Below are 72,089 nucleotides of genomic sequence, written 5' to 3'. Positions count from 1 at the left end.
ATTTAATAAATATTTCCAAAGCGAATGCCTACTTCAACAGTTCTTTATTGATGTTACTTAACAGGTCAAGAAACTACTTAATTTAAAAATTCATACACCAAGTAATTCCACGTAAACAGACTGATTTGTCACAGTGGCAAGTCTCAATTTAACCTATATTCTGTTTTAGGCTAGTCCACAGTAGCTTCTATATACACTTTATAAAATGATGCAGATGCTACTAAAGATAATGCTGTACCACGTGATGGTAAAATTCATCTTTCATGTATAAAACTCTTAAATACAGTCATGTTCAAAATGTTAAAAAATATAGTGTCTTTATAAATGGAAAATTTGCACCTGTTTGGTTTACGACTTTTTAATGTGAGAACATGCTGCTTTAACTTTTTCTTTCCAAATAAATTATGTCTATATGAAGACAAGAAAACCTTGGTTTCTCGGGGGTTTTCTTAGAGGAGGATGTTTCAAATACATCATGTTTTACAAATAGTACAGGATAATGATAAGATTGAATCACAATAAAATGGTTTATATGTCTTTCATTTACTATCTCCTTACAAACTCATTTAGTATTGACGTAATAATATACTTGCAATAAACAGCAATGAATGCCTAATATTAAACAAAATATTACATTCAAATCCATTTATGTTACATCAGATAATAATATAGACCAGCACAAACCTTGTTCCACAGCCACCTGCGGTGAGAGAAGGTCTTGACAATAGCAGAACCAATGTGATTTCACTGTGCTAAATGGAAATCTGGATACCAGCGAGTAGGGATGGTCAGGTATTCTTCAATCAAAGTTTACTGTGAAAAAAAGCTGATTCATCCAAACTAAAACTCTCCTCTGGAACATTTCATTAGAAAGTGTTTCTTCAAGTCAGAAATAGGACACCTTGTCAGAAACAAAGCCCAGAATCCTGTGACTACAGGGAACACAGCACTCCCAGTGTGAGAAAGGTAGCTCCTATCAGGCAAACCTAGGATTTGAAAATGAAGATCCCAAGCTCCTCTGTTGATAGCCCAAACCTCTTGCTGCCAGGAGGGCTCTCGTATTTTTGCCCAGGCATTACTGAAGTGTGCCAAACATGCCCAACACTCATGACTTGTGCATGAAAAATGAGATGGATGCAGCTAGAACACATTGGGCATTTTGCACGGAAGTATTCACTGGGAGATTGACAGTGCCAGTTTCTCTGGGACTTCTGGGACTTCTGCACATCCTGACTTCACGGGCCCATACACAGGTCAGATAGGAGGATGCACAGGGAATCCAGCCCTTTGATAGATCTAACTACAAGCTATTCTAACTACCTAAGGTTTTAAGATTATCACAGTGTGGGATGTGGACAACTGTCGTCAATAGGCTCCAGAAAATGGCCTTCTAGCCAGCCTGAGTGGTTCACAACATTGGCCAGTTGTGCTCCTTAACACTTTGGGCTTTGGTGCTTGGAAGGCAAAAATATGCTCCTTGAGACATTTGGTGAAGACCCTGTTTCTTCCCTTTGTAAATGATGATTGTCATATTCAGAGACCTTGAGTTTCCTGCTGCTGTAGGACATGCAAAAGGGTTTTTTTCCTTCCTAATCCTAGCTGTTATCTCCAGGAGAAAATTTGGTAATAAAGCCAGTTCTTGAGAATGAATATATGAGTCCAAATGAACAGACTAATGTTTATCAATTTTAAAATATTAAAAGGAAAAAAGTTAGGTATCACCTTTACCTTTTATTTCATTATGAACTGTGAATACTGTGGTTTTATAATGGGAAAAAATGAAACTTTTGCTAACGTCTCACTGCAAAGAGCTAGACTGCATCTGAAGGCAGATTGCCCTATATAATTTTCAGATGGCCCATTTAAAGATTAATGTTATGAATTTTCCATGACTTCAGAGCACTGAGCATCTAGGTGTTGTGTATACATTGCTCACAGGCTTATTTCTGGTGTAAGTATGTAAACAAGAATCTGACTAGTGGTAAGAGCAAGAAAAATATATGTGAGAATTGTTCAATTTCCACTATTCCTCTGCAGTGCTTCTTAGGAGGCCTGAGTCCCTTCTGCTTCTGAGATTTTTCACAATTTGTGTACTAAATGAACAAGTTGAATTTAGTGTAGTTATACCATGAGAAAAAATAGCCTTATCTCATGGGGGAGCAGCAGAATATTGTGCAGAGACCATTTCCCTGACATCAACTGTGTTTGGCAGATGGTGCTGCCAGTTCAGGTCTGTGTTTATTCTGTCATGCATGTGGCAGCATATTTTAAAATGTACAATCTCATGTATTATCTATGGGCTAAAAGCATGCAACACAAGCGGGACTATATCACAGGAGTTAAACTTCTGTAAACAACTAGCAGCGGTTGTGTAAATGCTATTTTCTTGACATAAATAACAGAAACATATGGCCAGAGACAGGAAGTGGGTGATACCTGGATAGATTGATATCCTGCTAGACAAGTGGCTATATTTATGACATGATTCTGCCTGACAGTGAAAGAGGAGGGGAGGAGAGCTAATGACTTTTTCATGAACTCTCTGACAACATACATTTGACCACTGAATAGCTTTGCTCAACAATCTGATTCTCTGCATTGTTGTTAAATATGTTCAATGAAGATGAAAAAATATTGGGGTCAGAAGTGGAAGGTAAAACTCCTGATTCCCATTTTCTTAGGGCAACTTATGTTGAAACAGCATTGTCATTCTAATAGTATAGTACCTACACAATTTCCAAACGCTAGTCCTTTACTGCAGAATAAAAGTCATGGGTCAGTAGAGTCCCACTGTAAACATTCTATTACTGTTATGGCCTGAACTTTAAAGTGAGAGGTTTAATACCACAACATTTATTTTATAATCCTGCTTCCTTCCTATTTCTTGATAAAAATCCTGGCTACTATAAGTTTAAACCCTTCAGCATACAAATTACCACCTTCTCACATTTGAATGTAACTCATTGAGCATTACTGTATCATAGGAAAACACAACTTCAAATATTTTCAGATTCTGCCTTTTAGTACATGTGACTCCTCCACAACACATTAGAACAGTGAAATGTAATGTTTCTTATGTCGGAGATATTCTGTTCTCGTAATTATTCAGTTTACAAAAACACACAGCACTTTGACAACTGGATGAGATTTCTTCTATCCAGTTATAAATGCAAGGCAAACTAGGTTTTCTGGCACACCTATGTGATTGCTCTTCACTCAAATTCTGCCCTCAGCAATAAAGATTCAGTGTCTTCCTTTCAGTATGGCTCTGTCTACAGTCTACCATAACTTCCTGAAGTGTATGCTTTTTTGCTTTTAAATGATGTGCATGGTGTACTAGAATCTCCTTTAGATTACTCTTTCACTCATAATGGGTCTGCAAGGACAAGTTAGAGTAACATCAAATTTGAATTGTGTGACTAAATCTGATGGATTATTCTCTGGTAAACGTAAGAATAACTTTTGTAGACAGGTCTTTGAACATTGCCTTTTCAGTCTCACATCTAGCTAAAACAGAAAAATGTCAAAGGAGAACATACATAAACAAAAAAGTCCACTTGTGGTGAGGAAGTTAGCACGATTGGTTCCTAAACAAGAAGATGAAGAAAGAAACTGTCTTCAGGAATGAATCTGCTTTTGCAAAGCAATTCAAACAAAAGACTGTTTCCAGAACTCACATTGAACTTGCAGAGCATGAAAAGGAAGCTGTTGAAATCCTAGGTCCTGGAGCCAAATCCTAGAACCTCTAAGGTAAACTATTCTTAAATGAAGGAAAATAGGGCCCAGCATGCCTGAGGTTCAAACTACCCTTTTCATCTGATTCAGAATATTATGACCATCTGGAATACTCAGTCATCTTTTCCTGTGTTTCTGTGCCTGGGTCTGATGAGCTCTGTCTCACAAGAGACCCCAGAGGGAAGCATTCCCGTTCTTTACAGTACCCTAGTTGTTAAAATACAGGCCCACTATGTGGGAGGCCAAAGCTCAAATTCCTACTTTGCTTAGGCCTCAGTTCACATTTCCTATGCCTCTGTGAAGTGCCTCATCAACACCAAATAGCATATTCCTGGGAGGCTGCATGTTTCTCATATCCTCCTATTGCCTCTTCCACTGTGCTCGACATCATTAAACATCCACTGGTGCAGGAACTCAACATCCGACAGTTTAGGATCCCTACAAGCAATAACCTATGCTTTTAGCCATGTTACAATACATATTTAATTACTTATATAAAATGTAATTCTCAAGAAAACATTTTGGCCAATCCTACACATTGCCTGTTGGAACTTGACATTCAATTGAAACAGAGGAAAGTCAAGAACTGACTGAGGATTAACGCTAAGAGCTGAGGCAGGCATTCTAGGTTTTTATGCAGCATTTCCAAAGGGCCAGTGGCCAGGTCCTTGACCCAGTAAGACTTTTTTTTTCTGTGCACTCTTAATGTGGCTTTAGTGAAGCGGAAGAAAAAGAAACTGCCCAGACTTTCTAGACAGCAAGTGAAAATGTACCATAAAGAGCAGGGGGACCCCTAGGAGAGGCTTGCACACCCTAGGCTCCCTGTTCTGCCAGCCCTTGAAATCTAGACCCCAAGAACTAGAAATTAGATATGTTCCTCAATTATAATTTCCAGCACTGAGACATGTTTGCTAAACACCTTCTAACTTGCATCAAGATACGATTAATAAAATGACATTTAGAATTATAATTAGCACATAATCACTTAGTCACCACCTGCAGATAACTGGTCATGATTTCAACATCTGAGTTAAGGCTGATGCCTGAAATATGTTGTGTGAATCAAGAATATTTACATGCACATTAATAATCATATTCTGTCATCTCAAACAATCTGCATGCAAATGCAGAAAAAAAAACAAACCTCTTTTCCCACAGAGTTCCTCATTATTTGCTTCAATGGGAACATTTAATCATTTCTAAGGCACTAGGGAAAACCAGCAGTGGCACAGATACGTTCCTTGAGTTTGTGCTGTTGTAGGATAGTTGTAAACAGAAGGAATCACTCATGTAGCGTAGTGTCCACGAACTGAGCAAAGCGCCTGCATTGGGAAGTGTTGACAAATTCACTTGTGTGTCATCCCTTGCTACTTTCAGAGAAGCCCCTTGAGTGCTTTCTAGAAAAGAAAAAAAAGAAGAAACATATGCTCATGCAGAGCTTGAAACTGGAGGGAATGTGCAGCAGTCTATTAAATGCATAAAGGTTGATTTGCTGATTTCTTTCTGTTGCTAATTTCTCTGCACCTTGGATCCTTTCACTGTGTATCTGACTGCATGGATTGATCTAGTGAATAACAGAGGGAAAATTCATTATATGTGAGAAAATTACGTTGTTTGTGAGGATTGCTTTAAAATTTAAATTCTTTTTGAGGACTGTCAGCATAAGAGAAAATGTCTTCATAGTTCTATGGATAGGTGGTATTTTTTCTTGTAGTTTGATTTCCCAGAGAAATATAAGATAATACTCACCAAAATATTTCTTGAGAACTGATCACATTCAACCATTGTGTATGGATCTGGAAAAATGTTCAGTTTCCACCAATGTCATATTAGCCAACAGTGACACTTAGTTTGGCATTACTGTTAATCAATTGAAAATTGATCCTAAAATACAACTGACGGTGTTTCTACTTTAACTCAACCTTCTCAACAGTTAAAAAAAAAGGGAGGAGGGGAGGGAAACCCTAAAATCCCTCCATCATTCTTCTGAAGTCTAGCTTTTCTTTTTTCCCCACATCATTTTGCGATGTGCATATCAGTCAAGTCGCCTTCTGTGCCATAAGGCCTGAGGAGTGTGAGAGTCAATCAGTTTTAAGATGTATTTCTTTCTGCCTCATGTTGGGCAGGACAGAGGTACCTGGCTCTCGTCACATCTCAATTTTTATTCTTCACCAATAACCTCATTTGTTCTTCAACCATAACAATACTGTGAGCTATTACAAGTCAGAGGCAACTTGGCGTAGTTTGTTCATCTCACAGGCAGAAGAGACTCTTGTTTTGTGTGGGGAAGTACTAGAGCTACACCAGCTATCTGCCAGGCATTATCTCTGTGGACCCTTTCCAGCTCTTTCATGTTAGTAGACCTGGCATAAAAAAAAGCTGCAGTGAATCAATGAATCAGCCAAATGATCAAGCTGTGAAAAACCTGCTGGCTGCAGCATAACTTTCCCTGGGATGTGTGAACTTCGGTGAAATTCAGGCATACATGAAAACCACCTGTACAAACTGGAGAGGTTTGTACATGATGCATTTTCACAGAGGTACCAAGTAATACAATGTTTACTGTTTCTTGACACTGCATAAGTAGAAACATAATAGCCTCTTGCTATGTCAATATTCTACATAGAAGGAAACAGCAACAGGAAAGAAAGAAAAAAAGAAAAAGAAATAAAAAATTACAGAACATTTCTTAAATTTCTATGTACAGATTTGGAAAATATAAATCCTTATTATACTTTTTTGCATTAATTTTAATGATAACTTTCATTCTTATTTTGTTTTCAACTCAGTATCAAACTGTTTTACTTTGAAATGTAAGATGTGAATAAAGATCTTAAATATATCATAAAACCCAGTCTCTTTCATGACATTTAAATGTCCTCTGGAGTCAAAAACAGAGTACTTTAGAGCCATTAGCAGAAAACTGCTTAACTACAAATGGCCTGGTTGGTATATAAAATGCTTAATGTTAAAGCTGTTCCCAAGGTAAACATTCTGTAGTGGCTTTACAAATAGTGCATAGTAAAAAAATAATGGGATCTGTAATTGTTCAGTCATCTGTACAGTATAAAAGTTAAGTGTCTTAACCATACACAAAACATGTTCAGCCCCTGTAATGTTAAATATCTGGTATCTTTTGCACTTTGTGCCCGTTGTTATAAAACAAGGAGAAAACAAGATGTCTACAGAGAATCTTACGCAGTGCTTTCCTGTATGTCAGTCTCTAGGACAAGGCAATATTAATGTACGAGTGGTCAGCTCCTTTCATATACTACTAATGTACTGGAAAGTCTTCCGCACTCAGTGCTTTCCTTCGTGTCTCAGGACATCTCGTGCTAGAGCACTTCCCCAAGCAGAACAATATGGCCTTCTCTTGGAAAAGCCCTCTGGGCTGATCATTGTCAGGTTATGTTATGTTTTAACAGTAGGCACTTCAATGCTAGTTTTGTGCAGAGTTGTAGCAGGAACAAGAGGTCTAAACAAACAGAAGGGCCACTAGAGCCCTTTCATTTATCATCCTAACCTGACAGAAACCCCTATATTCCCTAGCTTTGCTGAATTTTACACATTTCTTTTAAAACATCTGCTTTTAAAAAATAGCTACCCTTATTCTTGGCCCTTCTGCACAAGTATTTTCTTCCTTACTATTTAGATAAGTCATTTTGAGAAATCTGAAGGAAAATATAAAATCAGAGGTTACTGTCTGAAAGGTTTTAACATAGCATAAACAAATATTGGTAAAAATAATGGTGTTAATACTTACATAGCATCTTTTACCCAAATATGCTATGAAGGCATGAATTAATTAGTGCTTACATCACAACACCCTTGTGAATTAGTTAAATATTGTTATAGCAAACATTCACAGGAGGAAACAGATATAAAGAGAATTTAAGTGTTGCCTAGGTAACACAGGGAATGGGAAAGGTGGGATTTAAGCCCCCTTTTGCTCCTGGTGTTCATTAAAACATTCCCTTTTTGATAACTGAAAGAGTACTGTCGGTCCATCTTAAATGAGTGATTGCTGTGAAGAAGAACTGTGATAAATATTCAACTTTTCTTAAATATATAGTTAGGAAATGCTCCTTGAGCACAAATTCTCAGTGTAAGTCTGTTCAGGTAACTAAAGCTCACTCAGAAGTTAGTCACAGCATTTTCCCACTGTCTGTTTGCCAGTAACAATGGCAACACAGTTTGGAAAGATATCTTTTAGAGTTTCAGATTCGGTTCACTGCTTTTTGTCATGCAGCTGAAACCAAGTATTATTTCAGTATTCATCATTCAATATTCAGTATTTCTGTATTTTGAATGAACTTTCCTGATGTGATCATAAAGGGACTTGTTTCCCAGCGCTGAGATGAGAAAGACGTATCCCCAAGAAGTACTGGCAATATGTAAAAGAAATGTGAAATATTTTACATGGAGAAAGAACATGAAGTCAGAACTCTGTTGGAGTGATTTATTTAGAAGAACTACTTGGACCAGTCACAAGCAGTCTTTCTGTCTGATGGTAATGGGATATATTTTGCTCACTTTTAGAAAGGGTTTGGTTTGGGTGGGTGATAGTTCTAATAAGGGGTGAGGGAAAATTTATGAGTCTGGAAAGAAGATTAGTACCATGGGAGATTTTGTATTTGGAGTACGAAAATATGTTGCATTTGTTAGGAGTAATGTTGTTTTGATGGAAAAGTGATTAATTTCCTGAGAGTTGCAAGAAATATCTCTAGGTCAGAGAAGGATGATGATGGGGAATGTTAAATACTTCAGTGTATTTGTGAGAATTATGTGGGATATGAGCAAGTGTTGAATCTGTGAGATTAATGGGAATTGGTGGCACAGGGGAAGGATTAAACGCATGTAGTCATGGGGTTGGGACCTGAGAGATTCAGAAAGATTGGATTGGGAGGCACTGCTTAGGTCGCTGACTGAATTTGTTCACAATCTCACACATCTCATTTAATTATGTGATAGATGTTTATTTTAGATTTATCCCCATAACATCTATTCTGGTTTCTTCCACCTATCACATTTCCTAGGACCAAAGGAAAATTAAAATCTTCAGTAAAAGTCACAAGTACAGTATACCACAGAAAGGTCACAGAGGAGGTTACAGTCACCTCCAACAGTTAAGTCCCTGCATTATCAGGGAAGCAAGCAAATAAACTCTCAAGTGAGCCTAGAAAGCAAGTACCATGCTCCATAGTAAAAAAGTGCATCGAATTTCAAGTAAGGGAAATCTTTCCTTCTAAAGCCAAACGAAGTGATCATTTTACCGCATGTAAATGTGAAAACTACAGTAGTATGGCACCGAACACTAATTGCAGTAGAATAACAGTAGAAGCATCTGAAGATCCTGCCTATGCTTTTCTCTAATTATGGCTAATTTCCAATGTGTCATGGAAAATTGTCCTTCCTGAAAAAAAACTTTGTTTATCAAGATAGGAAAATATTCCTCCCTTGCTTCCAGAGGTGACTATCAGAGGTGCAAAGCATGAGATTGGTGCAGTCTATAAGCAGTTAAATAGACAGCACTCAGTCTCGTTTCAACCCCCTTGGCACATTGGATACCTAATAATTCATGTCACAAGCCTAATCTCTTTTTTCCCCCAGAATTCTTTTTGTGGGTTTTAAAATCTTTCCTTCTTATCACCATCTTACACTTAAGTTCCTGCTCCACTGCCCTATTCGGAAACTAGAAGCTTGTTTCTTGGATGGTTAGAGATCATCTAGTTAGCAAGATAAATGTATTTATGACCAAATTATTTTAATTTCTCTTATGTTGATTTAATTCTTTTACTTAAAAACTCTTCTTACTCTTGACTTTTTATCCCTGACTGCATTTCAGAGTTATTATATTCCCTCTAAGCCTTCTTTTAATAATACTAAAGGAGCTAGATGTTTTAAATCTGTCTTCATAAAATAGCTACTGCATGTCCCTAATAAATCTTTCCTTCATTTAAGTCTATATTTCCTGAATACAGGTAACTAGTCTTGCACATAATATTCCTAAAGAAGTCTTATGATTCTCTTCCCTAATGGTACTAGTAATCCTGGTCTAATGTATCCTGGGAACTTGCCATTCTGTTTCACAACTGCATCACACTAGTTGCATCCTTACATACACCCAAGATTTCCACCATTTCATTAATTTCCAGCTGAGAAGACCCCAGTCCTCAAACTTCTTCTTGTCTGGACCCAAGCACACCACATCATGTTCCATGATAATAACTTCCATCCTGTTTCTGCCACTCTGATCAACTAAGCTATTGAATTCCTTTAAGATACTTTCATGTCCTCAGTAAAGGCAATACCTTACATTGTTCTAAAAAATTATAATTGCCCCCAAAAAACATATTAGCCCCCCGTGAGCCAGAGCCATGGGTAATTCTGGCAGCTTGCAATTGACATTTTCTTTGTACTGTAGTTTCTAAGGGCACTAATGAGTGCACAGCACTTGTGCATGAGTGTACAACTATGACAAAATGCCGTGTCAGCTTTGTCAAATACAGTGTGAGCGACAGTAGTGTGTAAATCCAAAGAGATGAGGTGAATAAAAGACAATAGTGAGAAAATTTTGATTGACAGCTACACCTCATTGACTACTTCTACTCTTCCAAAGGATTTTGAGCACAGATTCTGCGGCTGGGATTTGGAAGCCAGCAGGGGATCATTTGTAAGTTTTAGTCTTTTTGATCCCTGACCCAGTGGGCAAGGAAAGACTTGTCAGGAAAAACACTGTGTTTGGGGGAGCAGCTAAGTACAAGGTGCTTAGTACCAGTTAGTCTGATCTATATATTGTTTTAGGATTTCAGCTGACCAAGATGTTGTCCTATTCATGCTGTTTAATGTGCAATAGGATTAAAGGCATGCATAATCTGAGCATGTATGAAACCCTCGAGACCCAGTTGAATGGCATGCTGAGGCTTTTGGCTCAGATCCTGCCCAAGAGGTATTAATTTGGGTATGAATCAAATGAGGCTGGGAACTGGTGCAGTTGTGTTAGTTACATCTGATGTCAAATTTAAAGTCTCTCAGCTCTAATAAAGCGTGTTGTCCAACTTGTGAGATTGCATTAAGAAGGGCAGAGTAATGATATTTAATGTCTAGCAGGTCTGGAGCTCTGGGGAGTGGAGGTGATTTCAAGATTGCCAACATTTCCACCCTTCCCTCAGTGCTGCTGTCCCACAGACAACAAGCAGTCTCCCAAGTCTCTCCTCTCCTTGGTCTCCTGAGGAAGTTTCTAGTAATATATCAAAATAAACACAGAGGATTTGAGAGGAATAATAAATAATTATAGGTTGGATTGAAACATCCTTTGCTCATAGTGGTTGCTAGGACTACCAACAAGAGAAATTACTTATGAATGTGAACAATGCATGTCCAATGTATCGTTGTACACAGAAAACTGGATTACATTGGAGTGCTTGAGCTGAAGTTCCTTTTTCCTGTGACTTTTAACCCTAATGGTACATGGGCACTAACATGTGGCTTGCGTGAACGGAGACAACTGCACTAGTGACATGGTCTGGTAGACAGTAGACAAGAAGAGAGGTGACTGCAAGCTGGTGCAAGGTGATTGTCTAATGAAAACAAGATACCACCAATGGAAACAGTGTGAGACTTGAGGAAACAAGTAAAACTTCCCATATGTCTTTTATGTCCAATATTGAATCCAGAGTTTTCAGAAAGAAGATAGTTGGAATGCTTTGCCAAGGTCAGAGGAGTTCTACTCTTAACTGGTTTCATCTCCTTCTTTCTCTGAGGTGGCCGCACTCTCATTCACGTAGTATGGGACCTTCCCAAATTCTCCAACTGCCTTTTGTATAGAATAATTCAAGCTCGAAAGATTGTTCAAAATTTTATTTAAATGATGAACATCTCTAGCTATGAAATACGCTATAACATATGTCTGGAGAGAACAGAATCATCCTTAGGAAGAGAATCAAGTGTTTTCAGATGGATGCAATGAATATACGTTGTGTTTTCTTCCTTTTCCTTTTTTTTTTTCCCTTCTCTTTTTCTCTCAGTTCTGTATGGAATTAACATTTCAGGTATATAAGAGACATTTCTGTAATCAAAGCATACATTACAATTGAGGTAAGATTATTATTTAAAGTAACTAGCAGACAACATTCTAATATACAGTAAAAAATAAAAAGTGTTCAATTACCCTTTCAAAAATTAAATTATTTTGTGGTTGCTCATAAACTAAAACAAGAAAATAGAGTTTAAAAAATTGTTTCAAGGGGAAATTGTAAATAAGTACAAATGGTTGATATGCATATGAAACCTGATCCTTGGTAAGATTCAAAAATCCATTAAAGAGATATTTCGAAATGTAATAGTACTAATTAAAACAGCATTATCTGGACCAATTTGTTATCCTACATCAAATACAAACTTTTCATTCTGTAGAGTCATATTCAAACAGGTTGAAGATTACAACTTTTCTTTCAAAGACAAAATTCCTTTCAACTCTGAATACTGAGTCAGAAAACAGCTGCATAAGAAACCCATCCAAATCTTAAGTGGAATCCAAACTTGATTGGTGCACAAGTTTTACTGATAATTTACATTTATTTAAAGGAAGTTTTAGAGAAAATTTAAATTGAATTACATCTGGGAAGTAGGGAAAGTTTTGTCTTCCAACAATTATTTTGATACAGCTACAATGGGGAAATCTTGTTACTCGTGACAAGGACACGAAAATAATGTTTCAGGTGGGCTTTTTCTATACTTAAGAGGAAATTACGTGAGACAACAATTTGATCATGAGACCAATTCAGTTAAAGTGCTAAAATGCTGGGTGCTGTCTCTAGAAAAGAGTAGGTATGTATTTTCGTTAGGCATCAAATTAGAAAAAGATAAAAAAGGATCATGAAATTATTTGAGTTAAAGGCAAGAAAACAGATACAGATGAGTAGATTTGCACTAGATAATGAATAGAATAATGAAGTAAGACTTTGAGATAAGTAAAATGTTTTCTTTGTATTAATCCTAATACTGAAAGATATAAGTTGTGCTCTGCTGCACTTTTTATGCTAAGACTTGTACTTCTAGAATTTTACACTGTTAGCATTGTCTTCAAGGTGCATTATTTCTTTGAAAGGCATGGACCTTAGACCTAATTCTACTTCTCTCATTGCATATTAGAGGAATAAGATTTCAAGGAAACAATTGATGGATACCCTATAGGAACACTCAGCTGAATACTACTAGGTAGGCAACTTTTCTGTCCTTAACCCTTAAGAAGGTGGAAATACAGCATTAAGGGACAAGATAGTCTAGACATTATTGATTAACAAAACAAACAAACAAAAAGAAAACAACAACAATAAAAAAGACCTGCTGACGACCAGGAAACGTATTTACACTAATGCATGTAGAAAAAAGGTCTGAGGAAAGCCAAAGGAGCTCCAGAAAAACAAGACTCATTGAGTAAACAGAGAGTAGAGGCAAAACACTGAAGTAATTGTTAAATAAAACCATTAAGTTACTGGACTTGAACATTCTTTTTGCATTAGTTGCCCTTGGAGTGAAGGCACATTCCCTTATTTCTCTTAAAAGAGAAAGAATTTGTGACATGAAAGAGCTCTGACAGTTTATGTCTCGCAGGTGAAAATTAATTCCAGTTACATTAAAACAAGGGGATTCCCTCCAAGTAAAATTGAGCACAGCGCACTTGCTTTTAAAAAGCAATGAATGTAATAAATATATTAATAGCCATCTTATCATCTTGACAATGACATTTTTAAAAGAGGTAGCCTTGTCCATCTCAGTGAAACTCATACGAATTCAGTGATGCTCAAGAGGTGCTTCCAAAACATAGATATCTTAAGGACAGTGCCATTCAGCCGTCTTACCTCAGATAAACTCTAGAGAGGAACAGCTTGAGATATCGGACTTGACCACCATCACATTATGTTTCTTATCAGCTGCTTCAGCCAGATCCTCACTCCATATGTGGGTGTTCAGGATTGTTTGGTGATCAGCCTATGCCCTTTAGAGAGATATTAGGAACATTGGGTTTTAATTGTTGTCTGAGGGCCAGGCGCTGAAAAGTTGGGTGCTGCTTTGGTTGATTTGTAGGTGCTTAACTTTATTCACTGGATCTAATTTATGACAACACTTAACATTTATCAGACCTGAATCCTCCCATGGCTTTACCCTTTAGTACAGAATGTGCAAAGCAGTCAAAAGCAAATAAAAATGGGACCCAAAATGTAAAAGATAGTACCGTACTGTGATACTCTGTTTCCACAAAACTTCTGTCAAAAACATTGTTCAAAATAGGATGTGAAATGAGAGGAAAGAGTGGAAAAGATTTTACTAGCAACTCGCCCTATTAGCAACAGCCCCTAACTTGTCTTTGTAGAAAGACACTCGGTTATGAGAATATACAAAAAAAAAAAAAAAAGAAAATAAATTATCACTATGGCATCAAAGTAATTAAAGCCGTTTCACTTATTACTGACTATTGGCGTAGGGAAATTATTCATTTTATCAGAAACAGAATAATCACAATTTAATAACTGCATTCAGTGCAAAGAGAGACTGATAGGTACAATAAGATCTTCCTATTTAAATGTGTAACAGGGACGTGGGTGCATAACTGACATCATTATTCTTTTAGTTTATAAAACATATACAAAAAGATAAGTGCATGGTATTCCGAATACTGTGTAGTTAAATTACAAACACTATATCAGCTGAAACTATTAACTAATCCCACAAGAAAGCCTCAACATAAATCCAAACACTGCCACACCAGCTCTGTACCTCAGTACAACTCCTCAAATCCTCTCTCACAAATCCCACCTAAATAGGCTAGTCCTGCAGCAGTGTGTCTCTGGAAGGAAAAGGGGCTAAGGAGCACAACAGGGAGAATTTTCTGCAATGACAGGATTCCCTCTGTTTTACCATAGCCCCTTCTATTTTAAACCTAGAGGACCTCAGTTCTCTAACAGCTCTATGAATTGCAACTCGACCAAGACAGCATAGAAAGAAAGGGATTTCTGAGAGAAAAATATAGTTTTCCTTATCCATTTAAAGAACCAGATATAATTTCCATTTAGAAAAGATGAAGCAGTCCTTGCAAACAAGTGGACAAAGATTTAGGGTGCCCTGGTTCAAAACTATACTTAAGAAGCTGACTATCTTCTCCCTGTTAGTCTTGCTTCCACTGTTTTTTAGGTTATAACCTCAACTAAAACTTGGTGCTCTAATGCGACACAGGTATGATGATTGTAGCGTCTACACAGATCACAGAACAATAGTCCATTCTCTGGATTTTGCTCTTTTTTTTCTACACCCCACTCTTCCACCTGTGGATAGAAGAAACTTATCAGGCCTGAGGTATTCCTCTTCCATTATAAGGTACTTCAAAACACTTCTCTTTGAAGAAGTTCTATTGTCTGGAACGTCAAAAGTGTCTAAACCTGTGATGTGCATCTAAATACCTACTTTGGAACAGATCTGCAGGTAGATGAAACACCTAGCAGCAAGTGATAATTAAAAGATGATTTACTGTATTCTTATGGAATGTCTCAACCTGAGCATCATTGATCCTGATAAAGTCTGAAATAATGATATAGTTAATGTAGGAATATATATTTTAAAAAAGGTATGTTGTTTGCATGTACACATGTAAAATAAACATGTTTATGTTATGTTAGGTGTGTTAAAGTCTCACATACCCTCTGTAGCTATATACAGTTTTGTAGTAATACATAATAAACTATGGTAAGGAAAGGAAAGAAAATAGATGTATAGCTTTAATTTTGGGGAGGCCTGTTGAATCCCTGTATATTTTCCCTCTTCAAAACTAGCTCACAATAACTTGTAAATCATCTTTTCATCATTGTAAAGAACTTCAGATTGCCCCCCTCCAGATACTCTGTGGTGGAACTTAAAAAAAACAAAAAGATCCTTGAATATTAAGCATTATTTTTTAAAGTCAATAGCTACCCTAAGTTATTTAAAAGCTTTATTATATTCTGAGTTACTTCTTTATTTCTGTGAAAGTATTTTTGCTTCTCTGTCCTGAAATATGTAGTGTTTTTCATAGTCATTTAAATAATACTCATAATGAAGAAAAAAAACCCTGTATCTTGGTATTGAATTATTCAGTATTGAGGTATTGTGTTTGCATTTACTTTCAAGGTAAAGTTGAAATAATTATGTTACCAACAAAGCTACTAATGTAGCCATTAGTGGATGGATAAAGGTACAAACTTATGAACAAATATGACAAGCCAAATCTTAATAAATTAAATATTACAATATTTCAAAACATTGTTTTCCTGCTATAATGTATAAAGTGACTTGATATTTTAATCACAGTCAAATATTTTAGGCACTACAGAAACCATCAGAATACTTTGTGTAGGCATACCATCTCCAAAAATGTCTATAAGCACATAACATAGTGTTCTGAGTCACAGAAAATGTAGAGTTTTAGACCAACATGATTCCAGTGAAGCCAAAGTCAAAATAACTTATACTGAAGGAATTAGGATTGACTTTTATTATAGTTTCAAATAATAATCCATTTTTGCTACTTTCCATTCATTAATTACATTACAGATTAAAACAATCAGTAGGGAAAAAAATCCCGTACAGTGTAAATTTTACTTTGTTTCCATCTCTCATTTCAGCCTATAACTTTAGATATAATTAGTTATATTAAGGCTCTGAAGAGTAAGGCTGCCATTAACAGTGATTTAGCAAATGCTTTTGAATTTTAGTCTTACACTACGTAATTATACTTACATGAAATATAATTAATGAGGAAAACGTCTCAGATGTGTGGGCTAGGAAGGCAAATATAACTATCCTTTATTGTGCCTTCAAGGTTAGAATTATTATAGCACTTATAATTTTATTATAATTACCCATAATAAGACTCCACATGCATGATACAGTCTACATGCTTTTGACATTAGAAGTTTTCAAAATGCCTCATTAAGTATTTTACTCTATATTTATGTGTTTTTCCTCCACCTCCCATTTTTGGTGGCCATCTATTCCATGTAAAAGCATACAAACTTATTTAAAAAATACTACCATTAAAGATCATAAAATTATTACAATGAATAGATATTAAGATGTCACAGCTGTATAACCTATTCCTTTTATGTACTCCCATGCTGAATTGTTTTATGACCTATCATAAACCTATTAAACTACTGGTAATAAAGGATTGTAATTAGTGATAAAACCTTGTTGCTTACTGAGCCAAGACAGTCATCCTTACTTTGGATTTTATTGAAAGTAATCAAGATGAAACCTTCAGCAATGTCAAACAACACCTTCAGAGAAGAAGGTTGCTCTTCTGGTAAAGATTGCCAGTATTTAAGCTTTTCTGCCATTTATCTGTGTTGTATTTTGCGGGCTGCGCTTGATTAACTCTGTTCCCCTCGATCCTTTTTCCTATTCCCCATGAACTTGCACAGAAGAATAAGAAATATAGGATAAACGAAGCCAAATAAGCTTGGAACACAGTTTGACTTCAGTGGTTTTCCATTTTGCTATTGTATTACGCATGTAGAATGCTTTCCACAACTTGTTTCTTGGCAGGATTCAACAAGGGCTATAGCAAAGCAGAAAACCTTAGGAGTGAGCTCTGGCTGAAATGCAGAAATCTAGTTAAGGAAAAAAAGCGTGCAAGGCTCTGAACAAAATGTGTGACCTTTTCAGCTATCAAATCAAATTAACTTTTTTCCTAGTCATACTGGGCTGAATGCAAACAAAGCTTCCAGAGGCACAAAAGCCACTGCTTTAATCTGCGCTGTATCATCAAGTGCCTCTTAACATTTGTGTGTTGGCCTTCTAGAATATATTAATTTTGCCAGCATGCTCAGATGGTTGGTTCTTGATGTATCCAGGTGAAAGCTGACATTTTCACTTTCCTTCATGTAAATTTTCTGTAGCTTAACCTCAGAATTCTGGGTGGAGTAATTTTCTCGGGATATAAGAAAATGCCATTTACCATTTTGGCATGGAAAGGAGGCAAACACTATACGGATGCGACTCGGTGTGGGGAAAATATAATGCCAGAGATTAAACTCACAAATCTGCATTCCTGTCTCCACCGCACAGCTACAGTATCTTGCACATCTTGAAAACTGGAAAGGAGGGGGGAGGGGAAGAAGTCAAACAATATTCACTTTGTCTTTATAGTACTGTATTTCACTCCGCAGTAAACTGGAAAGACAGAGCTCTAAGCACCGAACAATTAACCCTCCACTAATTCCCCTTCTGTCCTACAAAATAAAGAATACATCAAAGACAGAAGAACAGGTATCTTCTCTCCCATTCTTCACAACATGGATTTATTTGTCCTAACTGGACTTTTAAACCTATTGTGCCTGGCTTTTCACAGCACTGAATTGAGCAATAGGGAAACTATAGTAACCAATAATCTGTTTCACTTCAATGGAAACTATGTATCTTGGTGGGTAACAAAGCCTGGGATAAACACTAAAAACCTCTGACAGGGTTTGGAGGGGGAGAGGATGGTGTCTCAGACGTGGGGTCACGTTTTAGCCAGACTTCACCTATAGGCAACAATTATTACAGTGTTCCTCATTTGTTCTTCACTAAGCAAATTCTTCAAAGGTGCTTAACAGTACCATCACCTCCATTAAAATTCACGGTATTCTGTGCAATTAATTCATCCATATGCAGAGGTGTGTGCATGCGAATCACTTTTAATCACATATACATCAAGACTATATGCGCTAGGCTCCTTTCGAAGGGATGCCTCTTCAAGGAAAGCTGGTAAAACTTTATGTAGTAGTATTTGTAGTTGAGTCAACACAATACACCTCTCCTTTATTCTCAAAAAGATATTAAGTCTCTCATTTCAAAGGAAGCAGAGGAAAAGTGTATTCAGTATTCCCCATGCAATTATAAATTGGAATTAAAACAAGCTGGATAACCCCTTAGATGTCAATATGACCAAATAATTTTATTTTACCTCAGATCTACATGAAGTCAAGAGCACCAAAAGCTGATCACTTTTGCAAGTAAATCAAAAAGGCTGTTCCTCTATTTTGTTTTTTATCTTAAATGTATCCAGAGTTTTATGGCTAAATACTAAAGCACTAGCAGTTGGTCATGCTTTAAGCTACTAGAAGAAAGTTAAGCTTCCACGTCGGCTAGCCGAGATATCAGCTATAAGCTGACAAGTAATTAAACCAGCATATCTATAACAACTGTCATCTCTTATTTCTGTGCAACTTGGATGTAAACCAAAGGCAAGAAAGCCAAAAAAAAGACTTCACATTACTGGGCAACTGCTGAGCATCTCCTGCTGAACAGTTTAGCAGACCTGGGCATTTAGAGGATTGTAGCAGAGATCAAAAGGGTCAGAGATCCCTTTACCAATTAACAGCAGGGAGAGGAACATCAAATAAGGTGTAAATTTTAGCTCTGCAGTTTTGAGTAAGCCAAGCATGAAATGCATTCTAATACTCTTGAGTAGCTGCAGCTTTGAGCCATCAGTGATGTCACTGGTGCACTATAGGAAGCTTAATCGCACTTAGAGTGGCATGTAGCAATCCCGCTCAGCTAGGTGCTAAAGCCTGCTGCTTCTTGTCTCTTTTGATAACACATGGGAATTGCTAGCCCCGACGTGGCTGGCGAGAACAGAAAACACTCCACAAAAAGCAGGCTTTCTTTGGGGTCTTATGCTTTTATTGCTCCCGGTCTTAAACAGATAGCGGCTCAGTGTTTGTTTTCTCCCCTTAATTGTTTCAAATAAAGAAGGAAATAATTAATAAGGCCCAGTGTAAGTAATCAGCCTTTTGGGGCTTGAAGCGCTGTTTAATCCAACTTTATGCAAATCACCGTGGGGGGAAAGCTGTTCCTATAGACATTGCTCTTTCTTCTCTTTCTTTCTCTCCACCACCCCCCCCTTTTAAGTGTGACAAAAGAATGCCATTGAGCCTTTTTACTCATCCCCTTGACCGGTATGTACTGCCCAGAATACGCAATTTGAGGTGATAGCGCTGGGAAAGGCAGAGCAGGCCAAGAGCTGCGCTGAATCAGAGGGAGGTGCTCCTTTAACGCATAGGTGTGCACAAGCAGGGGCTTTGGATCAGCTGCGGTGGTCTCCTGGTGCCGCTGCCCAGGGAGTCCCTCACTCGCATGGCCGCAGGCGAGGTGCAGCAATGGCACCTGTGAAGGTGGAAGAGGAAAACATCAACAGCAACAACAACAGCAGCAGAGGCAAAAGAGATGAAATGGGCCAAAAGTTCTGCTCTGGCAAAACAGCAGTATAGTGTTTTTAGGCTGAGCTAAAGGTCGGCATTGGATAAGTTTAACCTATTTTTAAAGTGGCTTTGGGTGTGGATACTTATTGTTGCACGGTGTCATGCCTGCTTTCTCAGAGACAAGTGCATGAAATGGAGTTTAAACAGAAAAAGATTTTTTTTTTACTGTTTGTGAATTAAAATTATGTCAATAATAATTCGAGGCACAATTCTTAAAGAAATAAGTGTGGATATTATCTTATTCTTTTGTTTATTTTGGCTAACAAAAGAATACCATGGGGACAATTACAAATTCATGATACGGGTACATTCACAGAATACATTAGTGGCCTCGCTTCAGTGAGAAAATACAGTTGCAATGTTTAAAATGGGTTAAGAAAAATTCCCACAACCTAAATAAGCACTTTCATTTTACAGTTCTCAACGATAATAAGTTCAAATCATGAAGGCTCTATCCCTAATGGAGTTCAATTAAATATGTCTCACATGAACTTAACTAATCTGCTCAGAAACTCATCCCAGAGCATCAAATACTTCATTTTACATACCTAAGTATTCATAATTGCATATACCTAATTTATTTAGGAAAAATCAGTGAAATCCCCTTCCCAATTTGGTTTCAAGAGTGCAAGTACTTGGTTTTCTAAACATTATGAATACAACTAGATCTGAGAGACATCATATCCACAACAAAGAGAAGCTAGTGACCAGCTCGGATACATTGTCTTTTGAACAACAAGTCAGTGCAGACAGAAGTAAATGACAGTTAATTACAAATTACATTCTGGTCCGGGCTGTGAAGGCCTCCTAGCTTGAATAATAATCAGGCCCTCGGGCACTCACCTGCCTGCGAACGAACATACGGAGACACAGGCTGGGGTGCTATACAAGTTTCAAAACAAGCTGCTAAACACAAAAGATTATTGGATTACAGAGATTTAGGCAAAAGCATTCAGATCTCTGGCAGCAACTCTAGTACTAGGTTGAAGGGATTTCTAAAGGATGAATTGGCATTTACTGTAAATTTCTGAATACTGCTCCTAGTTTTGGGGGAAGGAAATAAGTTGTCTTATTTTCTAACGGTAAAAAAGTTGCCCTATTACAAACACCGTTTAGGAAATACGATAGAAGAAAGTGTCTGTTATGAATTGGAGATCTAATCTCTTTCCAAGTTAGAGAAATTACACACAATGTTTACGTTATTTCTTTCCAAATCTTGCCATTCAACCAGCACCGTATATGTCCTAAATGTAGCCTATGTAAATACAAACAAATCAGAAAAAAAATATTACTCATGTTGGAAGAAGTAATTTTATCCAGCATCTGTGATTGATGAAATTTGGGCTGTTTACTGATGCATGTTACATTTTTTTTAATGTTGGATTTTAATCCCATATATTTGTAAAATATGACAATGCCTACATTAATTAATGTCAGCATTAGTGCACTGTAAAACCTTGGCTTTTGTAATTCACTAAAGCAATTTCTATTCATTTAGTTGAGCTAAGTGCTTATTGTTAAAGACAAAAGGCTCAACAGTTTGACATTGAGCTCATTATGTATGTTTAAAATATTCTGCAATTCAAGGCCACACCACATGCAATAAAAAAAGAAGCCGGTGGGTTCAGGGATTAAAATTCAGACCACACAGTTCTCTTCAATAACTTTCCATTTAAATCTGATTAAAACTTCAAAACAAAGCTATTTAGATGTATCAGCATATGTGGGTGTGTAAGTATGGGAGAGTGAGTATGTATCTTTTGTACTCTTGATATGCATACACAAGCTTTTGGTTGTTTTGTTTTTCTTTAAGTCAGTCAGCTGCCATGTAGCTTCTGTAGAAAGGTTTTCCTGTTCGTAGGCAAATATGATCATATGTTTTTTGAAAGAATTCATAGTTTTAAGACAGAAATAATTTAGTAAATTTTTTGTACTCTCTATGATTATTTGCAAAGATGATTATATATGGACAACATGCTATGTTTACATGCTGTGTGTGCATGTAGATGCACACATACTGAAATGAAAGTATAAATAAAATGGAATCTACAGTGGGATGGAAATTATGCTATATATTTCAGGTTAAGAGCATAGGCTGCAAAAAAGACTTGAATAATAAAAAAGATTATTGCAGTTACATATATGCCTGCATACACTTCACTCCAACTCTCTTCTATACCCAGTAACCAGACAGTGACAACAATTTCCTTCTCCAAGCACAATTTCTCCAGTGAAACTTTTGACTTCAGGATCATAATATAAGAAGCAATTAGGCTGAATTGTCACCGTGCCACTGTGCATGGAGCAGCATCCCTGTGTGCCACGAAAGCCTTATAATATCCATTGTGGGGCGAAAGCAGTGGTCGTGGGGTATCAGAGGCCCAGCAAAGCTATTTCACATTTGTCTGCTAAACACGTTTACCTGTTTGAGAATCATCTGTATCTCTACAGAACTTTAGTAAAGAGCAAGCTCAAGTCTTAATCCCACCTTTAGGCTTGCAGGGATAGGGTGGGAAAGGCATTATGGGGCAAAACTTAGTGTCAGGGAAGGCTGTGGCGATAACTGTCATTGAAGTCTCGGCGACAGCAGTTTTCCAGGAAAAGAGATGCTGTGCTCAGCACTCCTCTTCTGCAGCTGAGATTTCAGTACCCCTGTCTGAGCTGTATTTACTGACTCTTCCCCAGCTCATCCCCTTTAAGTTTTACAGAACGAGCTGGCATGGGGGAAAGATTGCAGCATCAAGCACTACATGCAGAAGAGTTTGTGACTAGCTCAGAGCCAAGCAGCATTAGGGCCTCTGTTGAATGTTCTTATTGGCACCGCCCAGCTCTTGCAAAGCTCCCCTCCAAACGTTTCCAAAGTCCTGCCAGTTTCCAGTGCTTTATTCTCTTCCAGTGCTACTACAAAGATAGCTGTCTCTTTTCTCATGTACCTTACAGAGAAGAAGAATCAGGAAGCTATGCTAACAGTTCAGACCCAAGCCTGTGTCCCTGATAAATCATGAGGAAGAATGAGCTCAGGAAAACATTCAGTGTCCCTCTTAAAGTACTTTATTTTCCAGATTGAAAGAAATCAAGTGATGTAAAATATTTAATACACACCTGTCCATTTTGAAAGCAATTTTCAAAGGAATTTGTCTCCTATGGCCCAAAGTTATGTAAAATTAAAACCAGTCTTTACCGTCTTTGATTTAAGGGATATTTGTGCGAGTTACTGTTTTAAAACCAGAGGGAAGAATAGCTTCACTAAACCAGAGCAACGAAAAGGGACCACCTTATCAGCAGCAGAGTGATTTTGACTGTACTGACAATGACATGAGTAATCCATCATGTCATCGGCCCAGTGACGGATGTACCCTGCACCTCATCTCTGTATGTGTGCAGAGAGGACTATGTAGCGAGCCAGGAGGCAAGTAACACTTAACCCCTGCAAGCTTCATGTTCCTGCTGTGCTTCAGACAACTTCTGTCATGTATGAAAAGCCTAAAGAATGACAGCAAATCTATACAGACCAGCACAATCTACCATCATGACAACTACACACCACCATAGCCTTATAACACTATTAAACTGTATCATCACAAACGTGTAAGACAAGGCCTGTATTATGTGCTTTGTTGAGCCATTTAAAAGGTCTTTGGAAATGCACTGAATATACCTTTTGTTTTCATTCAGTCAGTAGAGGATATAGTTCATAAATAATAACTCCATATATAAGGATTATTCATTATTTTGGGCCAGCAGAAATAGTACTTTATTCCAGAAATGGAATTAAATAGAAGGCAACATTTAAAGGGAGTAACAAAAGTTAAATCTGGCCTCTTAACAATGTTTCCTAAGATTATTTTGAATTGAGAGTAGTTTAAACAGAAAATTATAGTTGTATGAGCTGCTTTTTCCAAAAATTTTAATTTGCATTGTCACTTCTGAAGAAAATATGGACCTTTAAAAATTTGAGATCCGCTGTTTATTCAACTCTGAAATGTAATAAATGTTTATACATTCCACCAGCACCATTGCCTTTCTATAGACTCTTTGTAGTTATAGTGTAACACTGAAATGTCCCAGGATGGTAACCTTATAGAGTAATACACATGTGCAAACTGCTAGTTCTCCATCATGTATATGTGTTCTGGAAACGTAACATGCCATGGAGATACTATTCAAAATTTTCACTCAGACCAAGAAAGAGAATACTTCATAGCTCCTTTAAAAACAGATTCAATGGTTAGATTTCCTGAGTTTTCAAAAATGGGCTTTTATAATCTCCCCTTTTTTCTTTCTGTCAACATACAACAAGCTTCTCCTGGGTAAAAAAAGAAAAGGAAAATAGCTGGTTGAATAGTAATATCGTTAGTTCATGTATATGCAAAAAAAAATCTTTTCACACCTTGATGAAATTAACATAAATTTAAATATTAATGAATTGGTAGAGACCAGTGAAGAATACCAAGGACCACATTCAAACTGAGTTATATCCCTATAAAACAGATCTATTTTCTAGGGACATGTGACATGAGTGTTATATGCCTTTATTGCACAATCTGGATAATTCACAGTCCAAAACAATTTGCAGCTAGATAAAGAAAATTGACTCTTTACTAATGGAACATCACATCTAAAGGATATTATTTTCCTTCTTGGCTGAAATTACCATGTGCTGTTGGAAGCCAAAAATCCACAGTCAGAAAATACAAGAAAATGTGTTTTTGGAGCTATTCAGCATTTTGTCACTAGGGAAAGCACAGTACAAATATATACAAGGCAGTGGGGAAGTGGAATGTAAGATGAAGAACCATTGCATCTTTCAGTTATTCCAAGAAGCTGCCAGGAGAAGGGCAACAGATATCAGGAGTGGTTTGTCTACTCTGCCCCTCCTGGCTCCATACAATGTGTGCATGAAACAGCACAACAGGAGCCAGTGCAAAACAAATATGCATAGTGGCAGATGTCAGTGTGCACGTCTAAACAATTGCTATGCCCGATACTGTGGAATTTCCACACTCTTAGTGCTTTTTAACTCATCTGCTTATTGTGTACACAGTTTACTCTAGCTGGGTTCTGTTGAGGTCAGTCACATCTTTCAAAGCCAATGTTTGTCTATATTTGCCCTTCTTTCCTGAATGGATCAAATCATGCTCTTTTGTTGTTGTTGATGACCTTCTTCTTCAGACAACGATTCCTTTGTCTTCTTATTTTGCTGTGTCTTGAGAACACTGGCACCTGATGGCAGGACCCTCCACATCCACCAAAATCAGTTGACAGATTTCAGTAGGCTGAGGGGTCAAAAGCTCTTGACTTCTACATCTGCAGAAGCAGAAGCTGGTTCAGCACTGCCTTTTTTTATAACATGTGAACTTCATGTGAACACAAACATGTTTTATACATGTGAACTACTGCCTTTAGAAATTATATTTTAAAATTCTCAAAAGGATATACAGTAAAGCCCACATACTTGAAAACAAGATCCTGAGGATATGTTCCTACATGCTAACTTTAAGTTTCTCAACATCAGAATGGCTTAGCAAGTGTACTCACTCATTACTATTGAGTTCACTGGAAAATATCAGGATCACAAGACTGAGAAATCAGCCCACAACTTTCTCAGACTGAAGAAGCATTCAGCTGGCATAGGTAATTCTTAATCCACCACAAACTCAATAGGTAGGCAGTTTGAGATGCGATCTCAATTGCATTTCAATTTGAGATGAGATCTGGCAATCTCTTGAGTTCTGCTCTCAGCCAGAAAAACAATACAGAAGCTTCAAGATTGCTCTAAAGCACATAACAGCCTGTGCAAGCATACAGGTCAAAAATAAGGAAGTATTTCCTAAATATTCACAGCTATGCTATTATTTTTCAAATTACCCTCATTTGGATGCTTTTGGGATTCCTATCAGCCTTGGCATGGATGGTGGGTAAAAAGCAGAATTTAAATCTCATAAATAATAGCTGCAATTAAGGAAATTACTCATATTTATTGATTTCATTATGTTCCATCAACAATATAGACTAAAAAATGTATCCTTAACAGGGAATTTACGAGTGCATCAATTTAAAGGTTCCACAAGCAGCCGTCCTTGTACGGGGAAATTTCGTCATCCCAGAAGCCATTTCTGGGGGCAGCACAGCCACCACAGTAGTACTGCAAAGTTGTTAGCTGAAGACCCCAACACAAAAAAAAGCATTTCAGAGCAGGTGAAATGCAATAGCTATAATCAGATACGCTGTTCTAGTTTCAGCTAAGCGGAGTCAAGAAGTTTCTGTCCTCAGCCTGTCCCCAGCTGCTTGTCATTGCTCCCCTCTCTAGGGTTACTGACTTCTCAGATTTGTAGGCATAAGAGCACTTGTAGTTACTCCCTAACTTGTTAACTGGATGATAATATTTAGCCTGCCCAACCGCAGCTTAAATATTCTGTTTTAGCTGTCCTGTTTATTCCACTGGTCGACAGAACACTTTATTAGAAAACACGCAAAAAAAAATAAGTAAAATTACAATCAGGCTTGGCTAAAAATGAAGCATGGGATACAGAGGTGAAAGATTTTTTATTCTTGTGGCGAGAGTTTGTAAGGCCTTCATTCATTTCTTTCCTTCTTCTATCCTTCAGACAGGAGATAAAGGAGAACTAGATCAGTGTTTTCCTTGCAGTTGTCTCTTGGGGAAGTGGAATTCTACAAGTACATTTAGCTTGGAATTGACTACATATTAACCCTTGGTGTGTGACCAGCCCCCCAATGGATCAGAGATCATACATTCAGTCAACCAAAAAAGTGAGACTGCATCATAAACCAGCAATTTTTTGAGTGCTGTATGGAATACCTATCAATTTTTGTAATACTAACATGACAGATATATTATTTTGCAATATACATGAGGCAAAGGCCAGTTGAATGACCAGGAAATTAGTGGGGGAAAACAATTAGTCAACCTAATGTTGCCTTGTATTCATGAGACTCCAGGAAAGGAAGCTTTAAGAAAAATATCAAGCATTATCAAATGCATGATAAAATGATGAGAATTAGCAGTGGTAGCTTTAGCCTATGTTTGTCAGAACTCAGATAAAATAGTGTATTTTTCAGTTTATTGATCCCTTTTTTTTTTTTCACAGCAGATTGTGGATGCCTGTATCATGAATAGTCCAGAAACTTTTTTTTCCAAAAATCTGTAAAGCACAGGTTAAAATGAGTTACAGAACAATGAATGAAAAACTTTTCCCAGGCTACATTTTTCTTCTGAACCAAGAAATAGAAGTTTTTTATTTGACAAGTTTTGGTTCTAAAATATTCTTCAAGTGGGACCCATGCTGAATGAGCACTTACTGTAAGTCTTTTCACACAGCCGTTTCATCTAAAAACAATAAGTGGTTGCTTGGATTCAGAGCTTTCATCTGGGCTTTCCCTGAACATTTTCACCAGGAGAATGCCAGGACAGATACGTATACTTAATATTTTAAATATTACCCAAATCAGAAAACTTTCTCTCATATACTTAGTCACTTAAGCAAGGAAAAATCAGTACGAAAAAGTACTGCTAACTCTTCTTCTGTGAAAAGACATACCTTCCTTTGGACATTATAATTAAAAAATAAAAAATAAGATTAAAAAAGTGGCAAATAATAAAACACTTTTTCATTCAATCCCTGATATTGTATACTTCTCTTCAGGGCCTATAACAGGAAAAAAGAGGGATTTTCAGATAATTATAGAGCACATGTGGGGAAAAAGTGATACAGAAAGATGGAGGATGAAGAAGGATTATTAGAAAAGGTTAGTCTATTACTCAATATCACTGTGGTCTTCCTCAAAACATCTCTTAAATACCCACACCATAACACCTCTGAAATGAGGAGTGCGTCTGAGCATATTATAGGCTACCTATTTGCAGAAAATACCGGATGACTATTACAAGTTTGCTTTACTGAGTAGTTCTTTCTTTTCTTTTCTCCCTCCAACTCACTGACTGTAATTTGCAACTGTAATTTGTTTCTTAACAGTTACAGTTTAATAAAAGAGAGGGTTCACCATTTATTTCTAATACAGTTATCCACTCCACAGTAAAAGAAAAGCTGGTGCTCCTTTCAAAATCACAAGGGTTTCGCTGGTCAGTGATTAATGTTAATATTTACTATATTTTTTTTCTTTCAGTGGCTATTTTCACCTTAAGGGGAAGCATACAATTGTTTAAATGAGAAAGCTGATTTATCATTCAAAAAGTAATTCTTCGTAGGGGCACATTAGGTGATAAAAATCAATGACAAGGATAGTAAATTGCCTGGGAGGGTTCAAAACAGATTCAAGATAAAGGAGAGAGAGAAAGAGGGAGAGAGAGATTAAGTCAAGACAGCATCTAATGCTTTTGCCAAACACTTCAGCCTCACCCTATTTGACGTTGATCTAATAGTCGACCATTTAATTTCCAGGTCGCAGTGCCAATCTTTTGTCACCTCTGTTGCCCCATATCAAACTTTCAGGAAACAAAACCCCTGAAAGCGGACAATCAATAATGAGATCAGCAGATTTTATCTTAAGAGAAACAGGACTTGCCTGCTTTGTTTGTGGAAGGTTGTTTCTCTGAATGCTTCAGCTAGGGCTGCTTGTCAGTAAGTGATGGTGATGTGCACAGCATGATTGAACGAGACTAGATAAAGTCACCAGAAAATGTGGCAGAGGAAAGCAAAACACATAAACTAAGGGGTGAAAAAGTACCACATCATGTGTGGCCACACAGTTCTTATCATACATACTCATGTCATAGCATGTCATCCCATATTATTATTACTATATTTTAGATGTCTTGTAGATGGCCATACACTAAGCATATTTTTACCTTACAGTTTGAAGATACCATGGGATTCCTAGGTTTCAAGATATAAAGAGCTATGTATTTCTCTATACTAGTGACTTTTTTTCTTCTTTGAGCTACTACATAGTTTAATAGGTATGTTGTGGTTTAGTAAGTTTTATAGTTGGCTTGTTGTTTCTGTTGTTTCAAAATTTATTTCTGAACAAAGTGGCAGTGAGGCAGGGAACACACTAGAAGATACATTTAACATTTTTAAACAAGATTTTATGTATAGGGGCCCACTCTAAGAAACTTACTCCATGGATTTGTGATGTTGATATTGCATCACAAAACAATTATGTAGTGTCAGTGTCTACTTTCATATCACAATTTGCAATTAGAGTACACTCTCACTGAAATTATCTAACATCACTTCCACTCCCCCTTCATCTCAGCAAATTGGTGTGTGAAAAAAATAAGACTACACAAGTTTTAAAATAAAAAGTAAATTTCTGCAGTAAACCTAACTGCAGCCAACATTAATGTCAATGTAGAAAAATTACTCTGTATATTACCTTTTCCAGCTTTGCTCTTTTACCTTAAAGATGTGCCAGCCTGCTCACATTTCTTTTCATAAGGTAGAGTAGGATTAATATTCACTTTGCTCCACCTATTTTCATTTTTATTTCCATTACAGCCAATATGAAAACCATCATTACTTAAAAATGATTTAGCTTTCAAAAAAATTTCATAGAAAATTTTTCATTCAAATGAATATTGAGTCCTTTAAAAAGGCAAAGGCCAAGCTCTCTTTCAGCCACAATGAGGTGCTATTCAATTATTTTGCTTAATTTGTTTTTGTGTGATAGCAATAGAGATTTGAATGAGAATGGTGAAATATTCAGCATGTGTTCTGTGCTGTCTGCACTTATTTTTTACATTGCTACTAATAAAATAGTATGGCAGAAATAGTACCCTTTCTTTACTTGGCAAAAACATGGGATTAATTTTTTTCAGTTATTTAATTTGTTCAAGAAATTTGGCTGAATGCAGTCTACAGTTTGGGGAGAGCACACTGCTATTGCTAAAGCATAAAAGATGTTACTCCAGTAGCATTATTAATACCTTCAAAACCTGTGTTAAAATGTAGGGCAGTTTAACTAAAAAATGCCCTGATTTTCATTCAAAAAGGCGCAGTATACAGATTTAGGAGGCAGAAAGAAGAATTATACTGGTTAAAAGAAAATGGACGGCTCTAACAAATAGGTACTCTGCAGATCCCTACACTTAATTTCCTATGCTCTTAATTTCTACTTCTCTTCTTGATCATTTTCACTTCCAAGTAACTGAGCAGTTTGTTCCAGATCTATAAAAAAGTCTATTTCTAAGGAGAATGTTGTTACTCTGAGCTGAATGATGATTTAAAGAGGAATTTGTGCCCAGGGCATTGACCTTGGTGGCCTTTTCGTACATTACAATTCCAAAGGAAATCACAAAAGAAGATGGGCTTACTGTAGTTAATGAGATTCCTCACCAAAAACACTAATCTGGGTTAAAACTAAAAGAATACTGATAAGGATATTACAGCTCATACTGAGAACAAGAAAGGTGCACTGCTAAGATCAATTGTGGATGTTAGGAGGTAGTCTTCAATAGTGAGTTTTTTTAAATATCTATCAAAATGGATGTTTGAGAAAAAGCCTTTTAGATCAGGAGATGCTAAAATAGAATAAAACATATCATTTCTACTTTTTTTATATTGTACCAGGTACAAATCAACCAATATTAGCAGAAGTTTAACATCACTTTAAAAGAAAGAGATTGACCTACTGAGAAAATACATGAGTAAATGTGTAGCAATACACAGATTATTACTGTTTCCCCTCAGGCAAATACCTCTCTCTTAAGCATGTGCTTCACTGGAACATTTTGTTTTATTACCTTGTGAGATAAGTGGGGAAAAAAGCCTTTAGTACCTGGGGAATTAAAAAATTCAGACTTGTCATATCAGTGTCTGTTCTCAATTTCATGCAGGGCGCATAATTATAACCGTGTTTAAATTGAGCCCAGAAGAAAGATGGGTTCAAGTGCAAATTAATTTCAGATTATCACAACAAAGGCAATCAAATCTCAACAAGCTTGCCAGCAAAATACTTTGCAAAGGTCCCCAGGTCCCTTCCCACCCCCAACTTACAACAAAGACCTTTCAGCTCAAATTAAGCTAATGATCTAATACAACACTTCTGCCTACCTTTTTGGGTTTTATTATTTACTCAGATGTATGTATTAAGCTAGTGAAAAATGGGGCGAAAAGAGGAAGAAAAGGTGGCACAGAAAGGTCAGTGTTTAGTATCCGTAAAGTGACAAAATGAACAGTCAACAGCCCTGACAAGGTCTGCATGTCGTCAAATTGTCTTATTCTGTGGAAGCTATCAGAGTGAATTGACAGTGCTGAAAGAACTTGAAATTTATCTGAACCCCTACTCATACAGACAGAATCCAAAACCAAATAGCATGGCTCACCTCCTCCACCTATCTATCAGCACAGCTTTTATATAAATCCAACATCTTACTCTATCCTATGGGAACCTGCTGGGGAATGAAGGGAATCAAGTGCTGAAAAAATTCAAGTCAAGCCTCATTACCTCCTCATTACCTTTGCAAAAGTGGAGTGAGAGAAAATTTTATCTAGGGAACAGAAGCTTGGGAATCTCATTCAGAGTTCTGTCTGGTTATTGCACAGCCAACCATGGAGCTCTGCCTCTCTGGGATTAAAGTTTTCTTCCCATTTCTCCATAGTAATGATCCACTCATTAAGGTTTTTAAGGTAAATTACCATCACTTATCATTATGCCAGTCACTAAGTAAGCTGCATTAAACAAGGAATGTCAGTCGTACCCTTTGCTTTTCTTTCTCCTCAGTTATCATGAGGAAATAAAGAAAATTTATTTCACAGTTGGTTTTATAATTCTGCATTAATTATGTTTTCCCACTTGTATTTCTTAGACCCTTAAGGCACACATATTAGATAGAAATATAAATTACTTTGTAAGAAAAAAAAATATATAAACTTACACATGCAGTTACGTAATTCTGCCTTCCTGAAAAAAACCTTGAAACATGATTTCTTTTTTGCAGTTTATTTTCATATTCACTCTGCTTCTATCTGAGGATTTTATGTACCACCCCATCATAGCATGTAAGAGCTATTCATCTTGCTACATATAAGTTTGGTTGTTATAATGTGCTTTTTAATTATTCAACTAACCCTTTTTGTTTTAAATCACTTAGTCAGTTTATCCTTTATTATGCAAATTGTTGAAGCAAAATAAAAATGCCCCACATTCACCCTATTTTGAGCTTTTTGTAATGCTCAGTTCCTTGTTTCCTTGTTCTTTGCTATAAAAATCTTAAAGTTTGTTGTACATTTTTTTCTTTTAGACTCAGCTTTTCCAGGCAAATTTTTATAGGCATTTTTAAATTCTAAGATGAATTTGTTAGTCTTTGAAATCACATGATTCCTTTGGGAAATTTCTGATTGTTTGTTATCACTTCTCAAACAAATGCATCGGAAGTTCATTTCGTAAACAAACACATGAAAAGTCCTAACTATGTCAGCAACTGTTTTGCTTTGCCAATGGAAAAGTGATCTGCAAGAATTATATCCCCCCAAGCACTCATTTACTTTTCTTATTTGACTGGAGAAACCCTTGAATTTCTTCAATGCGTATCTGTTCCCATCATGAGACACTGGGTGATAACTGCCAGTCCACTGTAGATGCCAAAGAAGGCCACAGAACTAACCTTCCCAAAACAACCGTACTTCCAAGGTGCTATGAGCAACAAAGGAAGTGATTTTCTAATAGGCTTTGTAATTTTCCAACTTTACAATTTGTGTAATGCATGTTCCCCATTAACTACAGTAATTATGCATTGGGAGACCATATGCTCCTGTGACATAAACAAGTGAAACTGATTATTGTGCAGGTAGTGACACTTTGTGGAGCCATGAACCTCTGTTGCTGAAGGTATATTTTAACTCTCCTGGCAGAAAAATCTTGAAAATAATTCTTGAGTGTCTCCAAAGACTCTGAAACCAAAAAGCAAGTAGAAAGAATCAACATTGCATTATCTTTTAAAATATGCTGATTATGAACCAGTCACATGAGGCCTGTCTGACACCATTCAAAAGTGACAAAATGGATTGTAAAATGACTAGGTTTACCTTTTTTGCTATTAATCAAGTCACATTTTAAAACCACACACTTATCTTTACTTAGGCACCAAATATAATGTATAGTCTGTAAAAACTCCGATCTTGAAAAGACTTCAAAATAAATTTAACTTACCAGTTCAGCAGGTTTTTTTGCATATGGAAAAACAGAGTCCTTATAGGACTGCTCCTGATTAGAATGCAGTCAGAATTATTTTCAAGAAGGAAATAATACTCTTGCAGGCTGGGGAGATATAAACTGCTCCATGCATAAAATATCAGTGAGGTTGCCTGGTTTAGAGAATGCAAGAGAAAAGAATAAAACCAACCACTCTATACTAGGTTCTAAATGAAATTCATGCAAACTATTTACCTTGAATTTTATGTTAGTTATAAGTATAGGACTGGTCTACATAATTTTTTGTGTTCAGTTATACATACTTCAAAGTTCTGGTGCTGATGTTCTCAATACTGAGTATAAATCTACGTAATGCCTTTAAATCCCTGAGTATTAATAACCAAATATTAGCTAACATCCATTAATATCCAAGAGCAATTAATCAAAAGACTGCAAGATACAATCATATGACATGAAGAAAAACCAGTAAAACAAAACCACATGGAGAGAAAATATAGTTTTTCCTTTAATATCTAGAATAACCATGATTAATATTTGCTGCTGTAAATGCTCTATAGGCATTCTCACGTGTAGCACAAATAGACAGCATTCTTGTCAATGAAGTACTTATTCTGTTCTAGATTGACAGTGGAAATACTTTCACTGGGTTTTGGTTTCAAAACTAGTACTGATTATATACCAATACATTTTTTTTAGATTGCAGCTGACTACAACTTCAGTTCTGCAAGAATTTTGTGACTGTCATAATGATTTTATTGCAGGTTTCCACTTCATGACAACACCATAACAAACATGATGTGCCTTTTTGTCAAATACATGAAGGACTGGCCCATTCTGTGAATAAATACAAATAGAAATAATATACAAATAAATGGGAATGGGAATGCTATAATTTTAGACAGTCACATACATTTCCTCAGATAGGATAATCTACTGAGAAGCAGTAGATTATTGTGTTACACTCAAGGTGTGGGAAAGGCTGCAGAGTCTGTACAATGATTACATTTTGTAAAACATAAGCTACGGTAATATGAAATGCAAACAGCTTTGGCTTGATATGTAGGGTATTGTAATAAGCATCCTCCCAAACTTGAGCAATCGATGGAAGAGCCCCTTAAAACTGCAGTCTTTGATCTCAGAAAATTCTGGATCTGTTTTGCCACTAAAATTACTCATTTCTTCTGAGGCAGCAGTAAGAGAGAAGAGCTAAGGCCACACTCAGTCATTTTCACTACACCTTTAAGGGAATGTTCATCACTTTGGGCAGACAGATACATTGTCCTAAACACCTCACATGTGCAGATTGGCCCAAAATACATAATCAACATCTGAAACACTGAGGACTGTTTTTTACAAATTTTATATTTTTTTTTTCGAATAAGTTCAAAGTATATCTGAAGTTTCCTGTGGTGTACATGAGGGTCGTCTGTTTCATGGTTCATAAGAAACTAGATGATGGGGAAGGTAAGATTACAGCTGTCAATTTAAAGATAATTTTAATCCCCTTTCAATGCTGTTTCCTCTGTTTTTACCACAAATGTGAAAATACCATTTTTCTTTTAATATAAAATTGTTTCTTAACTTCTTTTGGAGGCAAAGAAATACTCCCTTTTAGGAACAATTTTATTGAACAAACTGGATTACATTGGAATGCAGAGATGACTGCTACTGGTTATCTCCCAGAGTGAAATTACTGACTTTTATCAGCAAAATCTGGACTTGATTCCAGGGCTGTAACCAACCAGACTAGCCACTAACTGACTTCAGTGGGCTTTACATCAGGTCCGATGAGAGGTACCTCATGGCACTTTTGTGAAGTCAAAGAGAATGAGAGTACCACCACATGTTCCTGGAACACCTCTGTGGTACCAACCACAGTGCACACACCTCATGCACACAGTGTGTCTCAAAAGCCCACCGAATCATGTGCTACTCCTGACCCCCACTTCTCTGTTAGCAAGCTGCAGTTCAAATACTGTCATTATTTGATGGTCTCTCAAGAAATGCTGTCACGCTGTGGTGACTTCTGTTCAGAAGCATGCCTCATTTTGTCTCAGTGTCTCTTTTCTCATGACTAAATCCCATTTCTCCTCTGTCTATAGACACTGGTATCCAGCTGAGAGTGTCTTGCCATGTAGTAGAAGTACACCCAGCCTCTACGTGCTGCCCACCCATGGGCAGGTTTGTGTGGATATGAGGAGAGAAGGAAGAGGTGTTTTGCATGCTGCCTATCATAACAGGTTGCATTGGCATAACAGAATGTATCAGAAGACTGCTAAGCTGAACAAGCTCCCGTTGCCACTGCAGATATAATATGAGACAGTTATTGAGTCAAAAGACTGGAAAGAGGCAGCATTTTTACCATGCAGCTTTTGGTTAGTCAGTATAGTTAGCTCTGTGAACATAGTTAGCAACCTGGTCTAGAGGAAAGGTGTCCCTGCCTGTGGCAGGGGGGTTGGAACTAGATGATCTTTAAGGTCCCTTCCAACTGAAACCATTCTATGATTCTATGATTCATTCTATCAGGGAGGTAATAACAAACTGTACTTCCTAGGGTAATGCAACAACTTAGAACAGCCCTACAGTTGAAATATAGCTACCATACAGGTCATTGAAACTGACTGGGATATTTTTTTCAGAAGTCCAGACAGTCTTCCCTTGTCTCCTTCCCTGGCACCACAGTTTCACACCTTTAGAAATGCTTAAAATGAAAACAAACTCTCTTCTACACACACTTTCTAATAGCATTAAAATAAATCATCATATATAAAGCCAAACAATGTCACAAATCTGTTTCCAGCCACGAGTTGGTTTCAGTAGTGCTTACTAGCAGCCAATATTGAGTCACAGTATTTTCTTTCTATTTAAAGAACTAAATGGGGAGCTTTTTCTAAATCCCAAGTCAACTTTTTAAAATAGGAAGTAACATACAAGAGCTTTCAAATCTGCTTGTAATCAGGACTCCTGAAAGTTACATCTGGTTGACAGATTTAGAGCACCACAAGTGTAGAAAAAGGAAGGGTAGAAGAATAGCAACAGCAGCAGCAAGAGTGGGAGATGATAAACAGAACAGCAGCAACAGAAATTAAGGGAAGCATCTTGAAAACAGAAATTATGGATAACAATGAATAAAAAATATTTTATGCTAACAATCAATACCATGGGATATTGAAAGAATTGGTAACACACTCTCAAATATTGTCTGGCTGCCTAAAATGATTAAGAAATGTACAATAAAGATTTCCTGACAAATTTTGGTTTAAAAATAATTAGAAATGTTGCTAAGTGCTTCTGAGGAGCTTATAAAGATATGATAGTGATGACTTCAGTGCATCACAAGTGGGTAGAAAAGAACTGGTAGTTATAGCCACCCAGCAAAATAAGACTTTTTAACAAAATATGTTTCTTCACAAGACTGAATACATATAGATCTCTCACAGCCCTTTAGTAAATATAAGTCTATGGAGTCATTAGTTTACTGTGTTTTACTTCTCACCTAGAAGTCTTGCAAAGCCTTGAGGAGTTTTGTGAAGCCAAGCTTTGTCAATCCTCATCCTTTTCAGTTCAGAAAATCTCAAGTTCCAACCCTGAGCAATAGTGTTGCTAACTTTGTTGAAAGCAACATTGTCAGCTTGTGACAATGGTACAATATTATGTTTGTAGCCTAAAGCTGCTCATAGTTGTATTTTGCCAGTCTTGTCATAAAAGCAGTTCTCCAAATTTGGTGAATGTTATTAACAATTAAAAAAGAAAAAGGTGAAGTGTATGATTTAGACAGAACATGCTAATTCAATAATATGCACAGACACAGATATACGCATACAGACACAGAGAAATTGCTAAAATTTGACTAAATCTCTCTCCATCTCTGGCTCTTGTTTTTTTTTAATGACAGGAAAACTGCTACAGAAGTATCAATCTCTAGCAGCGTTTCTGAGTATCAAATGACGCTCAGCACACAAACACCTTACATATTCTGTGTCAGACATATGTTGCTTGTCACTAAATGAATGTCGCTCTGGAAGAGTCAGAACAGGCTGAACCATCTGAACATCCTCTTTATGCAGGAGCTGTTTTGAAACACTACATTTCACTGCCACTCTCTGTTGTGACAGGTTTGCTTGTTTCTGGCAATTTAAGCTTTGGTCTTGGAGAACTTGATATTTTCATGAGGAACTAACAGAAACAGGGAAGTTTCCAGCTTAACTGTAGAACTTTGTAGTGAAGGCAAGTTCGTTTCTTTGCTTCCTCCCATAGGGGAAAAACGGGGGAAGAAAGACACCCCAAAAAAACCCAAGGCAGAAAACCAGGTAAGGGAAAAGATTCCTTCACTTTCCCTTTCTCATAAGACACATGATAGAGTGCAAACAAACAAAAGGAAACAGATCATAAAGTTTGGCAGTGTAAATGTAAAACCAACATGATGGTTCAAACAAAAGTTTGAGGAATAACTTTCAAAAAGTATAAATAACTTTCATAAAGCTTTTTTCAAACTCTTCAGAGTTGAGAAATGTGCCAAGGAATCTGTAGAGAAGGTAGGTGACCAGGATATGAAAAAAGAATTGAGGGAAAAAAATGCAACAGTTAAACAATAAAATAAAATAAAATAAAATAAAATAAAATAAAATAAAATAAAATAATTTTTATTAGTGTTTGATGTGAAAAAAATGGAAAAATTCCTAAGCCACGACTCTTCTAAATAACGGGTCATCAGAAAGTCTGCTTCAAAATGAAATCTTTCTAGAACAGTTAATCAGACAAAAAGATAAAATGAACAGTGCCAAGTCACCAGCATAAAATAGAACCCACCCAAGAATCCTACACTAGTGGAAGAATGAACTATGAATTATGATGCACAATTTTAGTTTGAAATAATTTATTAACTAAGTAATGGTGAAAACAGGTTTCTTTTAAAAGGCTACTTATGAGTATTGAAGGAACTACAGACCAGGAACTCCAACATCTGTATTGTAAAATTCTGCAAGAACTATTATAGAGAATAGAATGAATGGACATATTAATAAATAACATATAATAGGAAGGAGATACAACTACTTCTATAAAGAGAAACAATGCCTCACAAATCAATATAAGTTCTTTAAATGAAACAGGAGAAAATGAATAAGATTCACCTTTATCACAGAATCACAGAATGGTTAGGGTTGGAAGGGACCTCTGAAGATCATCTAGTCCAACCCCCTGCCAAAGCAGGTTCACCTAGAGCATGCTGCACAGGTTCGCGTCCAGGAGGTTTTGAATATCTCCAGAAAAGGAGCCACCACAACCTCCCTGGGCAGCCTGTTCCAGTGCTCTGTCATCCTCAAAGTAAAGAAGTTTTTCCTCATATTGAGATAGAACTTCCCATGTTTCAGTTGTTTCAGTTTGTGCCCGTTGCCCCTTGACTTGTTGCTGGGCACTACTGAGAAGAGTCTGGCCCCGTCTTCTTGACATCTGCCCCTAAGGTATTTGTAAGCATTGGTAAGATCCCCCCTCAGTCTTCTCCAGGCTAAACAGACCCAGCTCCCTCAGCCTGTCCTCATGAGAGATGCTCCAGTCCTCTAATTATCTTTGTAGCCCTCTGCTGGACTCTCTCCAGTAGTTTCTTATCTTTCTTGAACTGGGGGACCCAGAACTGCACACAGTACTCCAGGTGTGGCCTCACTAGGGCAGTGTAGAGGGGGAAGATAACTTCTTTTGACCTGCTGGTCACACTCTTCCTAATGCACCCCAGGATACACTGGCCACCTTGGCCACAAGGGCACTTTGCTGGCTCATGGTGAACTTCTTGTCCAGCAGAACTGCCAGGTCTTTCTCTGCAGAGCTGATTTCCAGCAGGTCAGCCTCCAGCCTGTACTGGTGCATGGGGTTATTCCTCCCTAGGTGCAGGACCCTACACTTGCCTTTGTTGAACTTCATTATGTTCCTCTCTGCCCAGCTCTCTAGCCTGTCCAGGTCTCGCTGAATGGCAGCACAGCCTTCGGGTGTATCGGCCCCTCCTCCCAGTTTTGTGTCATCAGCAAACTTGCTGAGGGTATGCTCTGCCCCTTTGTCCAGGTCATTGATGAATAAGTCAAACAGGACTGGACCCAGTACTGACCCCTGGGGAACACCACTAGCTACAAGCCTCCAACTAGACTCAGCACTGCTGATCACAACCCTCTGAGCTCTGCCATTCAGCCGGTTCTCAGTCCACTTCACTGTCCACTCATCTAACCCACACTTCCTGAGCTTCCCTATGAGGATGTTATGGGAGACAGTGTCAAAAGCCTTGCTGAAGTCAAGGTAGACAACATCCACTGCTCTCCCCTCATCTACCCAGCTGAAAACAGAGATTAGGAGTTCATTCTCAATGTAGAAAGAGGATCCTTGTGGAGCTCTACACACACAAACAAAACCCATGTTTTTGGGTCTCGTGCTGCTCAATGTATTTCTAAATAACTGGAAGGAAGAGAGGGTGAATATAAAGTGTCAACATTTCCTTATGATACTAAGCTATTTCAGGCAGCAGAAAAAAGGGCTGACTGTGAAGAAGTGCAGATAGTGCTCCTGGAATTCAGATACTGCAGACACTTCTTCATCTTAACCTGGAACTGTATTGTGCCTTCAGGGATTGGGCAATAAAATGGTAGATGAAATTCATTGAATGTAAATATATAGGTAAAGATGCATATGGAAAAGTGATAAACCTTATTTCAAATACATTCTCATAGACTCTAAGCTGGCCTTTACCATTTAGGAATGAGGTCTTGCAGTTACAGCAATGAAGAGACTCTTTTGAATCTTTAATGCTGACCTCAAGTAAATACTGGGGAAATTTCAGAAGAGTGGGAAAAATCTAGTGTGCCAATCTTTCAAAAGGGCAAAAGGATGAACAAATAAACGCCAGCTATCCTGGTTATCTGTGAATTATGGGAGGATAGTAACACTCCATGATTTCATCCAAAACAGCTCATGTGCAAACTAATACGATTTGTTGACAGAACAACAAATATAATTAATAAAGGTAAATGATGTGATAGACTTAGACTTCCATAGACTTCATAGTGTTTTATGAAAATCTGATAAAAATTTGATTATAAAATACATAATGTACAATGTAGCAATTAATACTTGACTGAGAGTGCAAAAATGACTGCAGACAAGGAATAATCTTCATAGGATTTAGAATTTACCCTGTTCTTGCAGTGTGATGATAATGTGCAGAATAGGTAGAAAGCCGAGGTCAATCAGTGTTCTTCAAACAAGAATATAACACCCATGATAAACGCATTTGTACAACAGATCAGACAACTAAATTTGTGGTGGAGTTACTGACTGAAAGAACACCTCAAAAAGAACTTGCTGTAGATGAAAAAGGAAAGGAAGCTGTGGCTTAAAGTATCTTCACAGTATCACAGAACCTTCCACCTGATGCTTCCTAAAGCCTAGTATAACAATACAGGCAATCTAAGCAACCTCCTGCAAAACTGAAATTACCTACAACAGAAAACTTGGATTGAAATTGTAATTTCAATAACTTGAAATTGCCTACAACCAGAAAGCTCTAACTCATATTCAGGTCAGGCTAATCTCACACAAAAAGAAAAAAAAAGAGGAAAAAAAAAAGAAGAAACCCATCAGTTCATTAAATACTAAGCTGGAAATCATTAACTCAATCACTCAGGCTAATGTCATATTGAAAATGTTATCTATTATTTCCTATCACATGAATGTTTATCACTGCATATTTAATTGCATTCTTTTAACCTTTTTTTCAGCTATATGCAGCTCTATAGTTTTTTATTTTTAAAAGTAAGCAAAAAATCTGATACATTAACAACCAAGAATTTTGTTCACAGCCAAGTTACATTAGATTCGATTTATGAATATCTGCCACAATGTAAAAGAAGGGATGAGTGTGGAGATAGAGCTGCCTTTTTTCTTTCTGCAGAGTGCACTCAAATGCATTTGCTCCATTCTGTTACCCATTTCTTTCTGTCATGTTTTGATCTTTCTCCTTGTTTAACCATGATTGTCTTTGCATCCCAGCTTCTGTTCAGAAACACTTTTACCCCAATCTTTTCCTAACCTGTCCTAATCCTCGTTTTAGTTTTGCTAACAACCAATCACCTTCCAACAAATCATAATCTGCTTCCCCTCGTCCCAGTCCTTTCCTTTCCCTGGTCTTCGTCACATTTCCATACCTCACCTCATTACAAGTCTTTCCTTGTTATTACACCTTGACAGAGGCTCTGATTCACACTCCAGATACCCTCTCACAAGACTTGGTGACCGAATTCTGCTCCTTCTCTTTCCCCAGGTCTGTCTTTTGAATCCCTCCTTTCTCCAGGTTGTTTGAGTGGTAGCTTAAGGACACTTACAACAGAGAAAACACAGGACAACTCGACCTTAAGTCTGGCATTGGTTTCTACCTTCCCCTTGCCTTGCACAAGGCAGCAAGTAAAAGGGAAGAGTCTCTGACCAGTGATAGGATCCAGGATATTGACTCACCTTCTGTGAAAGAGACCACATACAGTTCAACTAGCAGTAGACACTGGGAAAGGATTGCGCATGCTCTGGGAAGAAGAGTCTTGAAATTTAGCTTTTTAATATGAAGGAATTTGGCTGAGCATACATTGAAAATGTTTATTTTTTGGCCAAATTTCAACAGATTTTGAAGGGGCCAGCAAAAAACACATCCCTGACCCATATTTCAAGTCTATGATGGAAAGGAGGGGGCTGCTGTTTAAAGAAACAGGACAAAAATAATGTGTTGCTCAACCACTTTGTTTGAAATTAAAATAAAATGCAAAAATAAAAAATCTTAGCCTAAGGCTGATGTAAAATATGGAGAAATTTCCACCCAAAGGACTGAAGCTGTGTGAAGTTATAAGCAACTGAATAACAAGGACTTATAATGGGGACTGATAATGAAAATTACTGATAATATTAATTTTAATATTACTAATGATGTGGTGCTACAATCCTGCCTATAATAACTGACAAGTAGCACTCTCTTATATAGAATAAAAGTAAAGGCATATAATTTACCACAACTGTATGAACAAGCAGCCACATAATTATGTATCTTTCTCTTACAGCAAAGTGGGCGAGGTAAGAAACTAGGTGATGGAGGATTTTGCTTCTCCACAGAAACAGGATTTTTATTGGTTTCACCAGCTGTGCAAATTTGTTTTTGTACAGCCATATTTTCTTTTAAATCCTGAGGAGCAGACATTTATCCTCTAGGAAAGTTTTTCAAACACATATGAAAATATCCTTAGTTGCTGTGTAGAGTGAACAAAATCCATATCCAATATCCTTACACAATTATGTTCCATTAGTCACCCTTCCCACCAGCCCCTCCTTCCTTCCTATTACTCTTTTACTAAAGACACCTGGCTTTTTGTTAACTACTGTGCAGATTGAGCACATCATCCTTGAGCTACTGAGTACCAACTTTTCACTTGACATTTTGCCTGAAAAACTCTTCTTCCTTAAAGACTGAGTGCTGTAAGCTCTATTATCACCAGTATTGCTGATCAGTGTACTCCCTTAGTTTACCTAAGTAAGTAGCAGTCCACTTAACCTTTAAGAACTCTAGCATCTCTAATAAAAGCCTCGTTATTTTTCCCCTCATATCCCAACACCTTACTTGTCAAAGGTCAGTAAGGGAGTGTTTACCTTTCAGTTTCAGAAACATCTCTCAGCAAATGATATGAATGAAGAATTACAGTCAGGTATTGTCTTGCATATAATACTTCCAAATTGCAGTCTGAGGTTGGAGGGGTCTCTGTCTTGGGTTACATTCATGTCTGGTTTATAATGGTTTTCAGCTGGCATAAACTTGGAAGTGGGGAGGTGACCATGCTATAATAACTCAATATAGTATAAGCCTTAATTAGTGTAAGTAGGGATCTGATCTACGTGCAATGTGACAGCATATGCACATGTGAGTTTATCATTTGTATCATTTATTCAATCGAGCCTAACTTCTCTGTAAAAATGATTCTCTGATCTGCCATTGAAATAAAAAAAAAACACAACAGCCAAAATATTATTCATTTCTCTTGTCAACTGTTCTCTTTTCTATTGTTGCCAATGAAAATTCCTTTTGATTGTCAAGGCACGTGCCTGGGTTTTTGGAGTCCTTTATTTAAAGCTTTCTCTTAAAGACAACAATAGTTTCATCAAGATTTCTTATCATCACTTGAATGTATTTACTAGTATGATACCTGTGCTGCTTCCTGTTCATAGAAGGTGTAAAATGCCTGTCTTTGCCACTCCAGACCAGAATGTCTCCAGTTGTCTCTTCACATCTTTCTTACATCTTTATACAGGAACATATGTAGTCCTGCATGTGCATTAAATGCATGTTGCAGGAAGCATGTGTACTAGAACCAGATTTTGCATTAATCTATTCATGTAGAAGCTCTGCTCACCACAGAGCACCAGGTTGACTTTAAAATCATGCTGTCCTTTAGCATAACCTTTATGGCACACTCTACTGGTTGCATTATGCAGTAGTTTTATAAGAAAGTAGAATCATAGAATCATAGAATGTCCTGAGTTGGAAGGGACCCAGAAGGAACATAGGAGTCCAACTCCAGTCCCAGCATAGGACAACCCCAGAATTCACGCCATGTATCTGAGGGCATTGTCCAAATGCTTCTTGAATGTTGTCAGGCTTGGCACCATGACTGCTTCCCTGGGGAGCCTGTTCCAGTGCTCTGCTACCCTCTGGGTGAAGAACTTTTTCCTAATATCCAACCTAAATCTCCCCTGGCATATATTCCTGCCATTCCCTCGAGTTCTGTCGCTGGTCACCAGGGTGAAGAGGTCAACCCCTACTCCTCCATTTTCCCTTGTGAGGAAGTTGTAGACCACAATGAGGTTTCCCCTCAGTCTTCTCCAGGTTGAACAGACCGAGTGACTTCAGCCACTCCTCATACAGCTTCTCCTCTAAACCCTTCACCATCTTTGTGGCTCTCTTCTGGACACTCTCAAGTATCTTCATATCCTTTTTATAGTGTGGCACCCAAAACTGCACACAGTACTCAAGGTGAGGCTGCACCAGTGCAGAGTAGACCGGGACAATCACCTCCCTTGAATGGCTAACAATTCTATGCTTGATGCACCCCAGGACACGGTTGGCCCTCTTGGCTGCCAGGGCACACTGTTGGCTTATGTTCAACCTGCTGCCGACCAGAACCCCCAGATCCCTTTCCACGGGGCTGCTCTTTAGCCTCTCGTTCCCCAGTCTGTACGTACATAAAGTAATACTATGCCTGATAATCTGATGTCCTATCACACCTCAGAGAACACACCAATTAGTCACATACTAGATGGTAATCAGCCTCCTCCCCATCATTTTACTGAGAGAGGGTCTAGCTGTGTTTTTGTGCAATGCATGAAACTCTGATGTGCTTTTCACTTCTTTTGTTGGTTAGATGAAAAGATGCTGACCATGGCACTGCACAGAATTTCCCTAAATCATTTTCAGTGTCAGAAATGCTGTGTTGAGTTGTACAAGGTATTGGGGTTGCATTCATATTCAGTACTAAGGAGTGAAATCTCCTTGGACATAAAAGGTGATAACAAGTATTTCCAGTAGCAGGAGGTCTTTAACTGTCCAGAAATAGTGCATGAAATGATGTGTAGACACCATATTACTTCAAGGCATGACTATGGCTTTGCCATTTGCCTTTGAACAGATAGGAAATCAGTTTGTCATTTGAAGGAAGAAGTTGGGCTTTTCTGGTCCTCTTTTTTCTAGCTATGAAAATAATTGGGTTCTGTCACTGCTTACACACTGCAGTGTATTTTTCCAATACACAAGGTTAGTTACACAGGTTGTACATTATTATTGATTCACGTCTTTTGAGTAATAAAGCAGACACTTCGTATATTCCTCACTCTCTAGTGTGAAAGAGGTACAGAAGTTCCACGTACTCTCCCTACACGTGTAGTACAAGCACCCATTTTCCCTTGTATGACTTTGAAAGGTATGCTAATCTCCTCAAACTTAAGGGTTCAGAGGGCACAATTAAGCCTACAACACTTATAAGGGCCTGAGTGTGGGTCACCACCCCTACAAAGGGAGATTAAGGGATAAGAATGGCTAATGGTGACACCCCAAAATTTCATGCCAAAAATCCCTTCCATACTTCAAGGACCTCCAAACCCAACTTTCCCCATTCTTCCTGGCCAAAGATATATTTCTTCTAGAGCTCTATCTTACAGATCCTCCTATTTCAAAGCATCTCTGCCTTTCCATATAAGCTCTAAATTCTGTCACCCAGACTTCATGGTTGTTTGGCCCAGACCTCAACAGCTCAGAGCCCCAGCTGATACCTTCTACTCAACAGCTCTTCTCTCCTTGAACACTACCCTACCTGTCCTCTGAAGTCTCCATTCATACTCATTGCTGATTTCCCACTGGCTGCTAAACCTTGCATACAGCATCATCCCCTCACCAGGTCTCCCTATGACAACTATGCTTACCAGAAATCTTCCCATGTGTAATTTACAGACTGGAAAAAAAAAAAAAATATGTCAGGAATAAACATACATATGAAAGCTCTACCAGATTCACTCTATTATTATTAATAAAACTATCATTTTGGCTTGTGTTTCAAAATATTTCATTCTACCCAGGGACATTATCATCTCTTCCTAGTCTAAAGCATGTTTCAAGCAATAAAACATTTCAGCTAACAACTTTTATCTTTCTTTTTAATCAAATACATGTGTGCATGGTCTACTTCCAAAAAGTCAGTATCTTTTTATTAATATTTGAACAAAATCTTAATATCCTTTCTGTTAAATCTGGGAAGGAAATGCATTACAGACATTACCTAGTTAGCTCCAAAATTTGTGCAACTTTTCCAGTCATGTTTATCACACAACAGCCAGAACAGCAAAAGGAACAAAAAAATAGTAGTGTGGACAAATGTGATAATATGTCTGTGTCTTCATGTAAAACTTCATGTTTTTGTACTTTACTAAAACCTGGTGCTTTAGTCATATTACCAAAAATTGATGCATGTTATTTCCACTGTTAACCAGACAAGGGATAAAACCATATTCAATCATGTCCTGGTATGGAAGGCATTAAATAATGTCACAGGTAACATGGACAGTTGAAGGATGCTGCAGCAAGGAGTAAGGAAGCCTTAAAAAGCTGAAAATTAAATCAAAGAAGAAAAAATTCTGGTATTTCATATTTGAAGCACCCCTGTGGAGACTAGGGTTGGGCATGACCTTGATCTTACATCACTGCTGTCAGAAACATTGTCCACCAGCTCTGCCTACTCTCATCAAGAGGTTATATATTGTATAAAGGAGTTCTCTTTTATTACTGAGCTCCATTTTAACGCTCTTACCAGGCTTCAAGCTAAACGTTATGGGTTTTTTTTACCTACCTTTTCGTTCATATGCTGTTGTTAGAATGGCTTTGGCTGTGTTGGATTCTGTGCCAGTAACTTCTGAGCCATAGAGGAAAATTTAAAAGTTTTGCATTTAATGACCGACAGAGATTGAAATATTTGGGTTTAGTGTATCAGGAAATAATTAAAAAAAAAAAAGCTCTTTAAAAACAAAAGAACTGATAGCACCCCTCAAAGCATATTTCCTGGATTTGAAAAAGTTGTTGCTATTAAATATTTGTCAAAAAGGAAGAAGGGTTTTGTTTGTTTTTCTTTTTCTTGTTTTAGTAGACAGCTTGTTGCCAAGTTGGGAAGGCATTATTTAGGGTAGCAAAGAGAAGATATACCAAGGTCTACTGTCTTTTGCTACTATATATTTATGAATTATGCTGGTGAGTTGCCAAAACTTCCACTTTTTAGGCTTCTTTTTTTCTTCTTTTATCTTTTTTCCTTCCCTTCTCTTTTCAACAGCCTTGTGAGTCATTGTTTATACCAAATGCTTTCTTCTTCCACCACCCCCAGCTTTCCAATTTCTACTCAGACCTGATAGTCTCTGCAGACAACATGAAAGTGAATGTTACATTTCCTTTCAAGTCTTGTAGTTCTGATGCAGACATGTAGCTGTAACGTTGCTTCAGTGCCATTCACCAAAGCTGCGCAATAGTCATGGATTCAAGAACCTGTCACACTGTAGCTCCATGGTGGTATCCACGGAAAGATTAACACTGCAGCTGTAAATACTTGCAGAAGTACAATAAAAAACACTTTAGTTGCTCCTGCTTTTTGAGATCCAGTGTTCTGAGGACTGTGCCCATGTACAAGAACAATCTGTTGCTATCAAGCAATGTAATTTACTCTTCCCTTCTTCTGACTATTCTTCCCTTTTATTGGAGACAGATCTGGTTCTGATCCCACCTCATGTTATGGTTAAAGTTAAGGCAAAGAAACTAGAGAAGCACATGTGATATTTCTAGCAGCATGAGGTGGGATCAGAACCAGATCTGTCTCCAATAAAATAATAATTTTAGAAGTCCCTAAAAATTATAAAATTGAGATATAGAAGTTGATATAATGGATATCTAGCTAGCTATCTGGTAAATATGGTATATAGCTATTATAAATATATTTACTACCTTGTAAATATAATGGTGACACTCGTATCATTTCCATGAGTATATTACTTTTGGTCAAGCATTTTTCTTATTTAACCATAATTATATATAATCAATAAAGCCAGATAAAAGAGCACTGCTCCCTGAAGGCTGAAGGACAAGGGAATAAGATGCCATAGGTATTTCTAAATGAAAAGAGAAAGTTTGCTGTAACTCTAGAATATAAAGAGACTTTCAAGACTCTCCAAATGAAAACTACCAGATATGCTATTGACATATTTATGTTGAGGTTTTAAATCAATGATCTAAACTGATCTACTAGATAGATAGGTGTATTTTAGCTGGATTGTTAACAGTAATGTTAAACAATAGAAGAAAATAACTTAAATGCAGAAAAAAAGGAAGGAAACTGTAAACTATTACCAGCTGAAGTTTGGGTGGGAGGTGATACAGGACTGAATTTGCAAACCGATTTTGCAAATTTAATATTGGTTTGCAACAATTTGCAAACTGATCAAGGAAGGAAAACTATTCTCGTAGTAAGGAGTTTTATTTACACTAAGCAAGGTTGCTACAACACATCACAGGATGCTAACAGTCGTACTGCATGCATTCAAGCAGCCATTAAACAAATTCATGCATCAGCTTTCATCACCAGTAACCTAAAGTAAGGCCTCTAAGAGAGAAAATCAGTATTTCAGCTAAAAACCTATGGTATATGCTTGAGCTTGAAAGACATTGAAGAGCAAATATTTTAACATTAAAAACATCCATGATTTTTCTATCATTCCTAAATCTCTTGACTGCCTGTTAGGTTCTTTAACTCCCATATTGCCTAATGAAAGGATACTTCATGATTCCCCACCATTCATAATGTTCATCTCAAGTCAAGGGCGTTAATTTTGTTTCCTTAATAATTTTCAGGAATCAGTTATGAGAACATAGGACTTTTTCCTCTTTTTTATTGTGACTCTTCCATACCAACAACTTTAAAGTATGTTTCCACACTCTCATTCACAATGTACCTTTTCAATGTGCTTATGAACAAATGTAGATGCCTATTTAGATGTCTACTGTATTAGCCATGTACAGTAATTATGCAAGCGAACAAATCTGTCCAGGCAATAAAAGGATTTGTAAAGAATATATACACTGCCTTTAGAAGATCAGGTCAAAAAGCAAGTCTGTGCCCTGCACACTGTCGAGCAGAGCAGTGCAGTGTGTGTTTCACCTGGGATTCAGGCTTCCTGCAACTGCACTATACAGGTGGAGTTTAAGCCTACAAATTCCACTTATCATCAAGTGAGGTGATATCTTGTTAGCCTGATTTCTGTGATACTGGTTCTTTGTGACCAGGGTCAGGCATGTTGGGACACATGTTTGTTTCTGGCCCACATGTGTAGGCAATAGAGTTGGACATGGAAGTGCATTAGCTCAGATTTCGGCTTAGTCTGCTCTGAAACTCATTGAAGCTGCAGTGGACACAGAGACACACAGTGTGGACAGCTGCTGATTTTGTGTTTGTGTAGAAAAGTGGGCCTTAGTTTGATACACACTTCTGAGATGCACTGGGTCATTTCAGCAGGAATGGGTATAGATAACACAATAGGTTAGTTAGCCAGCATTTCCTGATCACAGTTCAACTACATTTCCCAGTTCCTTCTTTTAACTTTCCTCTATATTAAGTTCTTAACCAATGGGTGCATGTCACAGCCTACCAATAGGACCTTTTCTTCAAAGACCAAATCACCTAAGTGTGCTACCTGTACCATGGTCTGCCACAGTCAGACCTTATTTAAAGATAGAGAAATATTGCCACCCTTAGACCTGAGGAAAAAAAAGATTTCAAATACCCCTTCTTCAGGAAGGTAGTAAGTCACCCTGTATTCCTCTTTGTACCCCCACCCAAGGCATATTGATTTTTTTTTCCAATGTCATAGGCAACATTGCCCTGGAATAGTACTGAATTCAGCTTTCTCCCCAAAGAATCTATAGAGTTATGTTCATAACATTCCTCTGGGAATCACAGGATTGTGTTTCCTTTGAGTCATTAAAGTGCTTTCTGACATGCACAGTATGAGCTGTTGCATTATGGACAATATATGGAAGATGGAAAAAAAATCTTCCTTTAGTTTTGTTCAAAGGAAGTGTGTCAGCTACTATGGCACTTCTGAGGGGCCTAACAAATCAGGGTGTGAATAAGAAGGACTCTGTTAAAACTACAGTGTTCCTAAGTGTCAAAAAAAAGAGCAAGATTTTTGTCACACAAGGCACTCCATTTTAGAAAAATGGCAAATATCCAGAGTTCAGGCATCTCTCTTCTATGGGAACTAATTTGATCCTTTGTTGTTCTCTCCATTCAAAAATTGTTCGCTTTTTACACTATTTCTGTTAATCTGACTTTTTCCCCTGCCTCTTCATTTCCTTTCAATAGTGGGAAATTATCCATCTATTTCTGAGGTTATTTTTTTCTCTTTAGTGGCTCCTGGCTGTGTAGCCCGCTTTATGGGTTAGAAATAAATCATGCTGAGCAAAAGACTGTACTGGTGACAGCACCTGCCTCCCTGCTCTTCCATCTCTGCAGGCCCCTCTTCATAACTACATCAACTGTGCATTTGGGTGAAGCAATTTTGTGGGGTGCTCCCATGCTCTCAGCAATTAGACACATCAAACCACTGTCTATCTATTTTACTGCTGCAATGTGATCATGCGCACAGTTCAACAATGGTAATCAGCTCTAAAAGGCAACACTAAACTAAAGCTGTTTCACCTTCGATCAGTGAATAGCATTTAGGTGAGAGAAGATTCAGGCCTCACATCTATCCCCGCAACCATTCACTGAACCACTCCCACATTAAAGAAACCTACAAAAGTAATCCGGAGGTTTCTCACCAGTTGCTTTACCAAACAAGGGTAAAAAGGAGAAAATATATGGACTCAAGTAGAAAGTATGCTGAAGTATAATGAGTAAGCCACCTACACCCAGGTAAAGTTAAAAACTTCTCAGAGCTATCGAGTTTTTAAAATAAATTTGAGGCAGGCTTTCTTATAGCTTTAGATCTCTTGGATATCTATAATAGTCTTACCTCATTTTGTTCCACAGAGAGAAGACGAAGACCTGTAGAACACATTGCCAGAAAAGATCACCAAATCACCAAACCTGATGATCACGTGATCTTCTCCCTTTTTTATATCATAAACCTTATATATCACTCAGTTTCATACAAACCCTAAGGTTTTAATTAGACCAAAGATTTTCAGAATAAACTGTGCTACAGAGAGAGAAGAAGAGATCAAGGCATTAGTAATGCCAAAGTATCCTTTGATGTTGGAAAACTGACAAAGTGAGAACTGCCCTGATGATTCCCAAAAGCTGAACCACATCCTATGTTGCAGAGGAAGTTGAAAACACCTTTCCCCCTGCTTGGCACACACACACACACCCCAGCATCTAGATCCCTGTCGATCGAAATCAGGCTTGACCCTCATCAGACAATGAGCCCATTCCTTAACCCTGAAGTAAACCACTGCCACGAGGAACCAAAGAAAGTAGTTTGTCTTCGCTAACTCAAAGTACAGTTCTGGTTGACCTGTTGACCTATGTCTAGTTGTGGTCTGATATGAGAAAGGCCAGGAAAAATAAAGACAATGCCCACCTCAGAGTACAGCTAACTAATTACAGCTGGACATATCCCTGAAAGTTCTCATCCTGTTTTAAAGGTACAACAGATGGCATATTTGAAGCATCAATATTTCTAGATTCTGGTAAAGATGAAGACTTTGGACAAGTTTGCACTATAGGGCAGAGAGATCTAAGCTAGCTCAGGATAAGGTTAATACTGGAAGCAGCATAGCCATGTCAGCATAACTACACTAGCCAAAGCATTATGCAGTGCAGCAACGATGTGTCTTCATTGCTTCCAGGACCCAGAGTATAATTTCTGTTCAGCATTGTACAGATGTGTAGATCTACCACCTCATCTGGAGCTAGCCTCAAAATCTTAAACAGAATTCTGCACTGTGAGGCGGCTTACCCCTCATACATGCTTCCTATGTTTCAGCGCATGCAAGGAAGAACTTTTAGACATTAAATACATTCAGTATCTGGCAACACAGCACCCCCTTTGTGTTATTAAAAACTGCTGTATCTCTTCCTGACAACAGCTACTTGCTGAGTATTTTCCCTAACACTGATCAGGCAGGACTGAACCCTGTCCGTTTCTAGGAAATCTCAATGACCAGTTTACATCCAATATTACTGTGTATTCAACACCAGGAGCATAGGAGAAATCCTTCAAATAGACAATGTCTCTTCTTTAAGAACAGTCTCAGGAAAATAGGTAGATCCTGTTTGTTTCCATTATTGTCCTTCTTGTTCTTTTTTAGTGGAAAGTGTATACAGTTTAAGCATAAGCATTAATATCCTTTGCTTCCTCTTACTGTTATTCCTTTTTCACCCATATCTTTTTACACATAATTTGAGAACTGACCTGACTAGTACCCACCTGCTCTCCTCAGAAAATCTATTCATCTGTCCTACCCATTGGTCATTTAAACCAAAATAAAAGACGGAGAGCAAAGCCACATTAACTTCCTTCCTTCCGTGATCCCTTGAGGGAAAAGCTTTTCCAGCGTTGACTGTGGGTCTCATTTGACTGACTTTTACACTTTTGATTGGTCCTTGGATAGAGCAGTGAGAAGATATTTCCTGTGTTGTAGAGTGTAATAAGAGCAACAGATTTTACCCTGAGCCATGAGCTGAATAAGGGAGGAAATTGGAGTGCCTCGTAGTAATTAATCATTGTATGATGAGACCTGTCAAAACCCTTTCTAAAGCTGATATTGCTGTCAATAACCAGCTAGTACCTCACCATCTGTGATTGTTTAAAATATCAGCCTATACTGCAATCAACATATTTTACACTTACAGTTCTTTTTATTTACAAAATATAATTCTCCTAAGTACTGTATGTGCTAGTGTTTGCCAGATGACAATACCACTGGTGTCAATATCTAAACTAAATATCTAAACAGCAGCGACAGCGACTTGAGGTTAGTGCGGGGGTGAGGGCTACATCGGGCTTAACCAGGCGGTTTTCGTACTCTGGGCCCCCCCAAAGCTTCCCCCCCCCCCCGAGCATCAGCCCCGAGCTGCTTCCCCTGCCTCCCCCCGGACCCGGAGGTTCCCGGCAACTAATCAGGAGAGGAAGGGGCATAGCTGGAGACACCGCGGGCAATTTAAACGCACCACCCCCTGTTGATTGGGTGATAAAGAGCCTCCTGGAGGGCAGGGACTAGTCCCTGGCCAGAGGGGAGAGACTCAGCGGTGACTGGGTGTGTCCCAGGGCAGGGGAGGCCACAGCTGTTTGGAGCTTGTTGGGGGAGGGCGCTGACTCCCTCCCAGTGCACAAGGCGAGGAAGGTGCCAAGGAGCTGTGAACCAGGGGTGTCACCAGCAGGTATTTCCCAGCTCAGTGAAAGAACAATGGTATCTACCCGGCGGAAGAAGACCAAAATGAATGTGGGAACCCAGACAGAGCTCCCATGGAAGGAGGCGATGGTGCAGGTCGCAGGCTGCAGGGAATGCTTCAGCGTCTCTGTGGCGACAGGGGGCTGTGTGTGCTGTGAGCAGGTAGATGATCTGCTCGGCCGAGCGGCACAGCTGCAAAGCCAGGTTGAAAGGCTTCAAGCCGAAGTAGAAAGGCTTAGGAGCATTCGGGAGGCTGAAATGGAGATAGACTGGTGGAGCCAGGCTCTGCCCTCCCTGCAACAAAAATGGGAGCACCTGCCGGAGAGCTCCCAGGATCGAGGGACCCCTGTACTCTGCCCCTCTCAGGTGGAAAACAATAACTTAGAGGAGAACAATAACCTAGAGGAGAGGAGTGAGTGGAGGCAAGTCTATGGCTGTGGCAAAAGGCGAGGGCCCTCCTTGCCTACCTCGCCTCCACAGGTGCCTCTGAGCAATAGATATGAAGCCCTACTGGAATACAGCCGGTCCAATGGGGATGTGGTGGAGAGGCAACCTATATCAGAGGTCCCACCACAGTCAGAAAAACCTGACAGGCGTATAGCTACCTCCTCCAAAAGGAAGAAGAGAAGAGTTTTAGTGGTTGGAGACTCCTTCCTAAAGGGATCTGAGGGCCCAATATGCAGAGCTGACCCCCATCACAGGGAGGTCTGCAGCCTGCCTGGAGCCCGAATCAGGGATATCACCAGGAAACTCCCCAACCTGGTGAAGGCCACAGACTACTACCCCCTGCTGATCTTCTAGACAGGTGGGGAAGAAGCTGCATCCCGTAGTCTGAGGGGGATGAAGAAAGACTACAAGGCCCTAGGACGGTTGGTGAAAGAGTCTGGGGCACAAGTTGTTTTCTTCTCCCTCCTTCCATTTTCAGGTGATGACGTGGGATGGAATAGTAGGATTCTCTCTATTAATGCCTGGCTACGAGACTGGTGCTACAGGCAGGGTTTTGGGTTCTTTGATAATGCCTGGTCTTATAAGACACCAGGCGTGACGGTAATACATGGGAAAGGTTTATGTCGTAGGGGCAAAAGGGTTCTGGGACAGGAATTAGCAGGGCTCATTCGGAGAGCTTTAAACTAGATTCGAAGGGGGATGGGGTAGTAGCTGGGCTTGCACCACTGGGGCAACGCTCTAGTGTTGAGGCAGACCAGGAGGCCTCCCATCCCCCTGGGGTGAAATCGGTGTGCTCAGCTCGCTCCCTGAAATGCCTGTACACCAATGCACGCAGCATGGGGAATAAACAGGAGGAGTTAGAAATCCGTGTTCGGTCGGGGGCTATGATTTAGTGGCAATCACAGAGACTTGGTGGGACGCCTCGCATGACTGGAATGTGGTCATGGATGGCTATGTCTTGTTCAGGAAAGACAGGCCACTAAGGAGAGGTGGTGGAGTTGCTCTTTATGTGAGTGAGCAGCTAGAATGTATTGAGTTCTGTCCAGGGGCGGATCAGGAGAGAGTTGAGAGTTTGTGGGTGCGAATTAAGGGGCAGGCTGGCAGGGGTGATACTGTTGTGGGTGTCTATTACAGGCCACCGGATCAGGATGAGGAGGGTGATGAGGCCTTCTACAGGCAGCTGAGAGCAGTCTCGCAATTACAGGGCCTGGTTGTCATGGGGGATTTCAACTACCCTGATATTTGCTGGGAGGCCTACTCAGCCAGCCATCCTCAGTCCAGGAGGTTCCTCCAGTGCGTTGATGATAACTTTCTGATGCAAATGGTGGATGAGCCAACTAGGAGAGGAGCGCTGCTGGATCTTATCCTCACTAACAAGGAGGGTCTGGTTGAAGAGGTGAAGGTTGAGGGCAGCCTTGGTTGTAGCGACCATGAGATGGTAGAGTTCAGGATCTCATGTGGCAGGACCAGAATAGCTAGCAGAATCACAACCCTGGACTTCAGGAGGGCCGACTTTGGCCTTTTCAAGCAATTGCTAGGGGAAATCCCATGGGACAGGGTACTAGAAGGTAAGGGGGCCCAAGATTGTTGGTTAGCATTCAAGGACTGCTTCTTCCGAGCTCAAGATCAGAGCATCCCAACAGGTAGGAAGTCAAGGAAGGGTAGCAGGAGACCTGCATGGTTGAACAGGGAACTGCTGGGCAAACTCAAGTGGAAGAAGAGGGTGTACAGATCATGGAAGGAGGGGCTGGCCACTTGGGAGGAATATAAGTCTGTTGTCAGAGGATGTAGGGAGGCAACTAGGAAAGCTAAGGCCTCCTTGGAATTAAACCTTGCAAGAGAGTTCAAGGACAACAGAAAGGGCTTCTTCAAATACATTGCAGGTAAAGCCAACACTAGAGGCAATGTAGGCCCACTGATGAATGAGGTGGGGGTCCTGGAGACAGAGGATAAAAAGAAGGCGGAGTTACTGAATGCCTCCTTTGCCTCTGTCTATACTGCTGGAGGCTGTCCTGAGGAGCCCCGGACCCCTGCGGCCCCAGAAGAAGTCAGGATAGAGGAGGAATCTGTCTTGGTAGATGAGGGCTGGGTCAGGGACCAATTAAGCAACCTGGACGTCCATAAATCCATGGGCCCTGATGGGATGCACCCGCGGGTGCTGAGGGAGCTGGCGGAAGTCATTGCTAGGCCACTCTCCATCATCTTTACTAAGTCGTGGGCAACGGGAGAGGTGTCTGAGGACTGGAGGAAAGTGAATGTCACTCCAGTCTTCAAAAAGGGCAAGAAGGAGGACCCGGGTAACTGTAGACCGGTCAGCCTCACCTCCATCCCCGGAAAGGTGATGGAACAACTTGTTCTTGGTGCTGTCTCTAGGCACATCAAGGACAGGGGGATCATTAGGGGCACTCAGCATGGCTTCACCAAGGGAAAGTCATGCTTAACCAACTTGATAGCCTTTTATGAGGACGTAACCCGGTGGATAGATGATGGTAAAGCTGTGGATGTGGTCTATCTCAATTTCAGTAAGGCGTTTGACACGGTCTCCCACAGCATCCTCGCAGCTAAACTGAGGTAGTGTGGTCTGGATGATCGGGTAGTGAGGTGGATTGTGAACTGGCTGAAGGAAAGAAGCCAGAGAGTGGTGGTCAATGGGACTGAGTCCAGTTTGAGGCCTGTGTCTAGCGGAGTCCCTCAAGGGTCGGTACTGGGACCAGTTCTATTCAATATATTCATTAATGACTTGGATGAGGGAATAGAGTGCACTGTCAGCAAGTTCGCTGATGACACAAAACTGGGAGGAGTGGCTGACACAACGGAGGGCTGCGCAGCCATTCAGAGGGACCTGGACAGGCTGGAGAGTTGGGCGGGGAGAAATTTAATGAAATATAACAAGGGCAAGTGTAGAGTCCTGCATCTGGGCAAGAACAACCCCATGTACCAGTACAAGTTGGGGGCAGACCTGTTGGAGACCAGCATAGGGGAAAGGGACCTGGGGGTCCTAGTGGACAACAGGATGACCATGAGCCAGCAGTGTGCCCTTGTGGCCAAGAAGGCCAATGGCATCCTGGGGTGTATTAGAAGGGGTGTGGTTAGCAGGTCAAGAGAGGTTCTCCTCCCCCTCTACTCTGCCCTGGTGAGGCCGCATCTGGAATATTGTGTCCAGTTCTGGGCCCCTCAGTTCAAGAAGGACAGGGAACTGCTAGAGAGAGTCCAGCACAGAGCCACGAAGATGATTAAAGGGGTGGAACATCTCCCTTATGAGGAGAGGCTGAGGGAGCTGGGTCTCTTTAGCTTAGAGAAGAGGAGACTGAGGGGTGACCTCATTAATGTTTATAAATATGTAAAGGGCAAGTGTCATGAGGATGGAGCCAGGCTCTTCTCAGTGACATCCCTTGACACGACAAGGGGCAATGGGTGCAAGCTGGAACACAGGAGGTTCCACATAAATATGAGGAAAAACTTCTTTACGGTGAGGGTGACCAAACACTGGAACAGGCTGCCCAGAGAGGTTGTGGAGTCTCCTTCTCTGGAGACATTCAAAAACCCGCCTGGACGCATTCCTGTGTGATATGGTCTAGGCAATCCTGCTCCGGCAGGGGGATTGGACTAGATGATCTTTCGAGGTCCCTTCCAATCCCTAACATTCTGTGATTCTGTGATTCTGTAAATGCTTTTGCCCAGAGTAAGTATTCAACAAATCCCCTGAGCTGTAAAATAAAGTACTAGCTAAATGACATTAGTCTAAATTCCAGTGGTAAGAAAAATTTATCACCAAATATTTATACTCTGGATGTTGGCTTATGATTGAATGAGAAGAGAGAAGTATATCAGAGTAGTTTCATGTCATACTGAAAGTTAAAATAAATAATAGCTGCCAGATTCTCAGCTGACATAAAAGAAAGTAACTCAACTGTAACTATAGAAAATTATGTGGCTTTACATCCATTGAGAATCTGGTCCACATGCCCAAGAAAATCTGAAACAAAATTTTTTATTTTCTAAATTTTATGTTTTATCTCACTAATTGAGAACAGCAGCAGCACTGACTTCCTCTAAAGACTACTAACTTGCTCTTTTCTTTATCAAATGTCTGCGTGCTTTGTGGAATGGGCCAAGAATTTATGAGGTAAGGCTCATTTTACCTCTACTATTATCTTACTTAACATTAAAAATTATCAGAGTTGCTTTTCCTTTAGCTCAGTGGCTGCATGCAACTTGTAAGACACTCTTTTGTTGCATATAGCCTCAGAAAATTAAAACGTTCAAATAGAAGTTAACAAGGAAAGTGAAGTAGGATGCTACTCACAGTCAATTATTTGCACGGTACAGTTTTTCAGGGATTTCTGTGTTTCACATGCTGATAACTTAGTATTCTGTTTCTTCCAGATCCCTCTCTGAGGGAACTAACTTTCCCTGGAGAGTGCATGATGAACTTACTTGGCTAACTCAGAGCCATACTCCAAGACCCAGGCTAGGGTGCCTAATGTACAGGCACTGTGCAATCTTTTGTTTGTCCCTAGAGCCCTAGAGAACTCAAGCTCTCCCCATTTACCTCCAAGATTTTGAATGTAGTTATCATCTTCAGTGTTAAGAGCATGCGATACACCGGTAGCTCCTGAACAACTGAGTTCTGCTCCTTACTGTCACAGGAAACTACAAAATGTCAGTTATGGGACACTCTAAGGGGAGAAGGAACACAAAATCCTAGGACTTCCGGGGGCCAAAGCAGAGAGGCCACAATAGAAGGCTGTGAGGGATAAAATATCACTTGAAGAGCCCTGTCATAGAGGCTGGGAATGGGAGAGGTTGCCAGCAGGTTCTGGCTGTAGAAAAGTATGCAGACTGTAACATCTCCTGCGTTGGCTTCTGGTAGTCAGTGAGCATAGCTTCACTGCTTCCCGTGTCTCTCCTCATCCCATTCCTTGTAAATGTCTTGAAAATAAAAACCAACCCGTTGTTCCTTGTGGTCTGGATGTCATGAGAGCAACCAAATATATAACCCTGTCATACAGCGTTGGTCCTTTGCATTCTACTCTTTAACCGACCACAATAAATCCCATTATTTTCTTGCACTCACATAACCAAGACAAACAGATTATTCTGCTGCACTAACCTACCCTGTTCAGCAGCTATCTCTCCAAACTTTTCCAACATTGGAAATGGTGGAAATACAGCAATTCTCAATACTGTTATTTCTGGTCACTTATACAAAGTATTAAATAGATTAGAACAATGAAAAAAATCCCTGCAAGACTCAGCTCAGACTTCACACATTCAGCGATAACTCTGTATTTACATGTCAGAACCTGTAAGATAACCTCTTTCACTGTGTACCGTGTTAATTCTGAATCACTATTTTTTTAACCAAAATGATGTATATAACTATATACATCATATATACATGTCTGTAAGACATGACATGTCTTATAGAAACCTAGATACCTTGTATCAACACAATTCCATTTTGCAACCAAAGTAGTAATCTCATACAAAAGAAAGTTATTTTGATGGGATCTACTTTCCATATGCTTATGTTGATTGGCATCAATTCCATTTTCCTCCTTTAATTCTTTGGTAACAGTGCCCCATCTCAGTCACTCTATTATTTTGCCTGGGATCGATGTCATGCTGACAGCCCTATAATTATGTGGGTTGACTCATTTAGTCTCTTTAAGAACTGGCATGGTATTATCTTTCTTCCAGTCCTCTGGAATGTCCTTAATGTTCACAGGGTTATTGCAAATCAACATCCTGGTACACACCAGTTGCATACATGCTGGTTTACCACTCACTAGCAATTTACTTCTGTAATCCATTTTACGGAAGCTTCCAGACGATGAGAATCTTGGACAACTTTGTGTTACTGCACTTTTGTGCCTAAGTTGCAGTTTCTGAATAAGAACTTTTTAACAGTATTGTCACTGAAGTGAGAACAAAACTTCAAAACCTTTTTCCTGTATACTTTTGTTCAAAAAAACCCCCCAGATGGTTCTACCTTAAAGCATGCAGGACGTGTTTTCATATATACATGCTTGTATATGTGTGCATGTTTATACATACATAAAATCACATATCAAGTTAAAATTAATAACTGAATTACATGAAAAATTATCAGTGGTCAGGATAATATTGGCCATGTCTATGCTAACAAGTGATTTAGTGCAATAGCAGGAGTAAGCAGATCAAAGCAACTGCTGCTGCAGCTCCTACATCTAAATGGTATTTCAGTCAGGGTCTTACACTGTGCTCAGTTTAGCTTGGTTCTCAGCACTGAGTTTCCTCATCATTTAAGTGGTTCTTAGCTGTCTGAAGGACAAGTCATAGATACGGATGTTCATGCGTTTACTGGGTGTTGGAGTTGCATTTGGTGTGCAACAAGAGCAGAACTTTTTTCCTCTGAAAAATATCCAGTTACATGCAACGAAACTGCTCTACAATTCAAATCAATCTGCAGCAAATGCTTTGGCCAGGGAATTTGCTTCCAAGCTGCAGTGTTATTCTCAACTGAAATGCAAATGTACACGTTATCATTGACGATATTTTGTCATACTGAAAGTACTTGTTACAGAATGTTTCAGTTAGTTTGTTTCGTATATTTTAATTGACATTTTAGAATCTTTTTTTCACTAATGAAGTATATGGTGTTGCATCAAAGATGAGAATTAGATCTACTGTGTGTCTATCTCTATTACTAATTTATTGAAGAAAAGCAAAAGAGAAATTTAATTTCTCACAGTTAAGCAAACATTATTAGCTATGTCTTACATCTACTTAACCTAAAACCAGGTTGAATCTAAAACAGATGCCACAAATGAGCTCCTGAGAAGACAGTGCTGAGGGAGATTTAATTCTACCCATGTCAAGCATTTAGGTCAATGTATGGCTCTACGGGCTATTATTCTAACTACACTCTATATTGCACAGATTAATTATCACTTCAGAAGTTGAAAAAGGCAGTTGATTCCTTCATTAGTTCAGTCCTAGAATTAAAACCTGCAATGTTACATATGTCTTGGGCAGAAAGCGAATGTCATGAGGAACTTATAGCTGATAAAACATATGATCACCTTTTCTGAAGATCATAGAGCAGTATGAACAACTTCCTTCATGTGGCACTATTTCCTTGCTGTATATCAGATCTGACAGAATGGCTTGACACAGGTTCCACGCACATAAGAGATATGAGTAGCCTGTCTAGGGGCTGCTGCTCTGCCTCTGTGACTGTGACATAATACAACATTTATATTTGCTATGTTCTGCAAAGCTTACTCAGCTTGTAGTAACTTGTAGTTTCTAAGGGTTTGAGCATGGCCTCCTATTACTTCAGCCACTGCAATGTATAACACTTTGTCACGGTTTAAAGCTGGGCCAGCTATTAACCAGGTGGCAGACGCTCTCTGTTAACCCTCTCCCCCCCCCCCCCCTCAAGGGAAAGGGAAAAGGGAGAGAGACTTACGGGTTGGAAAGTTAAAACAGTTTTAATAAACTATAGTAATGAAAAAGAGTATAATAAGAATAATAGAAATAATCAAATATATACAAATATATACAAAACCAAGATCGAGAGCTTGGAAATCCTCCTCAGGCAAAGTTGCTCCCCCAGCATGGGCAGAGGGGAAAATGCAGTAGCTCTCCCTGCCATCACACCTGCAGGCTTTTAACTGGAGAAATGGCAAAGCTGGTACCAATCAGTGGGAGACAGGAGGGCTGGTCCCTCCTGGGCCCCACCTCCAGGAGGCAGTGGGTTAGTGATAAATAGGAAAGTGAGAATGACATGTATGGGATGGAATACTTTGTCGATCAATTTTGGGTCACCCGCCCTGTCTGCTCCTCCCTGCAGGTGCGACCCCCCTTCGGCTCTTCACTCGTAAGCAGTGAGGAATTTAGCAGTGACCTTGGTTTCTCTAAGCCTAATTGGCCTGGTTTGGGCCAAACCAGGACATTCCACCCCTTATTCCATACCATTCACGTCATCCTCAGATCACCACTACCTTTTCATTTTCAAATATATATACACATATCACTAGTTTATGATTCATCTTTATGCAAAAAGTTCATCAAGTTCATTTAGTTCAGGATTGTGGGTTTCCATCCGGCTAGCAGTCTCTCAGGGCAGGAGACATGGTATGAGTTTTGTCACGGTTCATGCCCACGGGTTGGAGGTTCAAGATGTCAATCTCGAGGAGGTTACTGGATGCCACTTGCAGCTAGCTCCGGTCTCATCACCACTGTCTTAACCTTTAAAGACACTTATGAACACTGTTAGTATTATGCAGCAACAACATACAGTTCAGAATTAAGTAGTCTCACCCAGAATCAGATCACCTTCAGGGACACATCGGACTTCACCATCTTGCAACATCACCCACCAAGTACATCCAGGTCCCTGAGCAAAAGCAATCCCATGAATGGGTTTACCTTTGCCCGTTGCAGGAAGAACCCAGACAGTTTTTCCCAATAGATTCCTTTCATGCACCACAGGGACTTTATCTCCTTCTACTGTATGTAGAAGGTCTGACTGAGCAGGGCCAGCTCGATTGATAGATCCCCTGGTGTTAACTAACCAGGTAGCTTGTGCCAGATGCTTATCCCAGTTTTTAAAGGTTCCACCCCCCATTGCTTTTAGGGTAGTTTTTAACAGCCCATTATACCGTTCAATTTTCCCAGAGGCTGGTGCATGATAGGGGATGTGATATACCCATTCGATGCCATGCTCTTTGGCCCAGTTGTCTATGAGACTGTTTTTGAAATGAGTCCCATTGTCCGACTCAGTTCTCTCTGGCGTGCCGTGTCGCCACAAGATTTGCTTTTCAAGGCCCAGAATAGTGTTCCGGGCAGTGGCATGGGGCACAGAGTATGTTTCCAACCATCCGGTGGTTGCCTCCACCATGGTAAGCACATAGCGTTTACCCTGGCGGGTTTGAGGGAGTGTGATATAGTCAATTTGCCAGGCCTCCCCATATTTATATTTCAACCACCGCCCCCCATACCACAAAGGTTTTAACCGTTTGGCTTGCTTAATTGCGGCGCATGTTTCACAATCATGGATAACCTGTGCAATAGAGTCCATGGTTAAGTCCACCCCTCGGTCACGAGCCCATCTGTATGTTGCATCTCTCCCTTGATGACCTGAAGTGTCATGAGCCCACCGAGCTAAAAATAGTTCACCTTTATGTTCCCAGTCCAAATCTATTTGGAACACTTTAGCAGCTTGATCCGCTTGTTGGTTGTTTCGATGTTCCTCAGTTGCCTGACTTTTAGGTACGTGAGCATCTACATGACATACCTTCACGACTAGTTTCTCTAGCCGAGCAGCAATATCTTGCCACAATTCAGCAGCCCAAATAGGTTTCCCTTTGCGCTGCCAGTTGCTTCGCTTCCACTGCTTTAACCACCCCCACAAGGCATTTGCCACCATCCATGAGTCAGTATAAAGATACAGCCTTGGCCACTTTTCTCGTTTAGCAATGTCTAAAGCCAGCTGGATGGCTTTTACCTCTGCAAATTGACTTGATTCACCTTGTCCTTCTGTGGCTTCTGTGACTCGTCGTATGGGACTCCATACAGCAGCTTTCCACTTCCGATGCTTTCCTACAAGACGGCAGGATCCATCGGTGAACAGGGCATACTGCTTCTCATCCTCTGGTAGTTCATTATATGGTGGGGCTTCTTCAGCACGTGTCACCTCCTTTTCTGGTGGCATTCCGAAGTCTTTGCCTTCTGGCCAGTCCATGATTACTTCTAAGATTCCTGGGCGATTAGGGTGCACTGTGCACCAGTGTCTACCAAGGCTCGATACCTTTGTGGTTTTAATGTGCCAGGCCATCGAATCCACACAGTCCAATAAACTCGGTTGTCCCTCTCCTCCACGTGGCTGGAGGCAGGGCCCCCCTAATTAAGAAATGGATTCATGCTGCTCACAGGGACTGGACCTTCATTCCTCCTATTCACACTTGGGAAAAAGGGATTTGAGGCCCATCTACCCTGGCTGGGGTCCTGCTCACTGGTAACTGGAGCAGCCATCCTTCTAGAAAAATTCTCTCTGGTATTTCTTTTAGCTTGCAACTCACGTACTCGTGCCTGTAGGGTACTGGTAGGTTGTCCATGCCATCTGCTCATGTCCTCCCCATAACCACGCAGGGCAAACCACAGGATACCTCGTGATGTGTTTCGTTTCCTTTGAACTGGTCCTGTAGGAGAGCGTTTTCTCCTAACAGCTGCAACGCACGCCTGTGTAGGTAGAGAGTCAAGTTTATTCTCGATCCTGGACAGTTTGTCTGACAGTTGTTTAAATGAGTCCTTGTTCTCCTTAGTCAGTTTTTCCACAGCCAAGATGCGTGCCTGCAGTGGGGAAGAAATACTATCTTCATACTGTCGCATACAGTTAGCCATTTCATCCACACTAGGTCGTGCCATAGCATCTTCTCCCCAGACTAATATTGACAATGTATGGGTATGTGTTGGTGGAGCATTCTTCACAACCTTCCGGAACATGGATCGGTTGCATTCCACTTCATCAGGATCTACAGGATCTACAATGTCCCGTGGGTGTCTATAAATGATCTCTTGCACAGCTAGTTCTCTAAGGTAGTTAATACCTTTTTCTATAGTGGTCCATTTGCTTAGGTGACTCATAACATCATCTTTATAGGGATACCTGCTCTTTACAGCTGACAAGAGTCGCCTCCAGAGACTGATAGTGTTTGACTTTCTTGCGAGCGCCTTATCAATACCACCATCTCTGGACAGGGATCCCAACTGTCTGGCTTCTCTGCCATCTAATTACATGCTATCTGCCCCATTATCCCAGCATCGGAGCAACCAGGTAATAATAGGTTCACCGTCATAACGGCTGAAGTCTTTCCTTATATTTCTCAGGTCCTTCAGGGATAAGCAGTGGTAGGTTATCTCTACGTCCGAGTCCTCCTCTTGTGATAGTTCTGCTTTAGAAGGACCTTTCTTCTGTGATGGGTCTGCTTTAAAAGGACGATTGAGGAAACCCCTATCTGTGTCAGGCCCTAACTCTGCCTGAGAAGGGCCCTCACCTGGGTCATATGATGGCTCTGCCTTAGAAGGCTCCGAGTCATCATCCTTCTCTTCACAAGCTGATTTCTTTCGGTATTTCTTCCTGGTTACAGGAGCAATTGGTACAGATTCGATAGATGCTGGGGTCTGAGTAGATGCAGTGGCTGTCGTGGGAGTGCTGAGACTCAGAGTCTGAGTAGCTGCAGTGGCCATCTTGGGGGGTGTAGCAGTTGTGGTGCAGGCTGCTGAGGTTTCAGTGGGTTTAGTGGCTGTAGCGGTAGTACACACTGTAGGATCTGAGGTGGCTGCATAACACCTACAACTGTCCCTGCACCGATATTTAATCTTATCCCACATCAGAAACACATTCAGGACAACTGAAAATAAAAACATGCCACCTAGACAGCACCATCCTAATTTCGCAAAATCTAGTGGAATCAGCTTGGCAGAAAAGGAGAAGGTACTATTTCCCAAAGTAAAACTGGAAGTGTAATCATTAACAGAATCAGCTAAAGGATGCCTGGAGCGTGCAGATGAAGTCACTGCTACTGATTCGCAATTAAAGCTGCCCATCATTGTGTCATAGAGATAAGAGATCGGAATAGTAACTGCCCAGTTTATCACAGCATAAATCAGTATCAAACCCCATACCAAAACAATACATTTTGACCAGCGCCCACTGCTAAACTGCATGTAAACATTCATAAGAAGCAAGCAATAACACAGTGCCCACGGCAGGTAAGGCATCATTGCAATACTCAATTGTGAAAGAAACTCTATAAAAAGACGAGATAACACAGCATTCAAAAATGACATCACCATCTTCACTATCTGTTTTAATTTCCAACCCCTTGTAAATCTCAAAGGAAGAAATCTGATATTCTCTCAGCTGAGCTCTCCGGGTCTCCTCCCACCAGAGCCAGGATTCAACTTATCAAAGCAACCTGTTGGAGCTTCTTTCGAGCCCCACATTGGGCTCCAATAAATCTGTCACGGTTTAAAGCTGGGCCAGCTATTAACCAGGTGGCAGATGCTCTCTGTTAACCCTTTCCCCCCCACCCCAAGGGAAAGGGAAAGGGAAAAGGGAGAGAGACTTATGGGTTGGAAAGTTAAAACAGTTTTAATAAACTATAGTAATGAAAAAGAGTATAATAAGAATAATAGAAATAATCAAATATATACAAATATGTACAAAACCAAGATCGAGAGCTTGGAAATCCTTTTCAGGTAGAGTTGCTCCCCCCAGCACGGGCAGAGGGGAAAATGCAGTAGTTCTCCCTGCCATCACACCTGCAGGCTTTTAACTGGAGAAATGGCAAAGCTGGTACCAATCAGTGGGAGACAGGAGGGCTGGTCCCTCCTGGGCCCCACCTCCAGGAGGCAGTGGGTTAGTGATAAATAGGAAAGTGAGAATGATATGTATGGGATGGAATACTTTGTTGATCAATTTTGGGTCACCTGCCCTGTCTGCTCTTCCCTGCACACGCGACCCCCCTTCGGCTCTTCACTTGTAAGCAGTGAGGAATTTAGCAGTGACCTTGGTTTCTCTAAGCCTAATTGGCCTGGTTTGGACCAAACCAGAACACACTTTCCAGTTACTGCCTGATAATCATCTAAAAACTTTTTTGCTAAGATTTTTGCTAACATTGGTTCAAATACCATTGCTTCTAGAACTTGATTGTGCTAAGAAACTTGCTTTCACTTTCTAGTCTACATTAATTCATGGTCAGTTCATAGCCTTCGGTTATTGTCAAGCATTGTTCTTTGGCATTAGTTGTTTTCCCCCGTCTCTAATATTTTTCCATAACATTTTGGAAGATATAAGCAATTATAACCTTACTTAGCCTTCTCTTTGCTACAGTGAATGAAGAAAGCCTTTCAAGTAGTCAGTCGACCAATAACTATTTGAGAAACAGGTAAAAATACTTTTTCATACATTCTTAAGAAGCTCTCATTCTTTGTCCCAAAGCTTGATAACTTCAAAGAAAATAAAAGTTTTAAACAGGGAATTATTATAATAATTTTTAAATTATTTGAATATGCTTTAGACATATTTAACATATAATATCTTTCCTCTGAAGACCTCCAAGGAATTAAAAATTCACTAATTAAGTACTGTAACATCCTTGGGAGGCATATACCATAATTATCTCCATTTTACAGATGGAGGAAGTGAAGCACATGGAAGCTAAGTGATTTGTCCAAACTAACACATTCCACTGGAGTGTAGCCAGGAGAGATACCCATGCTTTCTAATTTCCAGTGAAACAACAGATTATGCTACACACGCCAGCCCCCAAAGGCAGGATGTCACTGTTTCTTCACCAGAAATTGGCTTCCTTTTCGAAAATAAGATGCAAATCTTTGTCTTAGTTCAGATTGTCTAGGAGCTGCCAAGCAGTCTAAAAAAAGTGTTAACACACAAATAAATATAAAGGGTTGCACCCAATGAAAGACTAAGTTGGAAATAATACCCAAACACTCTTGCTCAATGACAGCCTTCAGTCTTGTTCCTTCTTTCCTAACTGCATATCAGATCATCCAAAGTTCAGGCATTTCCCTTCATATGACAAAATCATGTCTGATTAGGTAATAGAAGACTGCATATGCATCAGGTCATATCACTGGAGGCTGCTAGCTTGTCCCTTTAACTAATGAAACATGCATCCATTACAATGATAGGGAATGTCTTCATTTTGGACAGCATCCTGGCATAGGTCCAGTCATATGAGAGGGCAGAGGCTATAATCTCTGATCATCTCCACTAAAAGCCGTGTGGCTTTCTCTAGCCAAAATGTTTGTAGCCTACTAGTAGCAGTTTATAAGGTCCTGGAAACCTTATGAGAAATGTCTGAATTGTCTTTGATATAGCATATTTTATCTGACATAAAATTCAGTTTTGAGAGCCAGCACTGAAATTTAGGAACCTCACTGTTTCCCTTCCTCTGTCTCCTGCATCTCCTAATTACTACTGGGTGATTCTCCTCTCTTGCTTATTCTCTTTCTGACCCCTGACTTCTTTGATACTTTAGGATACAGCCTCAAAAGGAGAGGAACACCTCTGTCTCCATCTTCCCCAATTAACATGCACCATAGAGGGAACTTAAAGACACTTTCTAGAGAAGCACGATACGAAACAGTTGGTTTGGACCACTTAGGCAGAGTAGGACTTTGATTCTGGTCTTGGCAAATTTCTAACTACTAGACTACACCATAAAAGATTGGAAGTGCAACTACTGTGACCTCTTCCACTCTCTGAGTGAGGATGAAATGAGCAGACCGTGTTCGTTTCTTCTGAATTGGAGTGGGCTGTGGGCCTGAGACTCCTAATGGGTTTGCTCAAGTTGTTATTTAACTTCTTAAGTATCTCTGAATATTTCCCTTCTCAACATTTTGGCTGCTTTGGATACAGTCGCAGATGCTACCTCTCCTATAGCATGTTGTTTCAGACTAAGTAATGGGTCCAATGCATTAAAATTTGCCAAAAGGACAAAAACAGTAGAAACGTATAGTGCTCACAACTTCCCTGTCTTCTAGAAGTTGGTGACTATAAAACACCTGAGCTGATTATTTTACTAATTCATGCTTCATTAAACTCTTGCTCAGACTAAAAGAAATTGCACATACTTATTTAGAGGAGGAGAATATAATAAATCTGGAAAAAAAAAGTGTTTATCATTACAACATTTAACATAATGAAAGTGCACAAAGCTGGTTTTGCTGTTTGCATGACAGATACAGAGATAAATTCACTATCAGAATTTCAACCTTACACAACCTCTGCTGTCTTAGAAAGCATACATTATCCTCTTATCATGACCTATTATTTGAAAAAATGTAGAGAAACATGGTATTGAATATATACGTGTTTTGAATATTAGATAATATTAAAATTCAATAAAATTAATGTATAGATTTATTTTCAGCATAGAAGTCACATTTTAAAATAATTTTTGCAGGGCAAGTGTCCTTTTTACATACAGATTTATTCTGACACCTGTTATTATCCCAATATCAAAAACTTTGAACTAAATACATATGCTAAGAAACATGATCCAAAATTATAACTAATGTTAAGATTGTTGGTGGAGCTTTTTCCTATTCTTAAATACTATGCATCAATTATAATGGGATAGACAGTGAATAAATATGATATAGCATTAAAAAATCATCATAAGACTTGTATTTAAAATCAGTATACACATATAGGGAGTAAAACTTGCCAGTGATGCAGGAAAAAAACCTATATGTTCAACTCTACAACTGCTTTTATGTTACTATATATTCATTAATTAAAGAGCAAGAGCAAAAAATGTATAAAGTTGATGAAAGGTTTACAGACCTAGTGACCTATCCTAACCCCAAGGATTAGTATGGAAACTGTGTGTGACTGCAAATTATTACACCAGCCTTATTAGGATAATGATTTCCCACCTTCCATGGTGCTGCATTGTTATCCATAAGCTCCCAAAGGTCCTTAAGCTTGTTAATAACCATTATAGATGTGCAATGAAGTGAATCAAGACTAAAATGAACTCACCTGAGCCTAAGTAGATTAACCCTATTTGAGTCTGATGATCATAGAATCATAGAATGGTTTGGGTTGGAAGGGACTTTAAAGATCATCTAGTTCCAACCCCCCTGCCACGGGCATGGACACCTTCCACTAGACCAGGTTGCTCAAAGCCTCATCCAACCTGGCCTTAAACACATGATGTCCATATAAATTCACCTGGATCTCCTTCCATCAACAAATACAAAATTGCAATAAAGTGATAAGACAAGGGTATATGTTATCTGTTCTTTTAAAAATAACTGCAGGAAATTATGCAGGACACAAATTCAGGAATCACTATTTAAACTGCAAAAGAGGGTCACCTTTTCCTAGTGGGGATATATCTGGGCCCATGGGATTATATTTCATACATGTTCAGCACTTAGCATTCTTGAGTCCTGTTCACAAGCTGAGGGCACTGTGGCTTGTAAGCTGACTGCAAAAAATGTGAATTAAACAAAGTTGGACATCTTCTGCATTAGATTATTAGCTAGTCCCTGAGAAAGTCGTTGAAAAGGTAATGTATGCAGAAATGAAGAAACATTCACAATAAAGATGCAGGTAGCAATTTCTGAAACGTTTAGTCTAGTTTAGTATTTCTGAAGAAAGAAAACAAACCTTGACTTTGTTGTATTTTAGAGGGAAATCAAAACATGTTTATAAAATAGTCTGCTAGGATTCCTAGACAATACTTAAATCAAAAGTAAAATGTACTTAAACATACCACAAGTGGGATTTCACATACAGCTTAATATCTTATTTTTACATATATTTAAGTAACAGTATTTCTGCAAGTAATGAATATATAATTATACCATGGTTTAGTTTGCAGAAATCCTCATTTAATATTACTAAATGTCAGATTTATAACTATTTTATTATATGTCGTCACAGAATGTGAAAGAGGTGGAGTTTAACGAGAAATTTAAAAGTGGAAATGGTGCTTCAATGTTTGAAATGGATAATGAAGAAAGAGTGAGCTTATGACGGTGCTTAGATGAACAGTGGAAAGCGAAGACAGAATTAAATTACAGAGTCCTGACCATGATGATGTCTGAATTTGATGTGGAAAAACATGACAGGTGGACTTTGCAAAGTGTAGTGTGAGTACCAGGAGAGAGAGATGAGTATGGAAGTAATATTTCAGACAGGAATGATCATTTAGACCCAAAAAACTCGATCTGTAGTTAGGCAGGAAAACGCTCTCCATGACAGCTCAGGCAGCAGCAGCAGCGTTATGGTTCAAAAAGAAGATGCATTACCTGAATATAATCTGTATGCAGTATGTGAAGAAGAGAGATATTATACAAGGACAGGGAAGAGAAATCTGCACCTAGAAGGAAGACATGGTAGATGCATCTGTTGTGATAGAGAAAGAAGACCAGGGTGACCTGGAAGAAAAGAGGAGACACAAATTTGCTATACTGTTGTCAAAACCAGTACATTCCCTGAAAGAAGAAGGAGGGGAATAAGAACCACCATTTCAGTTATGGGACAGATTACACAGCAAGTGATAATAAAATTAATATAGAAGTGAGTTGTTAGAGTTCAGATGTAAGGAATGAAAAGGAAAACCCTCAAAAAGAGGACTACAAAGGGACCTCTGAAGAAATGTGTTATATGAAGCCTCTCATATTGGATGATTGTCATTCTATCTGTGTGGACGGAGAGATAGGCAGACAATAATGTTCTTTAATAGGAAAATTCTAACATCGAGAAATATTGTTTGTGATGGACTAAACAGAGGCAATCTGAAGCAAATGTCCCTGACATCCAAACTGCCTGCCTTCTCAGAGATTTATTTTATGATCTGTCTCTTGTGCTCTTCCCCATTTATACAGGCTGTGGAGGAAAGACAGTTCTGGAGGGATATTTTTACCAAGAACACAAACAACTCTGCTTTCCATTAAGAGTCAACGCCAGTACAACAGCAGAAGGAAAAGATCTAGGAGCAAAGGCATCCCTTGATACAAGTGATTCAGCAGGCTCTGCTTTAGAAGATGCTCTTTTTCACTTCTTGTAGTTCAGTTGTTGATTCTGGCTCATCTCTCCATTTGTCCTCCTGCTGCACCTCTGCCTTCTTATTCTCATCCAATATTTTTATTAAGTTCATGAATGAACAACTTTTTGCTTTTGTTTCTGTGTAACGTCGTTATCCTTTACACCACCACCTATTTTGTCTATGTAGATGATAAGCTATCTAGGGTATTCTAACCAACTTCACAGAAACCCGTAGAAGTTTGGAGAACAAACTAAAGCAGAAAATTCTACTTTTGACTGTAAATACCTAATTTATGCTTTTCTTAAGCCTGGTACCTTTTCAAGAACAGCTGAAAAATAGAAGATGGCAATGCCAACTTTTCAGATGATTTTCAGATATTCATGGAAAGTGATTAAAAATAAGATCATGGAGCATAAGATCATGGAGATGAAAACCAAAATCATGCAAAACCAAACTATTTCCAGGGGAGAAAAAAAAAGAATTTTACTGTTAATTTTATAGAAGAGAAAACATGGTTGTTTTGTTTGTTTGTTTGTTTTTTCATTTTGCTTCATTTTGTTTTAGCTCATCTGTCTCAAACAAGATTACGACATTTTCTGATTTCTTAGGATAAAACCTGCCAGAACTGGAGTTCCAGTTTCCTATGTTTAACTGTTGTTTTTCCCCACTGAGCAGCAAGGGTTCAGACAGATGTATGTAATAAATTAGAAATGTTGATCCGCACTGCAGATGAAAGGCTGAATAACAGTATAGTCATAAAACTGAAACTTTTCATACCATGCAAGCAACCTGTACTATATTTTACTCCACACTTCAAGATATATCACAATGACAGTTTTTCTAATGTCAGGGCATTGTATCAAAGGATTCAAAGAAGTTTCTCAGCAGCTGCTGTTAGAATAGTTGCAATTGATTTATAAAGCTGTC

The sequence above is a fragment of the Nyctibius grandis genome, chromosome 3 (genome assembly GCF_013368605.1).
Source record: "Nyctibius grandis isolate bNycGra1 chromosome 3, bNycGra1.pri, whole genome shotgun sequence".
NCBI lineage: Eukaryota > Metazoa > Chordata > Aves > Nyctibiiformes > Nyctibiidae > Nyctibius > Nyctibius grandis.
The sequence above is the reverse complement of the archived record's forward strand: the minus strand, read 5'-3'. Positions refer to the sequence as shown.